At 45.6% G+C, this 72,089-nt stretch overlaps 1 protein-coding gene across 1 annotated transcript; it reads left to right on the top strand.

Annotated features, from left to right (window-relative positions):
* Positions 1–537: 537 nt before the first annotated feature.
* On the top strand, positions 538–37,600 carry LOC140738417 (uncharacterized). The gene is made up of 6 exons (XM_073065687.1): positions 538–658; positions 26,932–27,312; positions 30,516–30,644; positions 33,366–33,412; positions 36,699–36,824; positions 37,437–37,600. Exons 1-5 carry the CDS (start codon positions 538–540, stop codon positions 36,729–36,731), a joined length of 711 nt encoding a protein of 236 aa, XP_072921788.1. The 3' UTR covers positions 36,732–36,824; positions 37,437–37,600.
* Positions 37,601–72,089: the final 34,489 nt, after the last annotated feature.

Here is a 72,089-nt window from a genome sequence, read left to right on the forward strand (position 1 = left end):
ATTTCAGATCAAAGCTGCAAGACCAGCATTTCAGTCTGGATCATATTGACTGTATCAGGGATCACATTTGTGATAGCATTGTCCAGATTCTTTCCAGTTTGCAGTAAGTATCAAAATCAAAGCTTTTTCTAAAGAACTGAATCACTGTGAAAACTTTCCTCTGGTCTCACCGTCACTTTAGCTTCTAAAGGGAGCAGTTGAGGGGAATTCTCCAGCACATTATCAAATCTGTCCTAGCTGGCTGCTGTCAGTCGGGAACAGTTCTGTCTTAGATTTTGCTGGATTCTGTCGGAGGTTCTGCACAGAGGTGCTGGGATCTCTGAGTAGGTGAGCTGATGGGGTTTGGGACTCCTGCTGGATTGTGCAAGTCCAGAACTTTTAATTTGAGTTGGAGTGATTTCCATCTGTGCCTGCACGGAAATTATTGCAGAAAATTCAAATCATGGGAGTTATGTGTAATTGGAGAGATCAGGATCTGATTAGGGATTGTCACTAAGGCCCAGAGTCAGGTAAACCGTATCTCTCCAATCTGAGGAGATGATGAAGAAGATTGCTGGAGGCAATGTGAAAGATGTTCTCCATGTGGACTTCAGTAAGTCATTTGACATGGTCACACATGAGAGGCTGATCCAGAAGCCTAACACACCCAGGATCCAAGGTGATGCAGCTAAAGGGATCCAAAATCAGCTTGGTGACAGAAGGCAGAGGTCGTGTTGGAAGAATGTTTCTTTCTGATTTAAAGTCTGCACCTAATTGTGTACAGTAGTGAATGGTTGTAGGGCTTCTGCACTTTGTGATATATATTAATGACTTAGTCATTAGTGTAGGAGGTATGATTACTAAGTTTACAAATGAATGAGAATTGGTGGTGAGGGAAATTGTCCAAGTCTGCAGTAGGATATGGGTCAGATGGAAAGTTGAGTAGAACATTAGCAAATGGAAGTTATTTCTGACAAGTACAAGGTCATCTATTTTGCAGTTGAAATAGGACTTGGACATCTGCAGTTTGGGGTAGAAATGTTGAACAGAGAGACTGAGGATTCCAAGTTCATAGCAAGACACACAAAATGCTGGAGGAACTCAGCAGTTCAGGCAGCAACTATGGAAATTAATAAACAGTCGATGTCTCGGGCTGAGACCTTTAATCAGAACTGGAAAGAAGGGGGAAGAAGCCAGGAAAGGGAAGAGGGGAAGGGGAAGGAGAACAAGCTTGAAGGTGACATGTGAAGCCAGGTGAGTGCAGGAGGGGGATGAAGGAAGATGCTGGGAGCTGCTAGGTAGAAAAGGCAAAGGGCTGGAGAAGGAATATGATAGGAGAAGAGAATGGAATATGGAAGAAAGGGAAAGAAGTGGGGTAATAGGCAGGTGAGGAGAGGGGAGCACAGTGGCAAATAGAAAAAGAAGAAAGGGGAGGGAGAAAAATTACTGGAAGTTGGAGAAATCAGTATTCATGTCATCAAGTTGGAGGCTATCCGGATGGAATATGAGGTGTTGCTCCTCCAACCTGGGAGTTGCCTCATCATGGCAGCAGAGGAGACCATGGACTGACAAGTCAGAAGGGAGACTGGAATTGAAATGGTTGGTCACTGGGATGGTGGATGGTGCAGAGAATGATGAGCTGGATGCAGAGTCCCGTGGGTGGCAGGTGAAGACAAGAGGAGCTTGGTCAGTGTTAAGGATGCAGAGTCCCGTGGGTGGGAGGTGAAGACAAGAGGAGCTTGGTCAGTGTTAAGGATACAGAGTCCCGTGGGTGGTAGGTGAAGACAAGAGGAACTCGGTCAGTGTTAAGGATACAGAGTCCCGTGGGTGGGAGGTGAAGACAAGAGGAACTCGGTCAGTGTTAAGGATACAGAGTCCCGTGGGTGGGATGTGAAGACAAGAAGAACTCGGTCAGTGTTAAGGATACAGAGTCCCGTGGGTGGGAGGTGAAGACAAGAGGAACTCGGTCAGTGTTAAGGATACAGAGTCCCGTGGGTGGGGGGTGAAGACAAGAGGAACTCGGTCAGTGTTAAGGATACAGAGTCCCGTGGGTGGGAGTTGAAGACAAGAGGAAGTCGGTCAGTGTTAAGGATACAGAGTCCCGTGGGTGGGAGGTGAAGACAAGAGGAAGTCGGTCAGTGTTAAGGATACAGAGTCCCGTGAGTGGGAGGTGAAGACAAGAGGAACTCGGTCAGTGTTAAGGATACAGAGTCCCGTGGGTGAGAGGTGAAGACAAGAGGAACTCGGTCAGTGTTAAGGATACAGTGTCCCGTGGGTGGGAGGTGAAGACAAGAGGAACTCGGTCAGTGTTAAGGATACAGTGTCCCGTGGGTGGTAGGTGAAGACAAGAGGAACTCGGTCAGTGTTAAGGATACAGAGTCCCGTGGGTGGGAGGTGAAGACAAGAGGAAGTCGGTCAGTGTTAAGGATGCAGTGTCCCGCGGGTGGGAGTTGAAGACAAGAGGAACTCGGTCAGTGTTAAGGATGCAGAGTCCCGCGGGTGGGAGTTGAAGACAAGAGGAACTCGGTCAGTGTTAAGGATGCAGAGTCCCGCGGGTGGGAGGTGAAGACAAGAGGAACTCGGTCAGTGTTAAGGATACAGAGTCCCGCGGGTGGGAGGTGAAGACAAGAGGAACTCAGTCAGTGTTAAGGATACAGAGTCCCGCGGGTGGGAGGTGAAGACAAGAGGAACTCGGTCAGTGTTAAGGATACAGAGTCCCGCGGGTGGGAGGTGAAGACAAGAGGAACTCGGTCAGTGTTAAGGATACAGAGTCCCGCGGGTGGGAGGTGAAGACAAGAGGAACTCGGTCAGTGTTAAGGATACAGAGTCCCGCGGGTGGGAGGTGAAGACAAGAGGAACTCGGTCAGTGTTAAGGATACAGTGTCCCGCGGGTGGTAGGTGAAGACAAGAGGAACTCGGTCAGTGTTAAGGATACAGAGTCCCGTGGGTGGGAGGTGAAGACAAGAGGAAGTCGGTCAGTGTTAAGGATGCAGTGTCCCGCGGGTGGGAGTTGAAGACAAGAGGAACTCGGTCAGTGTTAAGGATGCAGAGTCCCGCGGGTGGGAGTTGAAGACAAGAGGAACTCGGTCAGTGTTAAGGATGCAGAGTCCCGCGGGTGGGAGGTGAAGACAAGAGGAACTCGGTCAGTGTTAAGGATACAGAGTCCCGCGGGTGGGAGGTGAAGACAAGAGGAACTCAGTCAGTGTTAAGGATACAGAGTCCCGCGGGTGGGAGGTGAAGACAAGAGGAACTCGGTCAGTGTTAAGGATACAGAGTCCCGCGGGTGGGAGGTGAAGACAAGAGGAACTCGGTCAGTGTTAAGGATACAGAGTCCCGCGGGTGGGAGGTGAAGACAAGAGGAACTCGGTCAGTGTTAAGGATACAGAGTCCCGCGGGTGTTAGGTGAAGACAAGAGGAAGTCGGTCAGTGTTAAGGATACAGAGTCCCGCGGGTGGGGGGTGAAGACAAGAGGAAGTCGGTCAGTGTTAAGGATACAGAGTCCCGTGGGTGGGAGGTGAAGACAAGAGGAACTCGGTCAGTGTTAAGGATACAGAGTCCCGTGGGTGGGGGGTGAAGGCAAGAGGAAGTCGGTCAGTGTTAAGGATACAGAGTCCCATGGGTGGAAGGTGAAGACAAGAGGAACACGGTCAGTGTTAAGGATACAGAGTCCCGTGGGTGGGAGGTGAAGACAAGAAAAACTCGGTTGGTGTTAAGGCATCAGGATGATGTGTGGAGGGCAGATGCCTGTGAAATAGAGGAGATGCAAGTGAGGGAAGCGTCAATTGTGGCTGAAGGGAAACCCTATTCCTTGAAGAACTAGGAAATATCTGATTTCCCAGAAAATAAAGCCTCACCATGGAAATAGATGTGACGGACACAAAGGAACTGATAGAAGAGAATGGCATTTTTACATGAGACAGGTTGGGAGAAGGTACACTCAAGATAGCAGTGGGATTTGGTAGGTTTATGAAAGATATCAATAGACAGCTTATTTCCAGATCTGGAGACAAAGAGATCAAGAAAGGAGAGAGAAAGATGTGTCAGAAATGGACCAAGTGAATTTAAGGACAGGGTGGAAGTTGGACCAGAGTTCCAAGTTCACAGATCTCTAAGAAGGAACATTGGTTGCTAGTATGGAGAAGAATATACATGGCATGCTGATCTTTATAATTTGGGACACCAAGCAAGGTCGGAAATAGAAAGATAGGCCGGATGAATTCATGGCTGAGGTGCTGGGGCAGGAGGAGAGGTTCAGGTTCTTGGGATTTTTCTAGGGATGGAAGCAACCTGTACAAGAGGGACAGGTTACACTCGAACCAGAGAGGGGCCAATATCCTCGCAGGAACGTTTGGGGGTGGGATGGAACTCTGAGCAGGAGCAACACATGGGATAAAGCAGTAATTTGCAAGAGCAAATTTTGTATTCAGGATAGGCAGGATATCAGGATAAAGGGAAGGAAAAGAATACTCATTTAATGAACAGCATGAGGATGAAGAAGTAATGTGAGTGAACTCAAAATGTGTATTGGCTCTGTGGATGGGGATGTTACAGCCATAACAGAAATTTGGCTGAGAGAAGGGCAGGATTGGCAGCTCACTGCTCCAGAATACAGATGCTACAGCCATGACAGTAGATAGAGGATTAGGAAGCTTTTAAAAAGAGCAACTAAGATAATTAATTAGGAAAAAAAAATATGAAAGCAAGCTAGCAAATAATATCAAAGTGGATAGTAAAAGTTTTTTCAAGTATGTTAAAAATAAAAAAGATAAGATTGGATATAGGGCTGCTAGAAAATGAGGCAGGAGAAATAATAACAGGGGAACAAGGAGATGGCTGATGAACTAAATGAGTATTTTGCATCAGTCTTCACTGTGGAAGACACTAGCAGTGTTCCTGATGTTGTAGTGTGTGAAGGAAGAGAAGTGGGTGCAGTTACTATTACAAGAGAGAAGCTGCTCAAAAAGCTGAGAGACCTAAAGGTACATAAGTCACCCAGACCAGATGAACTGCATCCTAGGGTTCTGAAAGATATGGTGTTAGAGATTGTAGTGGCATTAGAAATGATCTTTCAAAATTCTTTGGACTCTGGCATGGTGCCAGAGGACTGGAGAATTGCAAATGTCACTCCACTCTTTAAGAAAGGAGGAAGGCAGAAGAAGGAATTTATAGACCAGTTAGCCAGACCTCAGTGGTTGGGAAGATGTTAGAGTCAATTGTTAAGGAGGAGGTGATGGAATACTTGGTGACACAGGACAAGATAGGACAAAGTCAGTATGGTTTACTTCAGGGAAAATCCTGCCTGATGAGCCTGTTGGAATTCTTTGAGGAGCTTACAAGTAGGATTGATAAAGTGAATGCTGTGGAAGTTGTATCTTTGGACTTTCAGAAGGCCTTTGACAAGGTGCCACACATGAGGCTGCTCACCAAGTTAAGAGCCCATGATATTACAGGGAAGATATTAACATGGTTAGAGCATTGGCTGCTTGGTAGGAGGCAGTGACTGAGAATAAAAAATCCTTTTCTGGTTGGCTGCCAGTGACTAGTGGTGTTCCGCAGGTGTTGGTGTTCTTCTTTTTATGCTGTATATAAGTTATTTAGATGATGGAATAGGTGGCTTTGTTGCCAAGTTTTCAGATGATATGAAGATTGGTGGAGAGGCAAGTAGTTTTGAGGAAACACGTAGAATACAGAAGGACTTAAACGAATTAGGAGAATGGGAAAGAAAGTGGCAAAAGAAATACAATGTTGGAAAATGCATGGTAATGCACTTTGGTAGTAGAAATAAATGTGCAGACTATGCTCTAAATGGAAAGAAATCCCAAAATCTGAGATGCAAAGGGACTTGGGAGTTCTTGTGCAGAACACCCGAAAGGTTAACTTGCAGTTCAAGTCAATGGTGAGGAAGGTAAATGCCAAGTTAGCATTCATTTCAAGAGGTCTAGAACACAAGAGGAAGGATGTGGTGCTGAGGCTTTATAAGGCACTGGTGAGGCCTCACCTTGAGTATTGTGAACAGTTTTGGGGCCCTCATCTTAGAAAAGATGTGCTGACATTGGAGAGGGTCCAAAGCGGTTTACAAGGATGATTCCAGGAATGAAAGGGTTATCACACAGGAATGTTTGATGGCTCCAGGTCTGTAGTCACTGGAATTCAGAAGGATGAAGTGGATCTCATTGAAACCTTTCGAATGTTGGAAGGCCTAGACAGAGTATTTGTGGAAAGGATGTTTCCCAAGGTGGGAGAGTCTAGGATGAGGACACAGCCTCAGGATAGAGGGACGCCCTTTCAAAACAGAGTTGCGGAGAAATTTCTTTAGCCAAAGCGTGGTGAATTAGTTGAATTTGTTGCCACATGCAGTGGTGGGGCCAGGTCATTGGGTGTATTTAAGGCAGAGATTCATAAGTTCTTGATTGGACGTGGCATCAAAGGTTACGAGGAGAAGGCCAAGAACTGGGGTTGAGGAGGAGAAAAATAAGATCAGCCATGATTGAATGGCGGAGTAGACTCGATGGGCCAAATGGCCTAATTCTCCTCTGATGTTTTATGGTCTTATGGACAGAGGTACAGATAAATGAGGAGGGGATGATGCCTTTTGATCAGGGAGGACATAGCATCAGTGATTAGAGATGACATCCTTGGAGGTTCATTCAGTGAAGCCGTATGGGTCGATCATCATTTCAAACTCCTAGGAGTGCACATCACACACACCCAGAACACATCCTACACGGGCAGGAAAGCTCACCACTGCCTCATTTTTCTGAGGAGTCTGAGAGAGCTGGACTTTGCACATCCATACTCACGTCATTCCACAGATGCACAGTAGAGGGCAGCCTAACAAGCTGCATCACTGCTTGGTACGGAAACTGCACTGCGGCGAACAGGAAGCTCCACAATGGAGAGTTAAAACTGACCAACCCATCACTGGCACCAGCCTACCTGCCATCAGTGACATATCGTCTGTAGAGTACGGTGTGGGAGGAGGATCAGTAACATCATGAAGGATCACACACACACTGCTCATGGACTGTTTGTCCAACTCCCATCAGAGAGGGGGCTGCTTAACATTCACAGCAAAACACACAAAATGCTGGAGGAACTCAGCAGGTCAGGCAGCAACTATGGAAATGAATAAACAGTCGACGTTTCGGGCTGAGAGCCTTCTTCTGAGTTGAGACGAAAGGGGGAAGATGCCAGAATAACAAAGTGGGAAGCTGGGTCAGTGGGAACGATAAAGGATAAAAGAGGAATCTTATAGTAAAGGAAAAAAGACCAGAGGAGAAAGGGGAGGAAACCCAGGGAGAGATGATAGACAGGTGATAGACACGTCTTCTCACCTGCCTATCACTTCCACCCAGGTTCCCTCCTCCTTCCCTTTCTTCTGTGGTCCATTCTCCTCTCCTATCAGAATACTTCTTCTCCAGCCCTTTACCTTTCCTACCCACCTGGCTTCACCTGTCAACTTCCAGCTTGCCTCCTTCCCCTCCCCCCACCTTTATATCCTGACATCTTCCCCGTTCTTTCTCAGTCCTGAAGGAGACTGTAAGCCTGAAACATCACCCGTTTATTCATTTCCAAAGATGCTGCCTGACCGACTGAGTTCCTCCAGCATTGTGTGTGTGTGTTGTTTTGGACTTTCAGCATCTGCAGACTTTCTCATGTTTACGTAGCATCCACGCCAGGACCACCAGACTCAAAAACAGTTACTTTCCCCAAGCTGACCAACACCTCCACCCGCTAACTCCACCACTACTTTATTATTTCCCATCACTGGCATTATGTACAACCCAGTGTCACTTTATGGATATACCATCAATCTATACATATAAGCCGTCTGTGTATTTATATTTATTTTGTGATTTTTATTATTAATAATGTGTTCTTCATCTTCTGTATTTCTTGATGCTGCATTGGATCCAGAGTAGCAATCATTTTGTTCTCCTTCCACTTGTGAATACGAAATGACATTGAGCAATCTCTCATCTTTGAAAAGTTTCCTGAGCAGAGAGACCTAGACAGAGGGTGCAATACTCAACCTCCTCTTGGAGAATGAGGCAGGGCAAGTAACTGAGGGGGCAGTCAGGGGGCACTTTGGCTCTGGTGACCACAGTTCTTTTCGTTTTAAGATAGTGATGTTAAAGCAAGCATAGGTCCCCAAGTTAGGATCCAAAGCTCAGCTGTGTTAAATTTGTGGGAATTAGGCAGGATGAAACAGGGGATTACATTGGATTATCTGCATTTTTATGTGGATAAATTCTCAGGGCTTGACTGAGTATATCATCAGACTGTATGGGAGCTAGAGAAGAAATTGTGGAGGACGTTGAAGAGAAATTTGGTCAGCAAATATGCAGATAACTCCAAACGAGGGGATGTTGATGATGGTGAAGAAGGTTTCCGTAGATTGCACAGTGATTCTGATCACTGATCAGTGATATTGGTATTGGTATTGGTACTCTGAATGGTCAGGCACCAGGGAGTGTAATGGAACAGAGAGACCTCGGAGTACAAGTAAATTGTTCATTGAAGGTGGTGTCACAGGTAGACAGGGTGGTGAAAAGGGCATTTAGCATGCTGACCATCTTCAGTCAGGACATTGAGTAGAGGGGTTGGGACATTATGCTGCAGTTGTATAAGTCATTGGTAAGGCCACACTTGGAGTACTGTGTACAGTTTTGTTCAGCCTGTTATAGGAAAGATGTAATTAAACTAAAACCAGTGCAGAAAATATTTACGAGGATATTGCCAAGACTAGAGTTATAGGGAGAGGTTGGCCAGGCCAATCTTTATGGATTGGAAGATGGGAGAATGAGGCCTTGTAGAAATGTTTAAAGTAATGAGAAACATAGATAAGGTGGATGGAATCAGCCTTCCCCAGGGAGGGGAGCCCAAAACTAGGAGCAGAGATTTTGGGTGAGAGGGGAAAGATTTAACAGGGATCTGAGGAGCAACTTTTTCACACAGAGGTTGGTGAGTAGATGGAATGAACTGCCAGAGGAAGTGGTTGTGGGAAGTACAATCTTTTCATGTGGTAAATACTTGGATCGGTACATTCGGGGACAGTGCTTGGAGGGATATGGGACAAATACAGTAAATTGTTCTGAGCTGGGAGAACAATGTGGTCAGCATGGACTGGTTGGGCTGAAGGGCCTGTACCCATGCTGTATTTTCTATGATTCTACATTGCAACTTTACAAAACACTGGATAGGCCACACTGGGAGTACTGTGTGTAGTTCTGGTCACAACACTACAGGAAGGATGTGGTTGCACTGGAGAGAGTGCAGAGGAGATTCGCCCGGATGTTGCTGGATTGGAGGAGTTTGGTTCTGGGGAGAGATTGCATCGGCTGGGCTTGGTTTCCCTGGAGTGAAGGCAGCTGAGGAGTGACCTTTATAAGTATACAAGGTTGTGAAAGGCATAGATGGGGTAGAGAGTGAAAATCATTTCCCATGGTATGGTAGGGGTATCAAAAACAACTTTAAGCTGAGAGGAATAAGATTTGAAGGAGATGTGTGGGATTAGTTTTTAAAATAGAGAGTGATAGACATCTTGAACACACTGACAGAGGAGGGCATGTTATGTTTAATGTTACAAGAAGGATTTAGAAAGGCATTTAAATAGACATGGTTTCAAAGGGTTTAGACCTCCTAGTGACAAATGGGATTGGTGTCGATGGTCAAAAACACAGTGTGATGAGATGGGCCAAAGGGCCTGTTTCTGTGCTGGACAAATCTGTGACTCAGCTGTGAATAAATGGTCAGTTAAAATAGCAACAAATAATCTTCAACAATGTATATCATTCATCTAGAATTTATAAAGGATTATTTCATTCATTACAGGCAGAAACAAAGGAACTAATGAGAACAGCCGTGCTGAAATAGAACAGGTATTTTGTTCATATAAATTCCTGCAGTTTTCTTGTGTTTAAATAGTTTGTAAATTCACTGTTATTTCTCCCTCTCTCAATTCACACATGTATAAACTCATTGGAATCTTCCTGTTGTATTTATAACACCACTCTCTCTCATTTATTGACACATGGGTCAGTGGGAATCATGACCTCTGTTACTGTCGATAATATCTGGTTAAATTTAATTTAATAGACATTATCCGTCCTGACGAAGGGTCTCGGCCCGAAACGTCGACAGTTCTTCTCCTATAGATGCTGCCTGACCTGCTGCGTTCCACCAGCATTTTGTGTGTGTTGTTGATTATCCCTTAGTGTTTCATTACATTCTTGTTTGGACACGATTATGGATATTTACCATTTCTCCCAGTCTGTCTGGTTCTGCAGAAAGTGGTTGTCTCTGTCTGACCCCTTTGTAACGTCAGTTATGTCCAATTAGTCACCTCTGCCTCTCCCTCGTCCCACTCCCCTCCACTGCCCTGTCCCTCACCCCTCCCCCCACTCTGCCCGTCACTCTGTCCCATCTTTATCTCAGTGAACAAAGTGAAGATTTGTCATCATGTATAACAAACACATTCTGTCCATTTTAGGATCGTGGAGAAATGCAGGAATTACAAACTCTCAGCCCAGTTCAAGAAGATGAAGCTGAACCTGAAAATCATCCGGTCAGTTCCAGCCTTCAGTTCCAGAGGTGACTGTGAGGGCAGGTTCTGTGTCCCTGCTGTAGACTGGAGCCTGGAAAATCCTTCCCTCCAACAGTGGGGACATGGTGCTCTGCAGCTGTAACTTGTCTCACCCTGAGTGAGAACAACACTGCACTCATTTCAGCTCTCATCTTCTGGTGAGAAATTCAATCCTTGATCATCTGGCAAAATTCTCACTGGCACTGGAATCGTTTTAGGGAACAGGAAAGAGGAGTCCAGAGGTACTCGGTCCACAAGAGCTGATGGGTATGATCACAAACAAGAGAGAAGCTGGAAATGCAAGCAAACACACAAAATACTGGAGGAACTCAGCAGGCCAAGCAGCAACTGTGGAAAATAGTTGAATCAATATTTGGGGCTGAGACCTTTCAACGAGTCTGGAAAGAAGATGAGGAGTCAGAATAAGAAAGTGCAGGGAGGGGAGGAAGAACCACAAGGTGATAGGTGAAACTGGCAAGGGGGAGGGGTGAAGTAAAGTACTGGGAAATTGATTGGTTAAAGAGATTCGGGGCTGGGGAAGGGGGAATGTGATAGGAGAGGACAGAAGGTCATGAAATAAAGAAAAGAGGGAGGAGCACAAGAGCGAGGTGATAGGCAGGTAAGGAGATAAGCTAAGAGGGAAAAATGGGAATGAGAAATGGTGAAAGAGAGCGGGCGTGGGGGGCATTACCGGAACTTCAAGAAATCGATATTCATGCTATCAGGTTAGAGACTATCAAGACAGAATATAAGGTGTTGCTCCTCCAACCTGAGTGTGGTGTCATTGCGACAGGAGAGGAGGCCATGGTCTGACATGTTGGAATGGGAAGCGGAGTTAAAATGATTGATGTGAAATCAGGGATGAAGTCAGCAGTGAGGTGGGGGGAAACAGACTCCTAGAGGCCGTGAACTAACTGGGGAGCCTGGCTGGGATTGTTGGTGCAGAGAAGTGGAAAACTGCTCGTGTTGGATGGAAGAATGAGAATCAATCTAAACTCAATATGTAAATGAAATGGCTGTGATATCAGGACAACTCAATGCATCGGAGTTGTGGGAACAGGGATAGAGGTGGGAGTGTTTGTATGGAAATCCCTGAAGGTTGACAGACTAGCTGAAGTGGTTAAAAATTCAGGGGCAGCAGGCTGAGGGTAGCAGACACCAACAGAATCAACAAACTCATTCGTAAGGCCAGTGATGTTGTGGGGGTGGAACTGGACTCTCTGACGGTGGTGTCTGAAAAGAGGATGCTGTCCAAGTTGCATGCCATCTTGGACAATGACTCCCATCCACTCCATAATGTACTGGTTAGGCACAGGAGTACATTCAGCCAGAGACTCATTCCACCTAGATGCAACACTGAGCGTCATAGGAAGTCATTCCTACCTGTGGCCATCAAACTTTACAACTCCTCCCTCGGAGTGTCAGACACCCTGAGCCAATAGGCTGATCCTGGACTTATTTACTGGATTAACTTATTACTATTTAATTATTTATGGCTTTATATTGCAATATTTCTTCACTATTCTTGGTGGTACGGCTGTAACGAAACCCAATTTCCCTCGGGATCTTGATCTCACAATCTACTTCACCTTGGTCTTACAGTTATTGTCTGCCTGCAAAGCAATTCTCTGTAATTCTGCATTCTGTTATTGTTGTACCTTGCACTACCTCATTACACTGGTTAATAAAATGATCCATTTAGGTAACACCATACCAACTTTCTGATCCTTTGATTTATTCAGTGACAGAGAATGGAACAATAAGGATATTGAGGGATACTGACACATCTTATAGTACAGATTCAGCCTCAGCTGGAATATTGTGCTCAGTTACATGTAGCTCACTGTATGAGGACATGAGAGATGATGAGAAGAGAATTACTTGAATAGTCACAGGGTTGGAAGACTTCAATCCCATGGGGATAATGGGAATTTGGGAACTGCTCCCATGGCGAGAGAGGATTAAGAGAGGATTTGATGGAGATGTTCAACTCTCAAAACGATTTCATGTGAAGAAACAGTAATCTGTAGGAAAAATGAATCTTCAGGACAAGACGTAAGAGTGGGTGAAAAGGGCAAATTGGAAAATGTTACCAAGCACAAATGAGAAGTTTCACAATTGTGGCTCTTTCCCAACTTCCCAAAGCACCTCCCATCCTGTGAAGAATCTTTGTGTCCGTGGGAACTGATGTAAGGAAGGGCATGAAGAGTTACAGGGAGAAGGCAGGAGATTGAGGCTCAGAGAGAAATGGATCAGCCATGATGAAATAGCAGAGCAGACTCAATGGGCCAAATGGCCTAATTCCACTCCTTTACTGTATGGATCTTATGGTAATGTAGAGAGTGCTGTAACCAATGTCCAGCTAACAAGCTCCCACACATGGCAACGTGACCACATCATCTGCTTTAGTGAAGTTGATCCAGGGATAGTTTGATTGTGCTCTTTTCCCCGAGGTGGCACCATTGGTTTTTTTAACGGTAACTGGGAATGCTGCAGAACATCGAGTTACATCAGATCATGTCCACACGACACACCCTCCCTGCTCCAGTGGAACCACTCGGCCTGGTGTGAGACTTCAACCCACAGCAATCTGACCCAAACGTGTAACAAAAACATGTCAAAATTCACTGCTTGATCTTCACTGATTCAGCAGCAAGAGATCCGCAAACAATGGAAGCCCTGTACATCCCCAAAGGCTGCCAGACAATTTACAAGGTTACATAAATAGACTTTCAAAAAGAATTGACACAATAGTGGTATCACGGAAGCAATGTAAAATAAAATGAGTAAAGGAATCCGGTTAGGCATCACACCCACTCATGAGGCTAGACAGGTCAAGATCACTATCTCAAGAGTTATAGAAAAATATAATACAGAAATAAAGAACATAAAGTAGTAAAAGAGACAAAATAATACTTAGCAACCAATCACTAAGTCATTTCACACAATAGACTGCCAGAGGGAACAACAAATGTCTGACAGCTTTTCCAGTCTCTGTTTGAATGCTCTTTCTTAAAGGTTTGCATAGGTTCGGCATGTCGTCTAATTGACAAACTTCTATAGATGCACGGTGGAGAGTATCTTCACTGGCTGCACCGTGACCTGGTGTGGAAACACCAACGTCCAGGAATGGAAAGTTTACAGAAAGTAGAGAAAACAGCCCAGTCCATCACAGGCAAATCCCTCCCCACCACTGAGCACATTTACAAGGAGCGCTATCACAAGAAAGCAGCATCCATCATCTAGAACCTCCCACCACCCAGGCCATGCTCTCCTCTCACTACCACCATCAGGCAAGAGGTACAGGAGCCTTTGGTCCCACGTCACCAGGTTCAGGAACAGTTATTACCCTGCAAATGGCAGACCCCTGAATCAGTTAGTATACAGTGACATATATTTACTTTGATGAAAACCTCCTGACTTTTGAACTCAAGTGTCTCAACTAATAGAAGCAAGCATTCCAAAAACCTTCTAATCCACCTTATTGGCCTGTGTAGCCACTTCCATAGAGCTATGAAATTGGATCCCAAGGTCTCTCTGCTCAGCAACACTGTTAATAATCTTGCCCTTAACAGTGTACTCTGTATTTGCATTTGCCCTACCACAGTGCAACAGCTCTCATTTATCTGGGTTAATCTCCATCTGCCAATTCTCTGCCCATATCTGCAACTGATCTATATTGTCCTGCATTCTTTGCCAGTTTTCTACACTATCCACAACTCCACCAACCTTGGTATCATCTGCAAACTTATTAACCCACCCATCTACATTTTCATCCAGGTCGTTTACATACATTACAAACAGCAGAGTTCCCAGCACAGATCCCTGTGGAGCTGCACTAATTACAAACCTCCAGCGCAAACAAGCCCCTTCAACCACTAACCTCTTTCTTCTCAGTGCAAGCCAGTCCTGAATCCCAACAGCCAATTTGCTGTGCACCCCATGCAATTTAATCTTCTGGATTAGTGTCCCATGAGGGAATTCATCAAAAGCCTTACAAAAATCAACATAGGCAACATCCACTGCCCTACCTTCATCAATCTCTTTTGTCATCTTGTCAAAAACTCAGTCAAGTTAGTAAGACACGATCTACCCCTCACACACCCTTCCTAATTTGGCCTTTGGATTCCAAATGCTCATAAATCCTATCCCTCTGAATTTACACCAGCAATTTCCCTACAACTGACATGAGACTCTCCGGTCTATAGTTCCCAAGATCTTCCCTTTTTCCCTTCTTAAACAGAGGTTCAACATCAGCCACGTGCCAGTCCTCCAGGACCTCACCTGTGACTCGAGTGGACATGAAGATACTGGACAAGGCCCCAGCAATTTCATCTCCTGCCTCCTTCAATAACCTGTGGTACACACCATCAGGGACTGGGGACTTATCCACCTTAATACTCATTAGGAGACCCAACACCTCCACAACCGTGACCTCTAAATGCCATATCATATTTATACACTCAGCACTGATCTGCTGGTCATCCGAGTTCTTTTCTCAGGAGTCATTGTTTCAGTTCATCCTGAGCCTAGAACAGTAATCAGAGAACTATTTTTGAGTTTTTTTTTTGTAACACCAACTAGTAAATAATTAATATAAACATAAGCACTATAAATAACATGACATGATGTGACATGAAAATACCAACGGTAAGATATAAAATATTACAAATTGTTGCACTTAATGATTTCTATACTCTACCACACAGAGCTTTTAAATTTTCATTATGAGTCCTGGCATATCTGGTTCTACACAAGTGGTTAATCTCGTTTGCAAGCTGTCCTTAAACTCGAAATATTACTTATCCTGTATGAGACTGAGAAGTGATCTTTCAGATGTGTATAAAATTGAGGGCATTGATAGGATGGATGTACACAGTCTTTTTCCAAGTGTTGGGGAATCAAGAATTAGAGGGTAGAGGTTTATGGGGAGAGGGAGGAGATTTATTAGCAACTTGAGAGGCAACCTTTTCACACAAAGGGTGGGTGGGATCTCTGTGGAATGAGATTGCAGAGGAAGTCGTTGAAGTGGGTACAATAAGAAATTTTAAAAGCCAGTTGAACAGCTGCATGGATAGGAAGGGGTTAGAAGGTTATAGATAGGATCAGAAGGGCTTTTTGATCAATATGGATCAGTTGGGCTGAAGGGCTATTTCTGTGCTGCCCCAATTAACATTGTCAATCCCCTTCCTTGACTCCACCTATGTAAAGTGTTCAGCCAGTTAACTCTGGTCAGATTCCGTATCCACATATTCCTTTCAAGATTGAGTCAAGATCTGATTTAATCTGTCCAAAAGGGGAAAGGGATTCATTTTTGACTTTGAGCTAAAAACTGTAACCCAGACTGAGGGAGGCTAAGATCTAAAGATGAGATGACTGGTGACAATTGGAGAGGGTGGTTTAACACGACAGTCACACTTTATTGTTCTCATTCTGCCGTTGAGCACATTTGGTCACATTAGTGGTTTCCTGTTTTCCTTTCTGCTCATTCTCTGCTTTGAGTTGTTGCTGTTCTACTGCACATCATCACAAGGCCTTGGGAAACATAAATGGAAATGAAAGATACAGTCTGTAGCACATCAACCCAGTGCTTTCTGAAGCATATGTGTTTACTGAAAACCTACATGGAAAGAGGTTAGAAATTCATTGTCCCCAATAATCACCAATTTATTAAAGTGAAATCTAATATTGACCTGAGGTTGGGAGGGGGTGGGGGAGAATCTTCCTGCAAGTTGAGGTCGGAGGGGAACCAGACCTTTGGGACAACGTCAGCACCAGCATGAGATCAGACCAGCTTTCCAGCAAGGTGTGATTGACAAGAGAGTGGCTGAGTCTACAGAGTGAAACATTGCCTCACCTGCACCATGACAGTTACCGATGCCTGTTGCACTGATCATCACCCAATCTGCTCAGTTATCGAGCCACAGAGTCGGAGACTGAAACAGATCCTGAGCCTTCCAGGTGATGCAGTGATTAACATGAACTCCTGCAGTTCAGTGCACTGCATTCTGTGATCACTGTGCTCTCTGCCTCACTGGGAAATGGGTGAGGCTCTGAGGAAATTGTCGTAGGGTTTCTGGAGCCGTGTACACTCTACTGACCTTAAAAACAAACCCAAGCTCAAACCCTGTGATAATTGCACCATGGGAATGTAGGGGGACTGTTTGAATTGTCAGGGCAAAGTCCTACAAGATGACCCAGTCTTACACATTGTAGACTGAGCCTGGTCACAAAATGGGGAGAATCCCAGACATTGCTGAGCCAAACCTGCCCAATGGGTTGCACAAGATTGATTTGGAGTTTTGTGTTCTATTTTGGCTGCTGTACTAAAGGAAAATTGTGATTAAACTGGATGGATCACCGAAAATATCTATAAGGATATTGCCAGGACTTGTGGGACTGAGTTACAGGATGGGACTTTATTCCTTGAGACTGAGAGGTGAAGATATAGATGCATAGAAAACCATGAGGGGCAGAGATCGGGTGAATGTCCTTAGTACTTCTCCCAGGGGTGGGTTATCATGAACTAGAGTACAGAGGTTTAAAGTGAGAGGATAAAGATTTAATAGGAACTTGAGGGACAACGTTTCACATAATGGGTGATCCGTCAGTGGAATGAGCTGCTAGAGGAAGTGGTTGAGGCAGGTACAATAACAGCTTTTAAAAGACAATTGGACCATTACATGGATTGAAGATGTGAAAGGTTATGGGACAGAAGCTGGCAAAGGGGATGAACTTGCAGGGGGCACCATAGTCAGCATGGACCATATGGGGGGACCAGGGAGGGGGTGAGGTGAACAGAAAACACACACTGTCAATAATGCTGACGGTCACAATCCTTGTTCACACATACAATCAGCCAGCCTCAACTAGTTACTCCTCACCTTCAGTTACCACATTGCCTTGTGGTCAATGTTCCCTCCGACTTGTAATGACCCGTGCACAAAGATCCTGAGCTGTGTGATTTTTTGCCCAGTGACAACGTGTACGCACTGAAATTTTAAGTGGAAGTAAACCGGAAGCCATTCTAAGGATAATAAACAATCAAGTCCAGTTTGTTGTTCAATTTTAAAAGAAATAAAATAAAATAACTGTCAACACACACAGGGACTCAGCAGGCCAGGCAGCTTCTATGGAAAAGAGGAGAGTCGACGTTTCGGGCTGAAACCCTTCGGAGAGTCCTGTTGGATTTCAAAGATGCATTTAATGTCAAAGAAATGTATATGATATACATCCTGAAATTCTTTTTCTTTGCAACCATCCATGGAAACAGATGAATGCCCCAAAGAATGAATGAGCACCCCCACCGAGGACTCAAGCGTGCAGCAAAGCATCATTAAAATACAGACTTGCAGAATGCCAAAGACTACTCTTTCACCGGGTAATTCAACATACCACAGGCTCTCTCCTTCCCCAATAAGGGGAAAAGGGGTGTCTCCGTTTCTCAGCGAGAGGGGAGACATAACAAACAACTCGCTGATTTACGATGTTAGAAGTCCGTTGCGTCACTTTTTCTGAGCTCTGTGCCCAAAGAACTCGGGTCTCCCATCTCCCACGACACATCGACTTCCTGCAGAGGCACCAATCTCAAGTTCACCCGCATCCAGGATCACGATATCCTGAAACTCCAAGGGAGAGCTAATCTTCTAGGCCATGTCCTTCGTATATCGAATAACGGCAGGTTGTGGGACCCCGAGGGTGGTTCCCATTCCCGCAAAGAACCGAAGTCAACGTGTAAATCCAGGTCAGGGTCTTCAAAAGAATGCAGAAAGGGAAAAATAGAGATATTAAAGATAGAAATAGAGTTGATTCCGAAAGGAGCTGCCGTTAGACGCATTGACTCCTAAGCTCCTCCTTCTGTATTTCCAGCATCTGCAGATTTTCTCCTGCTTGTGGTTTAAATAACAGTCAAGAACTTTGATCTCCTCTGGGTTGGATCGTTTTCGCTCTCATCCATTTTAACTCTCAGAAAACATACAGTATCTATCAAGCCTATAGCGGGTTCTGAAGGATTTTCTCGCCAGAGTTTTTGCAAATCCTCCTATGTGATTTGCTTGCTAAATTGCGCTTTAAAAAGTCAAGTTTACAAATATCTCTCCACTTTCCCCCACTTGGAAATTCTCCAGCAACTTTTTCATCGTGACAATGCACGCAGGTAACACCATTTTCTGTATTGTACATAAATATTTCTCGTAGCTGCATGTTCCTGACCTCATGAGCTTTCAGAGTAGCAGTTTCTACTGTTTCATTAAGCCATTCCGCTTTAAATGAACTAGTAGTTCTTTTGCGCTTTGCTCCTTTTGTTTCTTTGGAATTCGACAGAGTGAATTAATAAATTCTTCAATAAAAACCGTATAAAAAACAGCTCCAAAATCTGCAGACAAGTCCACGTTGTCAACAACGTCCACATCAGAAACCGGAGAAGGAAATGTGATCGTGAAATATGCTTAACATGCCAATGAGATGCAGAGTGACAACCTCCCGTGCGCAGTTTAAATTCCTTTGTGCGCGGGTAGTAGAAGATGTGAGTGCACACACACATCAGTGCGAACAGTGTGCAGTGTTTCAAACTGTTTTCTTTTGTTTTGTGCACCCTCCAGCTTGTTATTTTGCAGTTTTTAAATAAAATATCGGTTATTTTCCACTGCTCTGCATCTCCTGACAAAGGTGATTAGGAACACCAATACCCGCAGGGTCCTTCCATGTCGCTCCCGCCCTTCGTTCTGCAGCTCCCTCATAATCACTGGGTCTGAACCCTGGAATTACCGCCCCAAACGCACCGTGAGGTCCCCTTCACCAGAAGAACTGCCACCGTTCAAGCAGGCGGTTCACTCCCGCCTTCTCAAAGGCATGAACTGCTGGCCTTGATGGTGACTCCCGATCCTGTAGGCCACGTCACCGAATCTTCTGAACTCAGTGAGTTCAAAGTGTTACGAAACACACACAACATGTGAGATGAGCTCAGCAGGTCAGGCAGTCTCAACTGAGAGAAGTAAAACGACAAGTTGCAGACCGAGGTCCTGATGAAAGATCTCGGCCAGAAACGTCGAGAATTTAGCTCTTAGTGTGATCACCCATAGCGGTGATGTCAAGGAGAAGGTTCTAGACAAAGAACAATCCAAGCAAGACCGCAAAGGTGGAGCTGGTGGAAGATGATGACACAACGACAGTGAAAGCGGTGGAAGGCCCCAGCGGTGAAAGATCCCAGTCACTGGACCCTGACTCTGATCTGTGAAGGATCGTGTGGTAGCTGCCCGTGGATCGGCCTCCCCACTTTAAACAGAGTCACAGACAGGCATTCTCCATGATGGGAATTGACCCTAATTTCTTGGAGACAACCCCTCAGGAGAACATCGTGTTCAAAGTTCAAAGTAAATGAGTTATCGAAGTACATATATGTCACCACAAACAATCCTGAGATGCATTTCATTGCAAACACTGACAGTGAATAGAACAAAACACAACAGAATCAATGAAAAATCACGCACAGCAAAGACGGACAAACAACCAGTGTGCAAAAGACAACTAATTGTGCAAATACAAAAAATAGCAAAAGCTAAAGAATAATAATAAATCAATAAACAATAAGTATCTGGAACATTAGTTTAAAAGTCCTTGGAAGTGAGTCTGTAGGTTGTGGGAATAGTGTTGGGCGAGTGGGGTGAGTGAAATTATCCCCATTGCTTCAGGAGTTTGATGGATAAGTGGTAATAACTGTTCCTCATCCTGTTAATATGGGACCTGAGGCTGCTTTACCTCCCTCCTGATGGCCACAGCGAGAAGTGCACGTGGCCTTTCTCTCCAACCTGATGGCATGATTTCTTCTTCCGGTAAACTAATCCCCCCCCCCCCATTCCTACATTCCCCTATCTGACCTTTAACCTCATCACCCTCCTCCTTCCCTTTCGCCTTTGGCCCACTCTCCTCTGCTATCAGATTCCTTCTTATCCGACCTTTCCTACCCACCTGGCTTCACCTATCACCTTCCAGCCAGACTCCTTCCCCTCCTCCCACCTTTTACTTCCCTTCCGTCTCAGTCCTGAAGAACAATCTTGGCCCGAAACGTGGACAGTTTAATCATCTCTATGGATGCTGCCTGGCCTGTTGAGTTCCTGCAGCATCTTGTGTGCGTTGCTGGTTAATGGAAGCTGCTTTCCTGCGACAGGCGGAGCTGCGAAGCCCCGTCCATTTTACTCTTGGGGAAAGCTATTGCCTGAGTTGTAACAAATGGTTTTAGTTTCAACAAACCTGAGCACGTCTGTCCCACACTGACCCCGTCAGCTGTTCTCTCGGCACCTATTCAGTGAATGACGGGAACAAGGGACACTGCAGAGTCTCAGCCTTTTCCAACGATGCCGGATCATAGTAGACGGGGCCAAGGGTAAACACAAGAGATTGTGCAGATGCTGGAAATCCAGAGTAACGCAGACAAAATGCTGGAGGAACTCGGCAGGCCAGGCAGCATTTATGGAGAGGAATAAGGAGCTGACGTTCCGGGCAGACGTTTTATTTTGATGGCTCTGGGCCTGTCCTCACTGGAGTTTGGAAGAACGAGGACAGATTAAATTGCGTAATGTTGAAAGGCGTAGATAGTGTGGGATGTGGAGAGAATGTTTCCTGTAGTGGGGGAATTTACACAGCCTCAGAATACAAGGACCTCCTTTGAGAACAGATGGGGCGGAATTTCTTTAGTCGTGGGTCTGTGAAGTCGACCCACCGCCGGTCTTCAATCGGGAACCATTGTGTCGGCCGTCCTAAGGAAGTTAGTGTTGACGGATCCCCGTTGACAATGTCCGCTCCGAGGTGTGGGAGCTCACAGGCGCGGGGAATTTCCACTATTCCACCGAGACTGCGGTGCGGGTCTGCTGATTGCGGAAAGTGGAAATCGCCCTGCTGCGGGTTTGGTCCCGATACTCCCCACTGGTTAAAACAGTAACCATCAAAGGGTTAATGTTGGGTCGTTGAGGCCGGAACCCCACCCGCTCCCGGGACCCGAGACTGGATGAGTATCACTGCGGAGTTGTGAAACTCACTGACAGTGGCCGAACATTCGCCCAGTGAACTCAACGTCCCTCAACAGTTTAACACAGCCCGCAGCACCATGCGGTTTACAGAGGCTCCTGGAGTGTGCGGTCTCGCTATTTTCGCTTACCTCTCTGCTGTTACCGGTGAGAATCCCCACGGTTAACCATCGCGATTCTACTTTGCAGAGTTTATTTGGGATGTAGGCGTGTCTGAGGATTTATCTGGGATCATCCGACCGTTCAATGAACCAAATCTATAACTCCCGCGTGTTCAGCACTTGGGTTCTGTTTAGAGATTGGGTTTGTGTCAATAACAAAACGACAGGAAAGTTTTCCAAATAGGCTCCATGAGCCGATCGGCCTCCTGCGCTGTCTGATTCCAATCGGAATCGCTGTTGGCTGACTCAGAACTGTCCGGGTAATCCCGGGGCAGAAATGCAGCCGGTTCTCCCCGGGATGGACCCGCACCTGTTCCACAACCTCCCGACCCCGGCGCTGACCACCAGTCAGTGTTTAACGGTGACGGGAAGGTACAGTATCGATAGCTACGGGATTCACGTGTGTAATCATCGCGTTTGCCGTGACCGGCACAACGGAGGGGGGTAATGTGTTTTTTTTCATTCACATTAGCGGGGTGTTTTTTTTTCCTTTATAATCTATTTTTCTTTTATCTTTCTTTCTTTGCCTGGATGATGGGGGGGGGGGTGGGGGGGGGAGACACATAGCAACATGGAGAATTTTAAAATAATTCCCCAGGGTACTATGAGAGTTGAAATATTATGTATTATTATAGACTGAAATAACCCCGTTAAAAATAATGACTGATTTACTGAATTTTTAAAGTTTTAATGTTAATTGGCTTAATGGACCAGTGAAAAGAAAAATAATTTTAACATACATTAAGAAATTGAAAATAGATACAGCTTTTATACAAGAAACACATTTAACAGAGATGGAACATCAGAAATTAAAGAGAGATTGGGTCGGAAATGTTATAGCAGCTTCATTTAATTCAAAAGCAAGGAGAGTTGCAATTTTGGTCAACAAAACTTTACCAATTAAAATACAAAATGTATTAATTGATTCTGCGGAAGATATGTAATTATACATTGTCAAATCTTTTCAGAACTATGGACTCTTATGAATATTTATGCACCAAATGAAAGCGATGTAAAATTTATACAGGAGGATATTTTGAATTTGGCTGACGCACATGATAAAATATTAATAGGTGGAGACTTTAACTTTTGTCTAGACCCAGTTTTAGATAGGTCAACAAAGGTTGTTACAAAACCAAAAGCAGCAAAATTAACTTTATCATTGATGAAAGATTTAAATTTGATTGATATATGGAAAAGAATTAACCCAAGAGAAAGAGATTATTCATTTTATTTAAATAGACATAAAACTTATTCAAGGATAGATTTTTTCTTACTATCAGCGAATATTCAAGACAGAGTGAAAAATATGGAATATAAAGCAAGAATATTGTCAGACCATTCCCCCTTGACAATGACAATGACAATGATGGATAAGGAGGAATCGATTTACAGATGGAGATTTAATTCAATATTATTAATACATCAAGATTTTTGTGATTTTATGAAATAACAAATTCAGGTTTTTTTGGATACAAACTCACATTCAGTTGATGATAAATTTATATTATGGAAAGCAATGAAGGCATATTTGAGAGGCCAGATAATAAGTTATACTTCTAAAATTAAGAAGGAATATATGGTAGAAATAGATCAATTGGAAAAAGAGATTACTAAATTAGAAAAAAATCTCAAAGCTATATGACAGAAGAATAACAAAGACAACTTGTTAATAAGAAACTACAATATAATACACTTCAGACATACCGAACAGAAAAAGTAATTATGAGAACTAAACAGAGATATTATGAACTAGGTGAAAGATCACACAAGATTCTTGTTTGGCAGTTAAAAACAGACCAGGCTTCCAAAATGATAAATGCAATTAGAACAAGTGTAAATAAAATTACTTACCAACTATTAGAAATCAATGAAACATTAAAAATGTTTTATTCTGAATTGTATCAATCAGAATCTCAAAATGATATTGTTGAGATAGAAAGGTTTTTATCACAAATAACTCTCCCAAAATTGAATTCAGAAGAACAGAAGGGATTAGATGTGCCTTTTACATTAAAAGAGGTCGAAGAAGCTCTAGGATCACTTCAGAGTAATAAATCTCCAGGAGAAGATGGTTTTCTGCCTAAATTTTACAAAAAGTTTAAAGATTTATTAATTCCTCCTTTTATGGAGCTAATACACAAAGCAGAAAGAACACATAACCTTCCAGAATCTTTTTCGACAGCTATTTTAATAGTATTGCCAAAAAAAAGACAGAGGTCTTTTAAAACTAATATAATATAGACCTATTTCTTTGTTGAACATGGATTATAAAATAATAGCAATGATTTTATCTATTAGGATTATCTAAATACTTACCAAAATTAATACAAATGGACCAAACAGGATTTATTAAAAATAGACAATCGGCAGATAATGTAACCCGGTTACTTAGCATAATTCATTTGGCACAAAAGAGGGAAGAAATGAATGTAGCAGTTGCTTTGGATGCAGAAAAAGCATTTGATAGATTGGAATGGGATTTTTTATTTAAGGTATTGGAAAAATATTAGGAGTATCTTTTATAAAATGGATTAACACCTTGAATACTAACCCCAAAGCTAAAGTGGTGACAAATGGCCAAATTTCAACATCATTTCAATTAACAAGGTCAACTAGACAAGGTTGTCCATTATCACCTGCTTTCTTTGTGTTGGCGATAGCACCATTAGCTGAATTAATTAGAACTGACTCGGATATTATGGGTTTCAGAGTTAATCAGGAGGAATATAAGATTAACTTACTTGCTGATGATGTTCTGATTTATCAAACTAACCCATTACATTTGTTGTGTAAATTATCTTCTAGATTGGAAGAATATGGGAAAATATCAGGGTACAAAATAAATTGGGATAAAAGTGAAATTCTACCCCTTATTAAAGGAGATTATAGTCAATGTCAATTAATAACTCAATTTAGATGGCCGATAAATGGTATAAGGTATTTAGGTATAAGAGTTGATAATGATATAAAGAATTTATATAAATTCAATTATTTGCCATTATTGAAAAAAATTCAAGAGGATCTTGATAAATGGATGATGTTACCAGTAACATTAATAGGTAGAGTCAATGCTGTAAAAATGAATATATTCCCTAGATTACAATATTTATTCCAAACATTACCAATACAATTACCGCAGAAGTTTTTTCAAGAGTTAAATAAATGTGTGAGGAAATTCCTTTGGAAAGGTAAGATGTCAAGAATATCGTTGGAAAAATTGACATGGAAATTTGACCTAGGAGAGTTACAATTACCAAATTTTAAGAATTATTGCAAAGCAAATCAACTTAGATTTATTGCATCTTTTTTTGATGAAGATAAACCAGCATGGATTAGAATAGTATTAGATAAAATAGGAGAAAATATACCAGAAGATTTTATATATAAATGGGAATCTAAATGGATACGGGAAAAGAAAGAATCTCCTATACTAAAACATTTGATTGATTTATGGAATAAGATAAATGTTGATGATGAGATAAAGAAATCTTTATTAGCAAAGAGACCTTTAATTCAAAATAAACTTATCCCTTTTACAAAGGATAATCAACTTTTATATAACTGGTTTCACAAAGGGATTAGATATATAGGAGACTGTTTTGAAGGAGGTATATTAATGTCATTTGACCAATTAAAGAATAAATATAAAATATCAAAGAACACTCTTTTCTGTTATTTCCAATTAAGGGCTTATTTAAGAGATAAACTGGGTCAAACAATGTTATTGCCGAAACCTAATGAAATAGAAACTTTAATTCATAAAGGAAAAATAAAAAAAAAAAATTCTGGTATGTATAATTTGATTCAAAAACAGGTAATTAAACAAGGAATTTATAAGTCAAGACAAAAATGGGAAACTGATTTGAATATTAAAATTGATAAAACAAGTTGGTCAAGATTGTCTTGACAGTATGACAAATACAATAAATGTTCGACTAAGATTAGTACAATATAACTTTTTACATCAAATATATATTACACCACAAAAATAAATAGATTAAACTCAAATTTATCTGATCAATGTTTTCGATGTAATCAAGAAATTGGTACTTTTTTACACTCTACTTGGTCTTGTTCTAAAATTCAACCTTTTTGGACAAATTTAAGAGTTTTACTGGAACAAATTATTGGAATACAACTTCCACACAATCCAATATTATTTTTACTAGGCGATATTGAAGGGATAAAATCGAAATCCAAACTGAATAAATAACAGAAAGAATTCATAAAAATTGCATTGGCAGTAGCCAAAAAGGCTATTGCAGTTACTTGGAAATCGGATTCATACTTAAGTATAGATCGTTGGAAGAATGAAATTTTTAGCTGCATTCCACTTGAAAAAATTACTTATAATTTAAGAGATAAATATGAAATATTTCTGAAAATTTGGCGCCCTTATTTACAAAAAGTAGGATTAAATATATAGGTGCTCCGAAGATAAAATTATTGGTTATCTGGGGAAAGAAATATAAATATTAAAGCTATTAAGAACTCCATGGAGCATGTGGGGATCTTCCGATATCCAGGCATTCTTTCTTTCTTTTTTTTCTTCTTTTTTTCTATAGGGATATGTTAGGGGGGAGGGATTAAGCGGGGGGAGGGGGAAGAGTTGATAATTTTTTTTTCTTTCTGTAACGTATTTGAAAATTCAATAAAAAAAAAATTTTAAATAACATCACAGGAAAGTTTTCCAAATAGGCTCCATGGGACAATCGGCCTTCTGTTCTGTCAGATTCGAATTGGAATCGCTGTTGGCTGATTCAGAATTGTCCGCGTAATCCTGGGACAGGAATGGAGCCGGTTCTCCCCGGGATGGACCAGTACCTGTCCCACAACCTCCCAGTCCCGGCGTTGTCCATCAGTCAGTGTATAACGGTGACGGGAAGGTACAGAATTATCGCGCCGCTGGTCCTTCCCCGGGGACGGGTGGATCGTAACGCTGGATGTCCCGGACTGGGACTGTTGTTGGGGAATGGCTCAGACTCAATGAGCCGGAGAACAGAAAGATCCCACATTAAGCACAGCGGGTCCAAGATCATTACAGGGCGGTGGTGAGATGTGTGAAAAATGGACAGAATTAGTTACACTCAAGTTAGTTACACTCTGCAGCCCAAACAATGATTGCGTTTATTGTTTAAATGTCGCCACTTTATATTATAACAATTCCCATCTCCACCTTCAGCCGCTCTAACAGTGAGGGTGCATCAGGACAGAGTGAATGGAACCGCCGGCCAGTCCGTGCTCCTGCCCGTCTCTTACACAGTCCCGGACCCACACGGGTATCTGCGGATCACATGGACCAGAGGCGGGAACGCTAGTGTATGTGTGGAATATACCTGCTTCTCGGGGCAAGAATGTCACCTCAATGACGGTAGATCGCTCATCACTGTCTCCGAACCGTATAAACACCGGGCGCTGCTTTTCCCGGAGAACGCTTCACTGTTACTGAGAGACCTGCAGATCAACGACAGTGGGATTTATGAATTATCCATCAGCGACTCTACGGGGACGGAGAAGGGAAGCTTGGTGTTAACAGTTCGATCGGATGGAACAACTTCCCAGGGTAAGATCGTTCGTTCGTTATGTGCCGTGCTCTCTCGCGGCCTTGACCATGTTTGTTCATGGCAATATTTTCAACAGAAGTGGTTTGCCATTGCCATCTTCTGGGCAGTGTCTTTACAAGAGGGTGACCCCAGCCATTATCAGTACTCTTCAGAGATTGTCTGCCTGGCGTCAGTGGTCGCGTAACCAGGGCTTGTGATATGCACCGTCTGCTCGTACGACCACCCACCACCTGCTCCTGTGGCTCCACATGTCCCTGATCCGGGGTGAAGCAGGTGCTACACTTTGCCCAAGGGTGACCTGCAGGCCAGCGGGGGTAAGGAGCGCCTTACACCCCCTCTGGTAGAGACGTATCTCCACCCCGCCACCCTCAGGTTTTTAAAACTCCGGGTAAGATTGAGTTTTAAAAACAAAATGTTGGAAACGCTTGGCAGGTTAGGCAGCATCAGTGGAAAGAGAAACAGACGACGTTTCTGGTCAAAGACCCTTCGCCAGAAGTCAATATTAAGCCCAGAGGAGGCGAGGGTGGGTTGGATGGGACAAAGGCCGTTCTAGAGTTCCAACAGTCTGCTCTCTGAGAAAGAAATGGACACGGAGGCACTGGCTGCAGACGAGGAGTTCAGCGGCTTATTGGGCTGGAATTATTAAATTAAAATGATGGAAAAAGATGTGGGTGAGGTCAGAAGCTGAGGATCGATCGCTCGGGAAAGGAGAGGGGACGATCAGTCTCAAATCCAGACTATAGATGGTGAGAATGCAGTGGAGGGAGGGGGTTTGGGGGGAGTTGGGACTTGTCAGTGTGGAAAGTGAAGAGGCAAAGGAAACCCAGGAGCGGCTTTGTTGAGGTTTACAGTCGTTCGCTTTAGAAAGGAGGGGACATGTTGTCTGTGTCAGCACTGAATATTACAGAGGATAAAGTGGAATTGTGGATCACGACAGCGCTGAGACAGGTTGTTGTAGAGAGAGTTGAGGGTTATTCATGCCTGAGCGGAGTTAGCATGGATCTCAGCGAGGAATACTGCGAGGAGAAAGTTCAAAGTAAATTTATTATCAAAGGACGTGTAGGTTACCAGATATTACCCGGAGATTCACTTCCATACACGTATCAGAACAAAGAAATACAATAGAATGAATGATAAACTGCACACAAACACTGACAACCGACCAATTGTAAAAGACAGAAAACTGTGCAAATAACAAAAATATATAAATATATAAATAAATAGATAAATATAGAAACAAACAAATGGAGACAATGAGTTGTAGAGTCCTTGAAAGTGAGTCCATAGGTCGCCCGGTGATCCAGGGTGGTTCTGAAAAGAAAAGGGTGGATATTCAGTTGGAATTCATGTGGGATCAGTTGAAGCTCAATGCATTTGAAAAGGAAAGACATGTTACTGGGTGAAGACACATGGTTTTGGTCAAAGACAAGAAAGGAAAGACGAATCACTGAGGGTGGACACAGTAAAGCCCATCGGAAAGTGAAGGGGAATGTCTTCAATTCCACATTGCTGGAAGAGAAGAGACAGTGAACTCAACAGTTAATTTAAAATAAATATTTTATGAGATACATTGCTCCCTATAAGAATTGAACAAGGTGGTAAACGTTCAGGGTGAACCTTGGACTCAACAATAACTCTTCTCAGAACAATGACTGCCCGGACCATTCCACCTGGTCAATATCCCAGTTCTAGTGCTTTAGAATCACAGCTCGATTATGTACAAGAGGCCATTGGGCCATCATAGTGGTGCAGGTGGAAACGACTATGGGTAACCCTAGGTGATTTCTAAGGTAAGGACCTGTTCAGCATAGCTTTGTGGGCCAAAGGGCCTGTATTGTGCCGTAGGTTTTCTATGTTTCTATGTTTCACTACAGTAAGGGCTGCTTATTATTGATATTAAATTAGTCTCACAGCCTTGTTATTACTTCAGAGTTCTGTAAATGCTGAGTGTATATTAAACCACATTGGAAGTGATTCCTGAAACTGTTTTCCACCGGATTTTCATCCAGTGAATCCCAGAATATGAGAATGGGCTGTGAGTTTTACTTCCCAACTGTTCTATTGACTTACACCCCACATTGTCCCCGAGGATTAGGAGCAATCTCTCCACCTGAGACAATATGAACACACTTCACTCTCCCAGCTTCCTGCTCTGCCGAGGATACAAACATATTCCACATTTCTGCTGTCTTCAATTCCTGGCACCATTCCAGTAAATCCCTCACCATCCTGTCCAAAGCCAGGAGATCTATCCTAGAGTGAGGAGTCCAGAACCAGATACAAAAATCCAGTTGGACCCAGCAAGCGTGGATGTGGATAAAGTTTCAACAACAATTTCCTTATTATTGTGCTGTAGATTTCATTTGTAAACCTCAGCTTTGTGTCTGTCATTTTAAGATAATTTTAATGAATTTCTGAGCATTGTCAATATATTGCTAGTGAACAGCAAAAGGTAAATGGAGACCGTATATTCATATTGCATTTTCTTTCTAAGCGTTCTTCCCTGTCCAAAGCTCCGTCCATTGCTGTGTTCTCGTTGTGTTGTGTAGAAAACCACCCGATCTCCATTACTGTACAAGGAATGCATGAGTTCCAAGGTGATTTCACACTTCACAAAATCAGTGGCAGTGTAATGATTAAATGACAGGGCGAACAAAGTTTTGGGCCAGCACGTTACATATCAGCCTGGATTCCATATGAAAGCTGGAAATTAAAAATCAAACATCTGCAATTAATTCTAGTAATGGTGATTGTGAAATGAGTGGATTGTCAGAAGGAAAATCTGATGCTTTTCAGGGAACTATCCCACCTTTCTCACTCAGTGGGACCTCAGTGTAACTCTGCTTCACTAACTGGTTTATTCTCAGTTGTCGCCTTGGTTCAGGGTGGAATAGACAATAAATGGCCGTGTTTCCCATGACAGTCACTTACTCTGAATAAATAAATGTGATTTTCCTTGAGCTCCACTGGCTGATAGCAAAGCTAAAATGACTAGAGCACTTTAGAGTCTGCAGATTAGAGCACTCTGCCTTAAACTAGTGTGGGCAGAAAACACTTGTGCATAAAAGAGTGACCTTGCTGTCTGTTGTTTTGAAGCTGTGACCAACTTCTGTGTGGTAATTGTTTTCCCTTGCAGCAAGTAAAATAAGCGTGCTTATGCTTGATCCACTCTGTGTTATTTGTTGTTTGTTGTACGATGTAGTGAACAGGTGCTCAACAAAAACACCAGCTACAGACAGGACTCCAGTGATAAAGGAAGAAGTTATTATTCGAATTGTTGTGTTCACTGCTACTGTCATCATCTTGTGCCTCATTGTGAAAATGCGAAGAGGTAAGCAGGATGTAGTCTCAGGTAACCCAAAACATGATGTGTCTGTCTTTGGATTGATTTTCATGAGTATAATTAGACCTGGGTGTTCATCTTAATATTTTTTGCATCACAAATGTTACTACTTCTTTGAAAATAATATTTAAACTTTCTTGATCACTGTACATTTTTATAATAATGGCCATGTTTAATCAACAGTCTCCATTATTCATCACCCAATGTCATTCACCCTGAAGCTGGGCATCACTGTATAAGTACAGAGTGAGAACATTGTGTGGGTCTGGGCTCCAGCAAAGGGATTGGGGAGGTGGGAGTTCCACTATCCCCTTCCAATTAAATTATGACTAATCTATATTTGAACTTCATCTAAATGCCTTTGTGTTGGTGACTTTTCAATTGTAGCATGTGGGGAGAGTTCAGTATTTCCCTCTCTAACATGTGAGGGTGTGTTTTCTGGCTTCATATTAAAATACTCAAGTTTGAATTTTAAAGATATTTCCCCTGGCATTGGGCAACATTCTCATCTCACTCACCCCACACCTGCCACTTACGCACAATACAATGCTTAAAAGAAATAGAAGCAGCCATTTCTGTTAACTGCCACAGTATTTAACCACGTGTGAAGTGATACACTTTGGAAAGTCAAGTCTGAAGTCAAAATTCTCAGCAATGTGGAGTGATAGAAGGATCTTGAGGTCCACGTCCATTGATACTTGAAAGTTGCTGAGCACATTGATAAGGTTGTTAAGAAGGTGTTTGGTGTGTGGACCTTCATTAGCTGGGGATTGAGTTCAAGAGTATGAAATAATTTTGCAGCTCTACAAAATTCTGGTTAGACCACACTTGAGTTATTGTGTTCAGTTCTGGTCACCTTATTATAGGAAGGATGTGGAAGCTTTAAGTAGAACGCAGAGGAGATTTACCAGACTGCCGTCTGGATTTGAATGCATGTCTTATGAGGATAGATTGAACAAGCTCAAGTTTTCTCTCTGGAGAGGAGGATAAGTGGTGACTTGATGGAGATGTATAAGATGGTAAGAGGCATAGATCAAGTGGATAGTCAGAGACATTTGTCTATGGCAGAAATGGTTAATAAGCAGGAGTATAACTTTAAAGTGATTGGAATAAATTATAGGGGAAATGCCAGAGGTGAGTTTTTTACACAGAGAGTGGTGAGTGTGTGGAACACTCTGGTAGGGGTGGTGATAGAGGCAGGTACATTAGGGGTGTTTAAAAAAAACTGTTAGACAAGCACATGGATGATAGAACAATGTAGGACTATGCAGGAGGGAAGAGTTAGATTAGTCTTGGAGTAGGTTAAAAGGTCAGCACAACATTCTGGGTCAAAGGGTGTGTACTGTGTTATACTGTTCTGTGCTCATCACATTTGCCCAACCTTTGTTAATTCCTTTCATTTTTTTTTCATTTTCCTTCAGTGTTGGTTTCTACATCTCTGAACTTCTGCTTTTATGTCTCACAGGAGCCAATCTTTAACAGGTCACATTATTCCAAGTACTTTATCTAAATTAGGGCTCTGACCCATAATCTGGACTGTCTATTTCCTGCTGCAGATGTTCCCTGGCCTGCTAAGTTCCTCTAGTATCTTCACATTGTATCATCTGCAGTCTCACTTCATCTCTCTCTCTCTTAACCTGAATATTATGATGAGAATACAATTGTGTCTGTTTTATTTTCCATTCATAACTATGCAGAATTCATATATTCAGTACCAATTCAGGGAGAAGTTGGTACACTTCTGGTTAAATCTATGTTTCTAGTTGTTTCAGTAAATAGGATGTTTATTGAAGAATAAATATTTGTTGTTTGCTTGTGATGGAACAAAGGAAACAACCTCTCCTCACAAGGCTGTAATTCTGTCATCACGTGGAGAAAGGCTCGAAGCAATTGACCGGTAATATTCAGATTCAGATGTGTTTATTTCTCACATGTACACCAATACACACAGTGAAATGTGTTGGCTGCGTTCACAACCAACACAACCTCAGGATGCGCTGGGACAGCCCCAAGCATCGCCACACATTCCAGAGCCAACACAGCAGGTCCATGATGTCCAGCAGAACAGCACAAGCAACAACAACAACATCAAAACAAAACTACAACAACAAAACAAGCCCATTTCCCCTTTCCCACCCACTCACACACACCAGACAGGCTGCGTCTGGGTTTCCCACCCCCTGACCTGGTCTGCTGTCGCAGACACACAGACTATAAGATATCGGGCCTTTGACTTATGGACGCATTGGCGCAGGAGCTTCAACCATCAGGTCTTGACCTCCAGCCTTGCTGATTTTGGTTTCAACACCAGGACTGGCTGAGCATGGGACCTTGAACTCCAGGCCTCAAATTGTGGACTTGCATGGATCTCGGACTGTTGGACTCACTCACCATGGAGGGATTACTGGCCATTGTCCCTCCTGCTTGCACATATATTCCTCCCAGGACTTGCCAACCAGGGGATGACTCACTGAACGGGAGGATAACCAGCTCTCATCCATGGGGCCCACTGAACCCAGCCCTTATTAACCAACACAGTCAAAGTCAGCTCACAGGACACTGAAGTGTAGTAGCAGTAAATCTTCACTGTTCCAGATTTCTTTTTATGTAGCATCATTCAGAAATGTGTGTATGTCATGACAGATTTGTTTATTATTGCAGGAAGATTAACAATGTTTTCTTTGTTCCCCCCCACCCCCCCACCCCCAGTTTGTAAAGGATCTCAGGAGCAAAGCAAAGAGGGACGTAACTGTCAGGTAAGTGCAATTTATCCTTAGCTTTACTTTCCTAGATCATATTAACTTGATGTGGTTTCTACCCAAGCTTTACCCCATGGTATTAGAATCCCACTTAGTGCAGCAGTTAACTTCTCTGTTAGGATGTCAATCCTGCTCCTGGTATTAGTTCACTTTTCACAAGTAGTACAACACCTTCTTGACCTGGCACAAGCATCAATATTTGCCAAGGCTGAACTTTTCCTTCTGGAATCATTCATTCAATTATGTGTTTACTTTCTCAATCAGTTTCTCTGAATTTGCACATGGCTTGTTGCGGGTCCCCTTGATGTAACACTTACTAAGTTAGCTGAAACCTCTTGAGACTCCTGCTGCAAAATGTAGAAACATAGCAACATAGAAAGCCTACAGCACAATACAGGCCCTTCAGCCCACAAAGTTGTGCCAAACATGTACTTACTTTAGAAATTTCCACCACTGTTACCGGTAGCCCATTCCAAGCACTCACCACTCTCTGTGTAAAAGACTTACCCCTGACATCTCCTCTGTACCTACTTCCAAGCAACTTAAAACTGTGCCCTCTCGTATTAGCCATTTCAGCCCTGGGGAAAAGACTCTGACTATCCACATGGTCAATGCCTCTCATCATCTTATACACCTCTATCAGGTCACCTCTCATCCTCCATCACTCTAAGGAGAAAAGGCCAAGTTCACTTAATCTATTCTCATAAGGCATGCTCACCAATCTAGGCAATATCCTTGTAGATCTCAACACAAAATACACTGCAGATTCTGGGATCAAAGCAACACATACAACATGCTGGAGGAACTCAGCAGGTCAGAGAGCATCTGTAGAAATGAGCAGTACACGTTTCAGGCCGAGACCCTTCATCAGGACTAAAGAGGGAGGGGCCAGAGGCTCTATACAGAAGCTGGGAGGAAGGTGGGAAGGAGAAGGCTGGTAGGTGCCAGGTGAAAAACCAATCAGAGGAAAGATCAAGGGGTGGGGGAGGGGAAGCAGGAAATGGATAGGCAGGAAAAGGTGAAGAAGGAATGTAAGGGAAAAGCACTGTGTAGTAGAAGAAGGAAGAATCATGAGAGAGGTGATAGGCAGCTGGAGGAGGAGGCAGAGTGAAACTGGGATGGGGGAAGGGAGGCGGAGGGAATTACCAGAAATTGTAAATCTCCTCTGCAGCCTTTCTATAGTTTCCACATCCTTCCTGTACTGAGGTGACCAGAACTGAGCACAGTACTCCAAGTGGGGTCTGACCAGGGTCCTATATAGCTGTAACATTACCTCTCAGCTCTCAAATTCAGTCCCACAGTTGATGAAGGCCAATGCACTACATGCCTTCTTAACCACAGAGTCAAGCTGTGCAGCTGCTTTGAGAATCCTGTGGACTCTGACCCCAAGATCCCTCTGATCCTCCACACTGCCAAGAGTCTTACCATTAATACTATATTCTGCCATCATATTTGACCTATCAAAATGAACCACTTCACACTTATCTGCATTGAACTCCATCTGCCACTTCTCTGCCCAATTTTACATCCTATCAATGTCCTGCTGTAACCTCTTGACAGCCCTCGACCGTATCCACAACACCTCCAACCTTTGTGTCATCAGAAAATTTACCAACCCATCCCTCCACTTCTTCATCCAGGTCACTTATAAAAATCATGAAGAGAATGAGTTCCAGCCTATGACCTGAGGCACACCACTGGTCATCGACCTCCATGCAGAATATAAAATGTCTACAATCACTCTTTGCCTTCTGTGGGAAGCCAGTTCTAGATCCACAAAGCAATGTCCCCCTGGATCCCATTCCTCCTTACTTTCTCAATAAGTCTTGCATGGGGTACCTTGTCAAGTGCCTTGCTGAAATCCATATACACTACACCTCCTGCTCCACATTCATCAATATGCTTAATCACATCCTCAAAAATTCAATCTGGCTCGTAATGTATGACTTGCTTTTGACAAAGCCATTCTTACTGTTCCTAATCATATTATGACTCTCCAAGTTCATTAATTAAGTACCTCTACTATCTCCTCTGGTTCCATACACTCTTCTCCACAGTCACATTTGATTGGACCTGTTCTCTCACGTCTTATCTTCTTGCTCTTCACATACTTGTAGAAGTATGTCATACATGTACATGTCTCACATACATGTCTTCCCTGATTGCTGATATCATGTTAGTTTTCTCACAACACAACATTTTTCCCCGGCCATTTTCAACCTGGGCTAGTGACTGGTGATGAAGGAGGTGAATGTTTCACCAGGCATGTAGATGGTCCTCAAACTGACTGGAAAGAATTGTTCTGTGGGACTGAAAGGAAAAAGTTCAATATGATTCCTCCTTGTCTCATGCTTAAATAAAACGGAAGCCTATAAGACAGAATGGTGTTCACTTGGAGTGGGTTTGTTTTGAGAAAGTAGAACAGAACCAGCCCACAGCAATGCTTTGGGAAAGTTAAGGGAGTGCAAGTCTACAGTCACAACAGAGAACAGTGGTAATAACATGTTTGTCTGGGATCAAGGCTGTAAGGGATAAGGGGGTGGGTACTGTTACCACCAGGGGATGGAAAACCAATGTAAGGGGTTTGAAGGACATGAAAAGGGACACTTTCATAAGACTACAAGGATACAGGTGGGGTGGGGGGTGGTCTTGGGGGCAGCGCATAACACATCCAACTGTCATGTTGTGACCCTTATCTAACCAGGAAGAAAGCAACACTTTGAGTGGGGTCCAGAGCAACAGTCGATCGAGGCTGCTAGGGAAACTGTGTTTCAGGCCCTGCCTCTGTCTCTCGTTTACCCGGATCGCCCTGGAGTTACAGGTGTCCCTACATCAGAATTTATGGAGTAAATGACGAGGACAGAATGGGGTGAACATTCCCCTAGGGTTCTGGCCCCGCACCCTACCTGGTGCAGCTAGCCGATACAGACCCTTTGAAAAACAACCACTGGCCAGGGCGTTGGTGGAGACGGAGGCCTCCCGAGGGAAGTGAAGTCATTCTGACACCCGACCTCCCGATTTTGACGTGGGTGCTCTCGGAGACCTTCACTACCCAGGGTGGGCGGGGGGGCAGCCTCTATTGTGAAATGAAGTGGTACATTGCAGAACGGGCAAACAAGGGCTCGGGGCGGTGGGGGGAGGGGGGTCATCGACTCTGAATTCGGCGTTGTGGCTGGTCATTTGGGAGTACATGCCACGAGTGAATGTGCTCAACAACGAGGTATAAGACTACCTGTAGACATAACGAGAAGAAGGTAATAGTGTGTGTGATATTTGTCAGCAGGTTAAAAGGAGAGAAGTGGACTGCTCACATTAACGGGGATGGTCTAGCGCAGGTATAACAGATTGATTACATCGGACTCCTGTCACAGCAGCAACGATTTGCTTACCATGGTTGTAACCTATTCAGGTCTGTTCGTGGAGATTCCTTGCACAAATGCTGACTAAAATCACACACTGAATGGATTGCAGACATTAATTGGTTGTTACGGGACCCCCATGTCAGTTAATGGGTCTCACTTCTCAGGGCAAGCCGTGAAAGACTGGGCTGCCAGTAGAGGGAATTCATCACGTATACCACAGATCCAATTAATCCCAAACATCAAGGCTGATTGAGAGAAAGAATGGACCTTTGAAAGAACTGATTCATTTAGTGACCCCCAACTCACACCGTACAGGGGCGGCTGACTGTACTATGTATCCCAAGCCTTGTACAATCTAAACAACGGACCTTTACTCAAAGGATTATCGTTAACCAGGGTGATCAAGTGTACCCCAGAATCAAGGGATGAAGCAGGCACTGAAGAAAGGGCTCCCACAGCGGGAGGGAAAGTATGGGTGCACCTTCAAATTCTCTGGTTTGTGAGGGGGAGATTGCAGCAAACGGAGACGGGTAACACATACTGGGCATCAGTACAAGGGGAAGATCATCTGTTGTGTTTGAACAGGGAGAAATTGGCCAAATAATAATGATTTTAATATCTGTAAGACTGATAATAATAGATACTTTGTTTTCTCCCAGGAGAAATTACAGCCCTGGAATTAAGCTGATGGAGGCAAGGACTTTCCCCTGAGCAGAGGCCACCAATTCAACTGCAAAAATAACACACAAAAACCAGCTATCTGAAAAGAAGACATCCTTCAGTGCAACCACACCTCCGACACCAGAGAGAGAGAGTGAGAGAGAGAGAGAGAGAGAGAGAGAGAGAGAGGAGAGAGAGAGGAGAGAGAGAGAGAGAGAGAGAGAGAGAGAGAGAGAGAGAGAGCGTGAGAGAGAGAGAGCGAGAGACGGACAGAGAGAGACAGACAGAGGGAGAGAGAGGGAGTGAGAGCGAGAGAGAGAGAGAGTGAGCGAGAGAGAGAGAGACAGAAAGAGAGAGGGAGTGAGAGCGAGAGAGAGAGCGAGAGAGAGAGTGAGAGAGAGAGAGCGAGAGAGAGCGAGAGAGAGAGAGAGAGAGAGAGAGAGAGAGAGAGAGAGAGAGAGAGAGAGAGAGAGAGAGAGAGGGAGGGAGGGGGGGAGAGAGAGGGAGTGAGAGAGAGAGAGAGAGCGAGAGAGAGAGAGAGAGGGAGTGAGAGCGAGAGAGAGAGTGAGCGAGAGAGAGAGAGAGTCTGTGTGAAAGTCTGTTGGCATTCCACAGATCAGCTCATTTACACGATGATAAGTATTATTTTGATTTCTGTACAGCTACTGCTGTAGAGATTTGTTTTTCCTTTTGTATTGCATTTCCGCTAGTTCTAATAAAGTGTTTTCTTGTGCATGTGTGTCGTCCCTTTGATTGTGAATACACTATCAAATAACTTGTGCTGAACCAGGAAAGAACACGCAACACGTTTTAAAATAATTCCCTTTACAGATGCCGTGTGTGAAAAGAGGATGCATTGTTGCTGGTGATTCATTGTGTGACTACGTTATAGTGGATACATTATTCTGCATTTATTCTGCATTTCTGTTGCTGTTTTACCTTGTACCACTTCGATTCACTGTGTGTTGAATTGATCTGTATGAACAGTATGCAAGAGGAGTTGCTCACTGCAGCTCAGTACATATGACAATAGTAAACCAATTCCTATCCAATTTCTTACACAAAAGCAGACAGGACTGGTAGTTCCTTTACCATCACCATGATAGGTTTTATTCCAAAGGGACATTGGCAATGAGAGATCCGTGTTGTCAGGGCTGAGATGACAGACGAGACTGGGTAGTGGCTGTTACCTGTGTAATTCCCCTGACGTGAGGGTGCGGTAAGCTATGGTGCTCTGTGTGATCACAGATGTTACAGGTGAAAGTTTGCCTGCCCAGTTACTGCAGAAGGTACAACCAGGTCAGAAGCAAATCCGGCTTCACAGGAAACTCAAACGTTACAAAGTGTGCATAGTTTAAATGAAAATAAGGTTGTCTTTCAAGGTGTAAATTTAAAATGAGGATTCTTACATATAGAACAAATATATTTAGCATTTACTGTGAATGTTTTGACCAACTATCTCAGAATTACTCTTTGAAGAATGGAAAATGTACATGATGTTGTAGTAAACTGTGGGCTTGTTAATGGAAAATAGTTAATGGAAAATTAGGTGTGATCTCATGAATTATTTGTAGTTGTTACACATGATGGTATTGAGTTCATGGTCCACAAACCCTTAACCTCAAAAGGAAATGTTAATACAGGTACAGGTATTTATGTGGACCTCACCACTGGGAGGTTTATAATATATCAACCCACTCTTCAAAGTCCTGCCTACTTTCCTGTCGAGTTTCTGTGGCGAGGTCTAACTGCCAACACCTACTGTTTGAATAGTGGGTTCCTACCCCCCTCCCCCCACTGATGAAATACTTTCAGCTAATGAAGTAGTTTAAGCAGTTTATTTCATTTTAATGAAATACCTTAGAAAAATAGTTAACACACATTTAAAACTGCCCTTTTAACTTCAGACTGAAATTTGCGTGAAATTTACATTAAGAACTGAAGATTGTTTCTTGTTTACAATGAGATGCTGAGCAAACAATACTGGTTAGAAGTTTAACTTTGTCACACACAACTCTGACTTTTGGAAAGGTCATGCTGCTGTACCAGAAAGCTGAGGTTCGGGATAAGCCTCTCAGCAACTGGAACTGGAACTGATTTCACTCAGGCAGAATATCCATCACACGGAGAGAGTGAAAATATCCTGTTGACACTCTTTATCAAAAAATTAAGAAATTCTGCCTGAGTGAAATCCCTTACCCACGTTGTGCCTGTGAATACAATGTACTGCCTGACCTCTGATTTCTTTTACTGGGCATGTTGAAACTGTCAGGACTTAGTTTCAACAGTTTCAGGTAATACATTCCCTCTGTTTAGAGTCACAGAGTCAACACAGAAACAGGTTCTTCGGCCCATCTAGTCCATGTTGAAACAATTTAAACTGCATACTCCCATTGACCTGCACCAGGACCATAACCAACGATATCACTACTATCAATGTACCTATTCAAACTTCTCTTAAACGTTTCTTAAATTGGTCAGTTCTGTTATAAAGTTAAAGTTCAAAGTAAATGTATTATTAAACTACACATGTGTCACCATGTACAACCCTGGGGTTCATTTTCTTGTGGGCATACCCAATAAATCTGGAGAATAATAACCACAACAGAATCAATGAAAGATTCGCACTCTTCCCGTCTCCCACCCCTTTTTTTTCTGCCTTCCTCTTTCTCATTTCTTTCTCCCCCCATAATTTTCCTGTGCTGTTCCCTCCAAACCCTTTTCTCTGTTCTGCTGTTCCTCTCTGTGCATTTCTCTCTCTCTGTTTCTTTCTACTTCTCTCAATCTATCTGCTTCTGCTCATCTGTGTTGATTCCCCAGGTCTCAGTTCCCTGATCTTACAAACTACGTGAGTGGAAACATTTCTGCATCTCCGTCACACCCTCTCAGGATCTTATACAATTTCACAAGTTCACCACTCATTCTTCTAAAGGCCAGACAATGTACATCTACAGCCACTTATAAAAGGACAACCTCATCATCCCAGGAGTTATCCAAGTGTAGGCAGAGGGATCAGTTTAGTTGGGAGTTTAATTACTTCAGCACAACATCATGAGATGAAGGGCCTGTTCCTGTGCTACACTGTTCTGTGCTCTATGGAGCCCTTTGGACTGTCTACAATGGCAGCTTATCCTTGCTTAAATAAAGGAACCAAGACCTCTTGGAGTGACCTCACCAGTATCCTGTACCATTGTAGTAAGTCTTCCCAATTTCTGAACTTCCATCCTCTTGCAATAAATTTCATCTGCCTTTTGCTTAACTTCAGGCTAACTTCTTGTGATCTAAACACATCACCTGGATCCCGCTGTACCTCACTCAACTGCAACCTTTCTCCATTTAGATGAGAGTCTTGCCTTTAGATTCCTCATATCACAGTGCAGGACTTCATATCTGCCAAGTCCTCACCAAAGGCAGACTGTGGATTGCACATTTCTGGTGGTGGTTACCCCACAGAGGAGACACCCAGAGACCAGGTCTCTGTCAGACAGACAGAACCACAGGCTGTTAGTTCAGCAGGTGCCTGGGGCTGTTTTGAGAATCTGTATCCATGATCGTTTGAGATGACCAACTGTTTTATTTCCACTTTTACTGATGCCAAATTAGGTATGATCACAAATCAAGATGAGGATGTAAAGAAGATTCAAATGGATGTAGACAAGCTGAGTGAGTGAGTGAGTGAGTGATGGATAGAATGTAATGAAGAAAAATGTTGTCAGCCATTTTAGTGCACAATATAGAAATGCAAAGGTTTTTAGTGGTAAGACAGCAATGATGTTCAAAAGGAATTAAGTCTTCTTGTACACAAGTTGGTCAGATTCAACAGACTGGTGCTGTATAATACTAGGGAGGCAAATGGTATGTAGTCTTATTAAGAGCAAATTTAATTACTGAATTATGGAAATCCTACTGCAATAAGAGCCTTTTTAAGGGGACAGATGGACTATTGTGTACAGTTCTGGTCAATTTATCTAAGAATAGATTTACTTGTCATAGTGGGAGATCAATGAAGATTCACCAGGATGGTCCAGAATTGTCAGTTTGCTCTAACAACAGGTTAGACTGGACTTGTGCTGTCCAGGGTTTAGGGAAGGTCTCGGAGAAACTCAAAAAATTCTTTCATCACTTAACATCATAAAAATATTGCCCTCTGCCTGAAGAGAACAGCATTCAGGTTCCTGGGCATCATTACTTTGCAGGACCTCATGGGAGAACGATATCTCCTTCATTCACAAAAAGGCTCAGCAGAGGATGTACTTCATGTGGCAATTGCTAAAATTGCATCATTAGTTAGAGACATGCAAAAACAAATTGGACTATGCAAATTTCACCCAATCATTGATCAGTAATCTAATGTTATTGTTTTGCAATTATTAGAACAAAGATGATGTCATTTCAGATTGGAGTAACCTACTGCAAGTTGGATTTTGTTATTGTGAGATTTGAAAATAGCTTTTCAGGAGAGTGTATGATTCTAAAAATAAGCAGAACCTGATTTTTCCTTGTAGAACAGAGGGTTTATTGAATGAAACTTCACCCCTTCATAAATATGTTTCCCTTTGATAACAGGAACCACAGGTTGGAGATGGTGTGCTCGACACTGAAGTCAGTTGGACACAACAGACCAATGCACAAATGGAAATGCACACATCCAAAGATACAGTTGTGTATGCTTCAGTGCAAAAAGTAAGTGTTGAGTTTTCACCTTAAACCCACCCTAAATAACAGTGGAAAAGAGTTACTGCAAAATGTCCAGGTGGCATATTGATAGTTGTTTGTCTGTGTAGCCATCCTGGTACTCTGGGACCCAGGAGACAGCCCACAGCTCATTTATTTGTTCTCTAAGGAAATATTTCTTATCCACAACAGACTTGTTGGTAAATTAGTATAGGTGGCAGCACAATAAGGTCATGTGGTCCTTTGCTGACATATTGAATCAGGGCAGGTGCAAAAAGAGACTAGCTGGCGGAGAAGCAAACAGGGCAGTCATTTTCATCAAGGAGAGGGCTACATCCAATCTGTTGCAAACTGCCAAAGCATGGGAGATGAGGGTCAATGTGGGGAGGAAGCTGTATTTCACAGAGCTGGTGCAAACCACACTTTGACCAGACATCATACTGTGGTCTATTGACGACAAGTTATCCTGGTGGAGCTCACAGTACCATGGGAGGAAGGATGCAAGGAAGCTCATGGGAGGAAGGCCCTGAAATACCAGTCCTTAGATCAGATGCACAGGGACGGAGTATGGCAAATTCCCTGTGGAGTTTGTCTGTAGAGGTGTCAGGAGCGGGGACAGGAATGGACCCAAGTGCAGGACGCAGGCACTGAAGTACTAGGGGTAGGACAGGAGGGAGATGCCATGGCATGCAAGGGGTAATGCTGGGGTTCAGGCAGACAGAGAGTCTTAGTTGGGCAGGCAGAGCAGGATCCCAAAGTTCAGTCAGGCAGAGCAGGATCCCAGAGTTCAGTCAGGCATAGCAGGATCCCAGAGTTCAGGCAGGCAGAGCAGGATCCCAGAGGTCTGGCAGAAGGCGGGGTCTTAAGGTACATGGCTTGGCTGGAGGAGAGCCACCCCCCCCCACCCCCGGGCCGTATATATCCCGGGTAAGGCCACCTCCAAGGCGGAAACACAGAGGCCTGGGCAAGACGCGGACTCCTAGGCGGGTGCGGGGCACAGCCCATTGGAAGCGGGGGGGGGGGGGGGACGGAGGAGCAGAACACCCCGCCGGGCAGCAGCAGGCCAGCTGGGCGTGCCCGATGGGGATAACGGATAGGAAAGGGCAGAATGCCCCACCGGGCAGCGGCAGTCCGGCCAGACCTGCCCAATGGAGGCAAAGGGGTAGAACGGGGACTAGGGCCAGGATGACCAGCACGACAACCATGATCCCAGGTAACTCGGGAGAGGCAGACAGACAGCGCGACAGTGCGAGCAAGGCAAAACGGGCGGAGCAGCGGGACCAGCGCATGCGAGAAAAAGCAGGGGAACAGGACCAACCTGGACAGAACAAATACAGAGCAGGTCAGAACCTGGGCAGGACAGGGTAAACAGGGTGCGGAGCAGGTCAGAACCCGGGTAGGGTAAACAGGGTGTGGAGCAGATCAGAACCCGGGCAGGGTAAACAGGGTGCGGAGCAGATCAGAACCCAGTCAGGGTAAACAGGATGTGGAGCAGGTCAGAACCCGGACAGGGTAAACAGGATGTGGAGCAGGTCAGAACCCGGACAGGGTAAACAGGATGCAGAGCAGGACAGAACCGGGGCAGGGTAAATAGGATACGGACCCAACAGAGAGCAGGAGACAGAGCAGGATATGGAACAAAATGCCCACATGCCTGACCTCAGTCCCAAGGCCCCTTATAAACACCTTGTGGTGAACTACATATACCAGAGTGGTTTGCTCCCAACAGACCTCTGCTGACTGCTCCTGTGGCTCCTCCCACAAACCCCTGTATAAAGGCGAATGAGGCCTGAGGCCGGCCCTCATTCTCCAGGATGTTGTGTTGTTCATTCTTCCAGTCAATAAAAGCCGATATCTCACTTCTTACCTCTCAGAGTGAGTTATTGATGGTGCATCAATTTTATTGACTGGAAGTTTTTAAGCATGGAAACCGTTTTACGTCCGGAAAGATTGGATCTGGACCCCCAGGACCCTGAAGCGGCTCTTGCCTTTGAACACTGGCTTGCATGCTTCCAATCATACTTGGAGGAGGTTAGTGCAACTGACCCTGCTGTTAGGCATAGGATTCTCCTCTCGCGAGACACCCCAAAAGTTTATTCCTTCATCAGGGACCTCTCGACCTACGACGGGGCTCTGGCCGCCCTCAAACGACAGTACCTGCGGCCGGTGAACACCGTCTACGCAAGACATCGTTTGGCTACCAGACGGCAGCGGCCTGCGGAATCGTGCGCCGAATTTCTCCGAGCCCTACAGACACTCGTGCGGACTTGTGAATGCCAAACGCTCATGGCGGAACAGCATGTGGAACTCTTGGTATGAGACGCCTTTGTGACGGGACTGAGGTCAGTGTATGTGCGGCAGCGTTCGCTGGAAAATCCCGACCTCACCTTACGCTCGGCGATCGAGACGGCCGAAACACTTGAGGCTGCTCTGCACAACGCTGACGCCGTCCAGCCACGCGATTCCCCGTCGGATTCGTGGACGCCTCAGACCCTGCCGCTGCCGGTTCCCGCAAGCGAATTCGCCAACGCCGCTGCCAGTCACGATTCCACGAACTCCCCGACTCCGTCCGCGTCCGCGGCGGCGTCCAAGCAAACGCCGGGGCTCTGTTATTTTTGTGGACTAGAGAAACATCCTCGAAAACGTTGCACATCCCGCGAAGCGACCTGCTCCAGCTGTGGAAAACGGGGTCATTTCGCCTGAGTCTGTAAGTCTAAATCGAAAGCGGAGTCGAGCTGCGCTGCGTTTGAGCCGTGGGGGCCGCCATCTTGCATGCCCGGATGTGGGCGGCCATCTTTGCCGGCGTCACCGAGCCCCGCCCCCGACTCACCGGTGTTTACCGGGCACCAAGACGGCAGTTCAACTCTGGCCACCGTAACCCTCGACCAAAGCACCCCACACCAGCTTGCCAGGTCAATGATGGACATCCTGGTGGAGGGCCACAGAACTAGCTGCCTGTTTGACATGGGCAGCACTGAGAGTTTTATTCACCCGGACACGGTGCAACGCTGTGGACTCGTGACACGGCCGGCACGTCAGAAGATCAACTTGGCTTCTAGGTTGCATTCCGCAGACATCCGGGTGGGTTGTGTAGCGACATTGGTGGTGCAGGGCACAGAATATCGGAACTTTGCGCTACTGGTCATGCCTCAACTGTGCGCACCTGTGCTATTGGGGCTGGACTTCCACAGCCACCTCGAAAGTGTGACTATGGCATATGACGGGCCCCACCCACCACTCACTGTCAGGAATCCTCAGTTTGGTGGGACTTCGCCATATACCCCATTACTGCACATACATACACACCGAACCACACATCCCGCCCAACACCATGCCGATAACTGTGCTACTGACACTACTTGCAGTCTCTCAACCCTCAAGATCCCTCCCCCACCGCTGTTCGCCAACCTGACCCCCGACTGTAAACTTGTGGCAACTAAAAGCAGGAGGTACAGCGCAGGGGACAGGGCCTTCATTCAGTCAGAGGTGCAGCGGCTGCTCGGGGAGGGGATCATTGAGCCAAGCACAAGCCCATGGCGGTCCCAGGTGGTTGTTGTTCGGACTGGGCAGAAAAATAGGATGGTTGTGGACTATAGCCAGACCATCAATAGGTTCACGCAGCTTGATGCGTACCCGCTACCCCGCATCGCGGATATGGTCAACCAGATCGCTCAGTACAAGGTGTACTCGACAATAGATCTGAAATCCGCTTATCACCAGCTCCCCATCCGCCCAGAGGACCACCCCTACACGCCCTTCGAGGCGGGCGGCAGGCTCTATCACTTCCTGCGCGTCCCATTTGGTGTCACCAATGGTGTCGCGGTCTTCCAGAGGGAAATGGACCGGATGGTGGACCAGTACAAACTGAAGGCCACATTTCCCTATCTGGATAACATCACCATCTGTGGTCGTGACTGGTCGGATCACGACGCCAACCTCCAGCGATTTTTCCAGGTGGCCGTGGCTTTGAACCTTACTTATAACAGGGACAAGTGTGTGTTCAGAACCACCCGACTCGCTATCCTTGGGTATCTCGTGGAGAACGGAGTCATTGGCCCTGATCCCGACCGTATGCGCCCCCTGTTAGAACTCCCTCTTCCCACCACTCTCAAAGCTCTCAGACGGTGCCTGGGTTTTTTTTCCTATTACGCCCAATGGGTCCCCCATTACGCCGACAAGGCCCACCCCCGGTCAAGTCTACCACTTTTCCCCTCTCTGCTGAGGCCTGCGCGGCTTTCAGCTGCATTAAAGGGGACATTATCAAAACAACGATGCATGCGGTGGACGAGACCATTCCCTTCCAAGTAGAGAGTGACGCCTCCGATTTCGCGCTGGCTGCTACCCTCAATCAGGAAGGCAGGCCAGTAGCATTCTTTTCTCGTACCCTTCAAGGCTCTGAACTTCGGCACTCCGCGGTGGAGAAAGAAGCCCAGGCCATAGTGGAAGCTGTTTGGCACTGGAGGCACTATCTCGCCGGCAACAGGGTCACCTTGCTGACTGACCAGCGCTCGGTTGCGTTCCTGTTCAGCAACCAACAGCAGGGCAAAATCAAAAATGATAAACTTTTGCGGTGGAGAATGGAACTCTCCACCTACAACTATGATATCCTGTACTGGCCTGGCAGGCTCAATGAGCCCCCTGATGCCCTATCCCGGGGAACGTGTGCTAGCGCACAGCTCGACCAGCTGTATGCCCTTCATGCACATCTTTGCCATCCGGGGGTTACCCGATTTTACCATTTCGTTAAAGCCCGGAACCTGCCATACTCCCTGGAGGACATCAGGACGATGACCAGGGACTGCCAAATCTGCGCTGAGTGCAAACCGCACTTCTACCGTCCTGACACGGCGCAACTTGTCAAGGCCACCCATCCTTTTGAGCGACTGAGTGTTGACTTTAAGGGCCCCCTTCCCTCCACCGACCGCAATGTCTATTTTCTCAGTATTATTGATGAGTACTGGCGGTTCCCTTTTGCCATTCGCTGCCCCGACACCACTACCACATCCGTCATAAAAGCCCTGCGCCAGCTCTTCACTCTGTTCGGATATCCCTGCTATATCCACAGTGATAAAGGGTCCTCCTTTATGAGTGACGAGCTGTGCCGGGTACCTGCTAGCTAGGGGCATTGCTACTAGTCGGACCACGAGTTACAATCCCCGGGGGAATGGACAGGTGGAGAGGGAGAATGCCATGGTGTGGAAGGCCACACTTTTAGCCCTTCAGTCAAAAGGGTTGCCGGTCTCTCGATGGCAGGAGGTCCTCCCTGAGGCTCTGCACTCTATCCGCTCCCTGTTATGTACGTCCACCAATGCCACCCCTCACGAACGCCTATTCTCTTTTCCCAGGAAGTCTGTCACTGGGACCACCCTACCAGTTTGGCTGACGTCCCCGGGGCCAGTGCTGCTCCGAAAACATGTGAAGAGTAATAAATACTCCCCGCTGGTCGAGAGGGTTCACCTTCTGCATGCTAACCCCCAGTATGCCTACGTGGTCTTGCCTGATGGGCGGGAGGACACGGTCTCTGTCTGCGACCTGGCGCCCGCAGGAGCAGCAGACCACTACCCCGAACACTCCACGGTAACTATGAACCCTGTACCCGAGGTGATACCGCGCACACCGTGCCCAGCACAGACTCCTCACGATGCTCATGTACCAGACACCTCGTACGCGTATAGTCCGGACGCCTCGCACACACGTGAGGGATCACTGCCACCTCCAGTTAGGCCAGAACCAGCACAACCTCTGTCCCCTGAGCTATCACCACCTCCGGCACCTGTGCAATCACAACCTCCGGCACCTGTGCAATCACCACCACCGGCACCTGTGCAATCGCCACCTCCGGCACCTGTGCAATCGCCACCTCCGGCACCTGTGCAATCGCCACCTCCGGCACCTGTGCAATCACCACCTCCGGCACCTGTGCAATCATCTCCTCCGGCACCTGTGCAATCACCATCTCCGGCACCTGTGCAATCACCACCTCCGGCACCTGTGCAATCATCTCCTCCGGCACCTGTGCAATCACCACCTCCGGCACCTGTGCAATCACCACCTCCGGCACCTGTGCAATCACCACCTCCGGCACCTGTGCAATCGCCACCACCGGCACCTGTGCAATCGCCACCTCCGGCACCTGTGCAATCACCACCACCGGCACCTGTGCAATCATCTCCTCCGGCACCTGTGCAATCACCACCACCGGCACCTGTGCAATCGCCACCACCGGCACCTGTGCAATCGCCACCTCCGGCACCTGTGCAATCGCCACCTCCGGCACCTGTGCAATCATCTCCTCCGGCACCTGTGCAATCACCACCTCCGGCACCTGTGCAATCACCACCTCCGGCACCTGTGCAATCACCACCTCCGGCACCTGTGCAATCATCTCCTCCGGCACCTGTGCAATCACCACCTCCGGCACCTGTGCAATCGCCACCACCGGCACCTGTGCAATCGCCACCACCGGCACCTGTGCAATCACCACCTCCGGCACCTGTGCAATCACCACCTCCGGCACCTGTGCAATCGCCACCTCCGGCACCTGTGCAATCATCTCCTCCGGCACCTGTGCAATCACCACCACCGGCACCTGTGCAATCGCCACCTCCGGCACCTGTGCAATCGCCACCTCCGGCACCTGTGCAATCATCTCCTCCGGCACCTGTGCAATCACCACCTCCGGCACCTGTGCAATCATCTCCTCCGGCACCTGTGCAATCACCACCTCCGGCACCTGTGCAATCACCACCTCCGGCACCTGTGCAATCATCTCCTCCGGCACCTGTGCAATCACCACCTCCGGCACCTGTGCAATCACCACCTCCGGCACCTGTGCAATCACCACCACCGGCACCTGTGCAATCAATTCCTCCGGCACCTGTGCAATCGCCACCACCGGCACCTGTGCAATCGCCACCTCCGGCACCTGTGCAATCGCCACCTCCGGCACCTGTGCAATCACCACCTCCGGCACCTGTGCAATCGCCACCACCGGCACCTGTGCAATCACCACCACCGGCACCTGTGCAATCATCTCCTCCGGCACCTGTGCAATCACCACCTCCGGCACCTGTGCAATCACAGCCGGAGCTACGTAGATCGCAGCGAAAGATTCGACCACCTGATAGACTTAACCTGTAAATATACTTGTAAGAAACTTCACCACCTGGGGACTCTTTTCCAACAAAGGGGGGGGGTGTGAATGTGGTGAAATACATATACCAGAGTGGTTTGCTCCCAACAGACCCCTGCTGACTGCTCCTGTGGCTCCTCCCACAAACCCCTGTATAAAGGCGAATGAGGCCTGAGGCCTGAGGCCGGCCCTCATTCTCCAGGATGTTGTGTTGTTCATTCTTCCAGTCAATAAAAGCCAATATCTCACTTCTTACGTCTCAGAGTGAGTTATTGATGGTGCATCACACCTGCAGCTGAATTGGCCACAGGTGTGCCTCCTTAAGCCAGGAGGATCTAACTGGCTCAAGGGTGACAGGAGGGACAGCTGCAAGACCCAGAGTCCAGAGTCCGCAGACCGGATCAAGACCCAGAATGCGGGCTCCGGACCGGACCGGACCCCGACAAGAGGTTCCTGCCAAAGTCAACATGAAGGCTGCTGTCTGCACGGGGCCTTGATGAAAAGGGCAAGGACCAAGCAGTTCACAGCCTGGGGGAGGAAGCAGAAAGAACCTCTTGTTGGATTAGTATGGGTGTCAAAGGTTACAGGGAGAAGGCAGGAGAGTGGGGTTGAGAGGGATAATCAATCAGATGGGATAGAATGGCAGAGCAGACTCAATGGATTGAATGGCTCAATTCTGCTTCTATGTCTTATGGTCATATGATCTTTGCATCATCAATGCGGATGGGAGAGGTTCTGGAGGATTGGAGAGTTGCGGATGTTGTTCCCTTATTCAAGAAAGGGAGTAGAGATAGCCCAGAAATTATAGACCTGTGAATCATACCGCAGTGGTTGGTGAGTTGATGGAGAAGATCCTGAGAGGCAGGATTTATGAACATTTGGAGGGGAATAATATGATTAGGAATAGTCGGCATGGCTTTGTCAAAGGTAGACAGTATCATAAGAGACTGATTGAATTGAGGATGTAACTAAACACATTGCTTAAGTTAGAGCCATAGATATAGTGTATATGGATTTCAGCAAGGCATTTGATAAGTTACCCCATGCAAGGCTTATTGAGAAAGTAAGGAGGCATGGGATCCAAGGGGATATTGCTTTCTGGATCCAGAACTGGCTTGCCCACAGAAGGCAAAGAGTGGTTGTAGATGGGTCATGTCTGCATGTTGGTGTACCTCAGGGATCTGTTCTGGGACCCCTACTCTTTGTGATTTTTATAAATGACCTGGATGAGGAAGTGGAGGAATAGGTTAGTAAATTTGCTGATGACGCAAAGGTTGGGGCTGTTGTGGATAGTGTGGAGAGCTGTCCGAGATTACAGCGGGATATTGATGGGATGCAAAACTGGGCTGAGAAGTGAGAGATGGAGTTCAACCCAGATAAGTGTGAGGTAGTTCATTTTAGTAGGATGAGAGGTGACCTGATAGAGGTGTATAAGCTGATGAGAGGCATTGATTGTGTGGATAATCAGGCTTTTTCCCAGGGCTGAAATGGCTAGCATGAGAGTGCAAAGTTTTAAGGTGCTTGGAAGTAGGTAGAGAGGAGATGTCAGGCGTAAGCATTTTTATGCAGAGAGTGGTGAGTGCATGGAATGGGCTACCAGCAGCGGTGGTGGAGGTGGATATAATAGGGTCTTTTAAGAGACTCCTGGATAGGTACATGGAGCTTAGAAAAAGAAGAGTGCTATGGGTAACCCTAGGTAATTTCTAAGGTAAGGACATGTTTGGCACAATACAGCCAAAGGGACTGTATTGCCTGTAGGTTTTCTATGTTTTATGGTATAGGTCCTCTGTGGAAAATTGCAAAACTTCCCAAAAAAAAAAAAAATTCAAAAATTCAGTAGGGTGCCCTACATCCAAAATCATATGTTAAAACATGAAGTATGTTGTTACATAGGGAACCTCAGTCATTTAGTAGATGTGCAGACATTTTCCTCTGCACTGATCCCAGATTGACATTAGCTTTTAACGGCATACTCCTTATCTGTGCCCTGTTGTAGGAACACACATTACAGCTGAGAGGGAGGAGAGAGCTCCCAGATTTACACAGGTGATGGCTGTTAAATTTTCTTTGCCCCAGAGCAAGTAGGAAATAGCTGGTGGGAGGGGTAGGGGTTTAGAACACCAGGCAGGCATTGGAGGTGGCTGATATGAATCTTCAAATCATGGATAATTCACCTGCAGTTCTGATGAAGAGTCTTGATCAGAAACTTCAACTGTTTATTCCCTTCCTTGGAGGCTGCCTAAAGTGCAGAGTTCCTCCAGCATTTTGTGTGTTGCTCAAGATTTCCAGTATTTGTGCAATCTCTTGTTATTATGGATAACTCACCCAACTGTTGACTTTCTAAACTTTTAGCACACACTTCTCAATTCTAAAGTAATAAAAATTGAATATTTACGTGCCTTCCTTTATCTGTTTCTCTTTGGGTAACAGACAGGAGGAAAAGTGGAAAAGCTACTAGTTCAGGAGAGGGTTCTCATGAGACTGAGGGGCTAGGGGCCACCAGCTTCAAAGCAATGTTCAACCATAAACAGTTCCCGATGAGATGTTGTGTTGTGCATTATTAAGCATTTGGCAACGGTCAATAAGAAGAAGTTAGGTTTAAGGAGATCGGTCATTCTGTGAGTGGACTAATGTTAGAGTGGGGAGTTTTGGCTTTGGTTCATAGATGCTTCAGTAAGGAGAGGCAAAGACTGTATGAATTTTTTTCCACTTAATTTCTCTTTCTTCCTTATTGCAGTTACAGCAGTGGGGATGCTAGGCAGGAAATTGGAAATCTCCTCGTGCAGGATGTGGGAAGGCATCCATTGTCCCTGATGACTACACTGGTAAGAAGTGCATCCAGTTGCATCTTCTGTCTGACCATGTTAAGGAATTGCAGCTGGAGCTGGATGAACTCCGGATCATTCAAGAGGTTCAGGCCAATATAACCATGGATTGGTTGGTCCCCAAGAGTGGGGATTCACGTGTGTATTTCTCAAACCCTGTCAGCATTCTGCTCTGCCAACTGCTGGTGTGGAGCTGTCTGGTGTTCCAGCTCAATATGCTGACCTCCTTGAAGTCTTCAGTAAGAAGAAGGCTATCTCCCCGCCTCCCCCCTAGCCATACAACTAATATTGACTTATTACCCAGTACTAGTCTTCCCCAGGGCCAGCTCTTTTCCCTCATTCATCCTGAAATGATGGTCATGGCGGAAAGCATCAAGGGGGCAACGGCCTTAGGATTTATACATCTGTCAACCTCACCAGCAGAGGCACATTTCTTTCTTGTGAAGAAGGCTGGCAAGCTTCATCCTTGCATTGACTATTGGTCCCTCAACATCATCATGGTGAAGAACTGCTACCCTCTTCCGACGCTTGTCTCTGCACTTGAACATTTCTAGGGAGCAACCATATTCTCCAAGACAGATCTGTGCAGTGTTTACAAACTGGTTCACATCTGAGATGGGGATGAGTGGAAGAAAGCATTCAGCACTTCCACTGGCCACTGTGAGTACCTTGTGATGACATTTGGTCAAGCCAATGCTCCTGCTGTTTTACGGACCCTGGTCCGGGACATGTTGAATCAGTTTCTTTTTGTATATTTGGACAACAGTCTTATCTATTGACATCCAGCACGTCCAGAGTGTCTAAGACAGCTCCTTGAGAACAACCTTTATGCCAAACACGAGAAGTTGTAGAAAGTTGTAAACTCAGTCATCTCCATCATGGGCACTAGAGCTCTCCAGCATTAAGGAGACTTTCAAAATGCAATGCCTCAAAAAGGCATCGTTCAGGACCACCACAACCCAGGATATGCCATCTTCTCATTGCTACATCAGGAGGAGGTACAAGAGACTGAAGACACACACTCAGTGTTTCAGAAACAGTTTCTTCCTTTACTTCATCAGATTTCTGAATGGACAATGAACCCATGTATACTACCTCACTAATTTTGGCTCTCTTTTTCCACTGCTTATTTAATTTAGAAACATAGAAAACCTACAGCACAATACAGGCCCTTTGGCCCACATGCTGAACATGTCCTTACCTTAGAAATTACCCAGGGAGCAACCATATTCTCCAAGACAGATCTGCGCAGTTTTTACAAACAGGTTCACATCTGAGATGGGGATGAGTGTGATTCAGCACTTGCACTGGCCACTGTTGAGTACCTTGTGATGCCATTTGGTCAAGCCAATGCCCCTGCTGTTTTTCAGACCCTGGTCAACAATGTCTCAGAGACATGTTGAATCGGTTTCTTTTTATGCATTTGGACAACAGTCTTATCTATTCCTGTCCAGCATGTCCAGAGACTCCCAGACGGTTCCTTGAGAACAACCTTTATGCCAAACACGAGAAGTTGTAGAAAGTTGTAAACTCAGCCGCCTCTATCATGGGCACTAGAGCTCTCCAGCATTAAGGACTCCTTCCAAATGTGATGCCTCAGAAAGGCATCATTCAGGACTCCCAACACCCAAGACATGCCCTCTTCATATTTCTGCATCAAGAGGAGGTTTTGTAGACTGAAGACACACACTCAACGTTTCAAATACCTTCTTCTCTTCCACTATCAGATTTCGGAATTGGCAATGAATCCACATACATGACCTCAATATTTTTGGCTCCCTCTTTGTACTACCTATATAATTGCAATTTATAGTTTATTTATTATTATGTATTGCAATGTACTGTTGCAACAAAACAATCAATTTCATGACACAGTATGCCAGTGGTATTAAACCTGTCTGTCTCTGTCTCTTCTTAGTGAGAGAGAGAGAGCCTGTGTCATCTCACACTATTGGATTAAGAATAGTTTTTGTTGACTGCAGATCGTGGTCTCTCTTTGGGTGCTTTGCTGCTGTTCGGTGGGCGGTGGGCACTGACGCATTTTGCTGAGACGGGTGGGGGAGGGGAGGTTGGTGCTTTGCTGCTGTTCGGTGGGGGGTGGGCACTAACGCATTTTGCTGAGACGGGTGGGGGAGGGGAGGTTGGTGCTTTGCTGTTGTTCGGTGGGCGGTGGGCACTGACGCATTTTGCTGAGATGGGTGGGGGAGGGGAGGTTGGTGCTTTGCTGTTGTTCGGTGGGGGGTGGGCACTGACGCATTTTGCTGAGACGGGTGGGGGAGGGGAGGTTGATGCTTTGCTGCTGTTGGGTGGGCGTTGGGCACTGACGCATTTTGCTGAGACGGGTGGGGGAGGGGAGGTTGGTGCTTTGCTGATGTTCGGTGGGCAGTGGGCACTGACGCATTTTGCTGAGACGGGCGGGGGAGGGGAGGTTGGTGCTTTGCTGATGTTCGGTGGGCGGTGGGCACTGACGCATTTTGCTGAGACGGGTGGGGGAGGGGAGGTCGCTGCTTTGCTGCTGTTCGGTGGGCGGTGGGCACTGACGCATTTTGCTGAGACGGGTGGGGGAGGGGAGGTTGGTGCTTTGCTGATGTTCGGTGGGCAGTGGGCACTGACGCATTTTGCTGAGACGGGTGGGGGAGGGGAGGTTGGTGCTTTGCTGTTGTTCGGTGGGCGGTGGGCACTGACGCATTTTGCTGAGACGGGTGGGGGAGGGGAGGTTGGTGCTTTGCTGCTGTTCGGTGGGCGGTGGGCACTGACGCATTTTGCTGAGACGGGTGGGGGAGGGGAGGTCGCTGCTTTGCTGCTGTTCGGTGGGCGGTGGGCACTGACGCATTTTGCTGAGACGGGTGGGGGAGGGGAGGTTGGTGCTTTGCTGCTGTTCGGTGGGCACTGACGCATTTTGCTGAGATGGGTGGGGGAGGGGAGGTTGGTGCTTTGCTGTTGTTCGGTGGGCACTGACGCATTTTGCTGAGACGGGTGGGGGAGGGGAGGTTGGTGCTTTGCTGCTGTTCGGTGGGCGGTGGGCACTGACGCATTTTGCTGAGACGGGTGGGGGAGGGGAGGTTGGTGCTTTGCTGTTGTTCGGTGGGGGGTGGGCACTGACGCATTTTGCTGAGACGGGTGGGGGAGGGGAGGTTGGTGCTTTGCTGCTGTTCGGTGGGCACTGACGCATTTTGCTGAGATGGGTGGGGGAGGGGAGGTTGGTGCTTTGCTGTTGTTCGGTGGGCACTGACGCATTTTGCTGAGACGGGTGGGGGAGGGGAGGTTGGTGCTTTGCTGCTGTTCGGTGGGCGGTGGGCACTGACTCATTTTGCTGAGACGGGTGGGGGAGGGGAGGTTGGTGCTTTGCTGCTGTTAGGTGGGTGGTGGGCACTGACTCATTTTGCTGAGACGGGGGGGGAGGGGAGGTTGGTGCTTTGCTGATGTTCGGTGGGCGGTGGGCACTGACGCATTTTGCTGAGACGGGTGGGGGAGGGGAGGTTGGTGCTTTGCTGTTGTTCGGTGGGCACTGACGCATTTTGCTGAGACGGGTGGGGGAGGGGAGGTTGGTGCTTTGCTGATGTTCGGTGGGCGGTGGGCACTGACGCATTTTGCTGAGACGGGTGGGGGAGGGGAGGTTGGTGCTTTGCTGTTGTTCGGTGGGCACTGACGCATTTTGCTGAGACGGGTGGGGGAGGGGAGGTTGGTGCTTTGCTGTTGTTCGGTGGGCGGTGGGCACTGACGCATTTTGCTGAGACGGGTGGGGGAGGGGAGGTTGGTGCTTTGCTGTTGTTCGGTGGGCGGTGGGCACTGACGCATTTTGCTGAGACGGGTGGGGGAGGGGAGGTTGGTGCTTTGCTGCTGTTCGGTGGGCACTGACGCATTTTGCTGAGACGGGTGGGGGAGGGGAGGTTGGTGCTTTGCTGCTGTTCGGTGGGCGGTGGGCACTGACGCATTTTGCTGAGACGGGTGGGGGAGGGGAGGTTGGTGCTTTGCTGTTGTTCGGTGGGTGGTGGGCACTGACGCATTTTGCTGAGACGGGTGGGGGAGGGGAGGTTGGTGCTTTGCTGCTGTTCGTTGGGCGGTGGGCACTGACGCATTTTGCTGAGACGGGTGGGGGAGGGGAGGTTGGTGCTTTGCTGCTGTTCGGTGGGCGGTGGGCACTGACGCATTTTGCTGAGACGGGTGGGGGAGGGGAGGTTGGTGCTTTGCTGATGTTCGGTGGGCGGTGGGCACTGACGCATTTTGCTGAGACGGGTGGGGGAGGGGAGGTTGGTGCTTTGCTGCTGTTCGGTGGGTGGTGGGCACTGAGGCATTTTGCTGAGACGGGTGGGGGAGGGGAGGTTGGTGCTTTGCTGTTGTTCGGTGGGCACTGACGCATTTTGCTGAGACGGGAGGGGAGGGGAGGTTGGTGCTTTGCTGCTGTTCGGTGGGCACTGACGCATTTTGCTGAGACGGGTGGGGGAGGGGTGGTTGGTGCTTTGCTGTTGTTCGGTGGGTGGTGGGCACTGACTCATTTTGCTGAGACGGGTGGGGGAGGGGAGGTTGGTGCTTTGCTGCTGTTCGTTGGGCGGTGGGCACTGACGCATTTTGCTGAGACGGGTGGGGGAGGGGAGGTTGGTGCTTTGCTGCTGTTCGGTGGGCGGTGGGCACTGACGCATTTTGCTGAGACGGGTGGGGGAGGGGAGGTTGGTGCTTTGCTGATGTTCGGTGGGCGGTGGGCACTGACGCATTTTGCTGAGACGGGTGGGGGAGGGGAGGTTGGTGCTTTGCTGATGTTCGGTGGGCGGTGGGCACTGACGCATTTTGCTGAGACGGGTGGGGGAGGGGAGGTTGGTGCTTTGCTGTTGTTCGGTGGGCGGTGGGCACTGACGCATTTTGCTGAGACGGGTGGGGGAGGGGAGGTTGGTGCTTTGCTGTTGTTCGGTGGGCACTGACGCATTTTGCTGAGATGGGTGGGGGAGGGGAGGTTGGTGCTTTGTTGCTGTTTGTTTGGGGGAGGGAGGAGAGTGGGGCTTGGGGTTCCAATGATTTTCTGTCGTTCATTCTTTTAGGGTTCTTCTGTTTCTCATGGATGTCTGTGAAGACAAGTATTTCCGCTTGTATACCGTATATATTCTCTGATAATAAACGGAACCATTTGATATTAAACCTGATACTGATTCTAATTAGTTAAAGATCTAATCTATGAAGTGAAAGTGGTAATATACAAATATGGGTTTGATTGGAATGTGAAGCCTGATGATTTTCCCTCAGGGTAACTTCTTAGTTTTGAGTCATTTCATACAGAAATGGACACCCCACAATGCTGTGCAAGATTGGGTTTCATCGTCTGCACCTTTGTGGTTGTCTCCATCTTCTTCAACCTCCTCCTACTTCCTTTGGAGCTATGTTTTCAGGTTAGGGCTTTGCTCTTATAATGGTTCAACATATTCATGGAGCTGCTGGAGTCACAAACCACAATGTCAACAGTCTTGAAGAAAATACACGTCAAAGTCAAGAGGTGAGAATGGGCTACCGCCACATTTGGTGGGTGAGATCTTCCATCTTGAGCCCTTCATTGCCTTTACTTGCATGTCTGTGAGCCATTTACAAGTCTTCCAGCAAAAGAATGCTAGCACCGGTTGAAAGACTCGATAATAGTAACAAATGCATATTTGACCAACTTAACGCTTCAGTCCCACAGTACTGAAAACAATGCCAGTATATGACTGAATGTTTGTATATCAGTTCTAAATATGCATCTTTTAAATATCATTTTTGGGTCTGGTCATTGATAGCAAGGCTAGCATTTCCTGCTCATCCCTAATTTCCCATGTGAAGGTGGGGTGAGCTGCCTTCTTGAACCACTATGGTCCTTCTGGCGAAGGAGATGCCACAGTGCTGCTGGGGAGGGAGTTCCTAGATTTAGTCCCACCGATATTGAGTATGGGGATGGGGAAGAGTCTCTTCTTCTCAAAATCAGTTTAATTTTCACCACTGTCCATTACTAGATCTGGAAGGACAGAAAAACATTGAGCAGATTGATTATGGGAATTATTAACTGACCATTGAATATTGTTTCAGCCCAGCAGGCCCATTGCTCTCTATTGCAGCTTCATTCAGCTGTTGTTTCTCCATCTCTGGGTGTGACAAATGTTACTCTTGACAGACCCTCTGAACTCCTTATTGAACCAGCATTGATCCCTGGATTGACAGCAATGGTAAGGGTATACCAGGTCATTAGGTTATACATTGTGGTGTGTACAGCGGCTGCTGAGGGTCAAGGCCCCTCATGTATGGTGACACTCATCGTGTCTGTAGGGAAGCTGGGATATTCCCCCCATAGGATCGGAGTCACGGTCACTTGTATCAATGAGGTAGAGGACAGATGCATCTGCTGCAGGTAATTTGGAGAGGACAAGGTCAAGGAGATTTACCCCTTGGATTGGTTTGGATGCTGTGCCTCCCACAGACCCAGTCTGCCAGCTCTGTTCTTCAGGACTCAAACAGCCTGGTCAGTGCTGGGCTATTAATCTGGTCAGTGATGGACATTGAAATCCCCTAATAAGAGTAAGGCCTGTGTCCTTGCTTTATTGAGTGCTTTTTCTGGTGTTTTTCACTGAAATGTCAGCTGAGGAAGGACGGTGGGTGTTAATCAGGAGGTGGTATCCTGCTGCCTGACCTGCTGAGTCCCTCTGAAGGTTTAAGTTTTGCAGGAGTTTTCTTTCTCCACTCTTCACCCTGGAGCATTGAAAACACCAGGGTCTACATTTGAATTTTAGGACTCCAAATGCTACTCTATTGCCTGTACTGCCATCGTCTGGTGGGTTACCATGTATGGACCTAGGCTGTGAGACATGATTCAGTCAGGCTGCTCCTTGACCAGTCAGTGGGACAGCTCTTCCAATTCAAATACCAATCCCCAGGTGTTAGTGAGGAGGACCTTAAGGTTGATTAGACGGAGAGCTACTTTACTACATCTGAAATAATTACCTCTGCCAATATAGAGTTTGCAGATCCATCAAAGCCCAGCTCTGTAACCTTCTTCAGGCATGGACTTTCCACTTCTGCTCTCCTACAGAAACCACTTTCAATTCATCCAGCATCTGTAGCCATGACTTGTTCTGGCTAAGGCCAAAATTTTGAAGTTCCTTCAAAATTTGTCAATTTCTTCCACAAGAAATTTTCTGAAGCCCATTTTAAGTAACTTTTCAGTGATCAGTCCTAATATCTCATTGTTACAAAGAGCTAAATTTTGTTTAATTACCTTCCTGTGAAATGCTTTGTGACATTCCACTATCTTAGAGGTTCTATATAAATAGAAAACCTTGTAAGGAGTTCAATATTTCACCAGAGTTTTGCTCCAATGGATCTCAGAATTCATCAACGGACTGCCCTGCTGTGTTGTATACGGAGGTAAAGTCATCATGTATCACAAGAAATTTGAGAAGATGCACATTCCTCAAGGGAGTTCAGAATATGCTGAGATCAAGAAAAAATTAGAAATGATCATTAAGTATTGATTACCAGATATTATGATTAGAGCTTAAATATGCAAGTCATTAGATTCAGAAATGCACAAGGTTGCATCAACATCTCTATCAAAATCGATAATTTTGTGCTGAAACTTCAGAAGAGTTTAATGACCCTGACTGAGCTCTTCTCCTTGTGCACAAATGAATAAAGTGTGATTGACAAACGAGTGCAAGTTGTAAAATAACTGTCCAATAGCCCATGAGTGGATATCTGAATGAATCTGACATGGGATGTGTAATAATACAATCATTCATTATTGTCTACTACTCACTGTGAATATTGCATGCTATTTATAAATCAATGAGATATTTTGTCATTGTGTTTATTTCCTGTTTCACTGTTTATCTTTTTGCTAAAATAAATGCAATGTGTCACACCGATTCAAACAAAGCACATTTGTAGCAAGATCACCCTAATTTTGTATTCCATCCTTCTTTCTTATGAAAAAGGTAGCAATAGTTTTGCTTTTCTATTTTTTATACTTGAAAATACACCTTGTGTTTTGTTTGAGTGTGCCTGGTCTCCCCGATTCTGAATATTCATTAGCCTCACTCCATTTTTAATTCCACTCTGACTATTCAATGGTTGAAAGGTTCCATTTAAGACCAGAAACTGTAATATATGTACAACCTGAAATTCTCACTCTCCACAGACATCCTTGAAACAAAATAAAAATCCCAAAGAATGAATGACAGAATAAACCCAAAGCCCCCACCCCTCCCCTGTACAAGCAGCAGCTTCAACCCTCCCCCTCCCCTCACTTATTCTAGAAAAGCATCAGCATTCCCACCACCCAGCATGCAAGCAACAGGAAAGCCCCAGAGAGACCACGGTCTACAGTCCATCAGAAATTACTATTCATCCCAAAAGTTCCACATCCCTCAGGCTACCTCTCTTTCACTAACAAGTAGAGAGAGATATCATTCTGCCACAGTGACATGGGAGACAAACAATCACTATCTCGATGTTACACTGTCTGCAGCGCTGGTCTTATTTTGATGAGAATTGGCACCAAATTCTCACACACCATCAAGAGAGCATGATCACCCGAGTAAGGTGATCTCCGACAGCTATACTTGCTGTCTTGATGTTCTGGCTCCCTGCAACATTTCAGTTTGCAACACCAGTGAGAAAAAGTATCCACAGGGCCACGCTAGGCTGCACGCTGAACACGCACATCTCCAAGCACATGGCAGGAACAAAGACGTTTGATCTGTCTGCTGCATCTGTCCTTGACACTTTCGAGTTTGACGCTTTCTTCCATATTTCAAATCCACCATGACCAACATCTCCCTTTTGTTTCACAGAAAACTCTGGGGATCACACTAATGTTTATATGTCTGAGTGAATATAGGACAAAAGGAACACCAGCATTCATGACATCAAATAATACAGATAAAGATTTGAAAACTTGAAGTTTAAAAAATGTTTAAAGACATGACGTTAGTTCTGTTTCTGACAAGTGTAAAGTGGCGAGGCTTCTCTTATCCATATGTTCTGGGCCTGTCCTAGTCCAGAGAAATTTGGCAGAGAAGTTTTTTTAAAAAACTTTATCCCATATTCTTAATTGCCATTTAGAACCTAATCCTCTGATTGCTCTTTTTGATACCTTAGGTGAGGCAGATATACATTTGAGTCTGACTAAACATCGAACATTATCTTTTGCTTCCCTTTTGGCTAGACATTTAATTCTTCTTAGGTGGAGGGATGTTGCCCCACCCACACATGCTCAATGGCTTAATGATATTATATCCTGTTTAGATCTTAAAAAAATTCACTACTCACTTCTCAACTCGGTCATAAAGTTTCAAAAGGTGTGTGGACCTTCTCTTGAATACTTTCACAACTCCTTTAGATTAAAAATTTTTTTAATCCCTTACTTTCAGCTTTTTTTTCTTTCTGTAAGTTCTATGGTTTTCTTTTTGTTTGAAATTTCATTTTAGTTTTGGTACTAGGCATTATAAATAAAAACTAAGTATCATATTTACAGTTTTGGGAGTTTGAATGCTCCAATTAATTTTGTTTCTACATCTTGTAATGGTTGGCCTGGAGTTTTGTTTTCCCGTGGGAGGGATGGGAGGATACTAACTTTATGATTTTATTCTGGGTGCTATTTCCTTACTGTTTTGAACTATATAATTGATACATTTATTTTGCACTGCATTAATCTTCATTTTGCTGTTGGGATTTTTGCTGATAGTGGTTTGTAGAAATACATTAAAAAATCAATAAAAAACATGAGGAAACAATAAAAAGTTACCCACTTTTATACCATATATAAAGGTATTTAACAGCAATTGATGATACTTAAACACAATATCATGGGATGAAGACAAACAATCACCAAAAAGAGATTAGAATGGCATGTGGCATGCAAACACTTGGGTTATTAAATTTGTCATTAAATAAACTATGGGGAAAAATAAATTGGATAACCATTAGAACCCAAGCACAGCAATAACAACTTGTGAAGAAATACGCATCCAAGTGTGTACATTAATGTTTAAACTCCAGTTCCAAACTTCACTCACAAAATGAATAGATTTTGCTGAATGTCATTAGCTAAACCTACATGATCTTCAATAGTCTTGGATAACTCATTGCATTGATTAATAATAGCCTCATTATGCAAAATGACTCAATCCCACTCTGCCGTATAATGAAATATTTGGTTATTGACAGGTTAAATAAATCATAAGAAACTAACCCACAATCTGTTAACACATTCTTGATGAAATCCTCCAGATAAACCCAATATTCTCCTTTTTGATGACAAGCACCAAATTTACTCCCTTTATAAGTCCTATCCTCATCACAGACAGCAACAGTTGGCATTGTGTTGTGCTATCAGTTGTTGTCATTCACAGAATGAAGTGAGGTCTGTCTAACCCACTGACTCCCATAACTACCTTGATTATACCTCTTCCCACCCTGCCAAATGGAAAAATTCTATTCCTAGTTCCTCTGTCTCGGCCACATCTGCTCCAAGGATGAGGCTTTCTGTTCCAGGACATCCCAAATGTCCTCTTTCTTTAAGAAAAATGTTATCCCTTCTGCCGTCATCAATGATGTCCTCACCTGCATCTCCTCCATTCGCCGCACATCAGCCCTCACCCCATCCTCCCGTCACAACAGGGACCATGTTCCCCTTGTCCTCACCCATCACCCCACCAGCCTCCAGATCCAGCATATTATCCTCCACTACTTCCACCACCTTCAACAGGACTCCACCACTAAGGACATCTTTCCCTCTCTGCTTTACACAGGGATCATTCCCTCCGCAACTGCCTGGTCCACACGTCCCTCCCCACAGATCTCCAACCTGGCACTTATCCCTGCAAGCGCAAGTGCTACACCTGTCCCTACACCTCCTCTCTTACCACCATTCAGGGCCCCAAACAGTCTGTACAGGTGAGGCAACACTTCACTTGAGTCCATTGGGGTAATCTATTGCATCCGGTGCTCCCAGTTTGGCCTCCTCTACATTGGCGAGCCCCAACGCAGATTGGGGGACCGCTTCGTCAAGCACCTCTGCTCCGTCTGCCACAAGACAGGATCTCCCAGTTGCCATTCACTTCAACTCTCCTTCATATTCCTCTTTGGATATGTCCATACATGGCCTCATCTACTACCATGGTGAGGCCAAACTCCGGTTGGAGGAGCAACACCTCATATACCATCTGGGTAGTCTCAACATCAAATTCTCCAACTTCTGGTAATTCCTTCCCTCTCCCTTCCCCCATCCAACTTACACTCTGCCTCCTCTTCTAGCTGCCTATCACCTCTTATGATTCTGTCTTCTACTACCCATAATGCTTTCTCCATAGATTCCTTCTTCACCTCTTCTGCCTATAACCTCCTTGCTTCCCCTCCCCCACCCCTTGATCTTTCCTCTGATTGGTTTTTCACCTGGTACATTCCACCCTCCCCCCACCTTCTTTATAGGGCCCCTGCCCCCTCCTTTGGTCCGGACAAAGGGTCTCAGCCCGAAACATTGACTGCTCCTTTCAACTGATGCTGCCCAACCTGCTGAGTTCATCCAGCTTTTTTGTAGGTCATGAAGTGAGTTCTATATGGAAAATCTCAGAGCTCCAGATCCACTGGGATTGAGTTACCTGGGGCACATGATAATCCATAAACTTATTTCTGATTTGTGTCCACATCAGCAATGCCATTACATTCACAATAAAACATGGCATCCCACTGTTATCCTCAGTCTTGTCTTTTCCCCATATTACCATTATTCAACCACAAATATCAACAGACATTCTCATTTACTTCACATAATCTCATCCCAGTCCGTCACAAATTTGTTCCTAGTACATGCAATCTTCAATACGGCCTTTGATCATTAAGGCCACTCATTAGTAGTATTCCAACACCAGTCACTCCTCAACACTTGTAAATAAAAACATCAAGAGCAGTTTCTGTAGTTATCTAATTATCTGACATCTCCTTCAAATTCAAGGTTTTTATCCCATTGTATTTCCAGTATATCTGATGATGAACACAGTCCTCCATCTGCTTCTCTCTTCCATTGTCTTTGCCTTGGTTAAGGGGACTAAAGATTGCTTTGCCTTAACCCTCTCTTCTCGATACTGAGTATGAAGTGGACTACCTTAACCTCTGGGTACAAACTAGAAGTGGTCGCCAAACTCAGAGGCTGCAACTCCTCCATCCTTATCATCGTCTCGATTGCCTGAAAAATAAATCTACAAGTATCATCATCTCTGCCCAGAGTATCCCATTGACAATGTGCCTTATGGCCTCAGCTACCAGAGGACATTGACCATCTTCAAGCAATTTACACTGGTTAATGACACCAACCCAACTTATTTGGAGCAGTCTGGATTCAATAAACTGATGGACTGGCTCTGCCAATGACATTGTATGGTCCCATAAAACTCAGAGTTGTAAAAGGGCCTAGTTGATGCACTGAGATCATAACCTTCTGTATGATCTCCAACTCCCTCAGTTTTGTTCACACATCAAAATAAGCTTTACTGTGCTGTTTCTTCCATCCCATGTTATGGGTTGCAACATAATGGGCTTCCTTTATAGTGTCGATGAATTGCTGCATCCATTTGTCCTCTACAATACTATCACACTCGGGTTCTGATAAATCTAGCCCAACCAGGAATTCTAACCCTCTCATTTCTCTCCCAGTCTTCAACTTCAAAGGTGTAAAACCAGTAGAAGCTTTGGGAGTACAGATTACCAAGGACTTAGGGTAGACAGTGACACGTGGTCCTGTGTTGCTTTGCCATTTTAGCTAACATTATCTTTAAAGTTCTGTTCATCTGTTCAACAAAATTCAGGTCAATAAGGGATAAGAAACCTTTGCATTACCCCAGTCTCATCAGATTTTGCATCAGTTTTACAAGCAAGCGAGGCTGTTGATCTGATTCTAAACTCCTTGGCAATCCCCAATAAGTAAAGACTCTCTCGAACAAAATCCTAGCTGTAATCTCCATTGAGCAAACACAAGGAAATCTGCAAATGCTGGAAATTCAAACCACACACAAAATTCTGGTGGAACACAACAGGCCAGGCAGCATCTATAGGGAGAAGCACTGTCGACATTTCAAGCCGAGACCCTTCGTCAGGACTAACCGAAAGGAAAGGTAGTAAGAGATTTGAAAGTAGTGGGGGGAGGGGGAAATGCGAAATGATAGGAGACCGGAGGGGGTGGGATGAAGCCAAGAGCTGGAAAGGTGATTGGCGAAAGTGATACAGAGCTGGAGAAGGGAAAGGATCATGGGACAGGAGGCCTAGGGAGAAAGGGGGGGGAAGCACCAGAGGGAGATGGAGAACAGGCAAACAACTAAATATGTCAGGGATGGGGTAAGAAGGGGAGGAGGGGTATTAACAGAAGTTAGAGAAGTCAATGTTCATGCCATCAGGTTGGTGGCTACCCAGCCGGTATACAAGGTGATGTTCCTCCAACCTGAGTTTGGATTCATTTTGACAATAGAGGTGGCCATGGATAGACATATCAGAATGGGAATGGGAGGTGGAATTAAAATGTGTGGCCACTGGGAGATTCTGCTTTTTCTGGTGGACTGAGCGTAAGTGTTCAGCGAAACAGTCTCCCAGTCTGCATCAGGTCTCACCAATATATAAAAGGCCACACCAGGAGCACCGGACGCAGTATACCACGCCAGCCGACTCGCAGGTGAAGTGTTGCCTCTCCTGGAAGGCCCCGAATGGTGGTGAGGGAGGAAGTGTAAGGCAGGTGTAGCACTTGTTCCATTTACAAGGATAAGTTCCAGGAGGGAGATTGTGGGAAGGGATGGGGGGGAAACAAGTGGACAAGGGATCCCTGTGAAAAGCAGAAAGGTGGGGGGGGGGGGGGGGAGGGAAAAATGTGCTTGGTAGTGGGATCCCATTGGAGGTGGTGGAAGTTACAGAGAATTATACATTGGACCTGGAGGTTGGTGGGGTGGTAGGCAAGGACAAGGGGAACCCTATCCCGAGTGGGGTGGCAGGTGAATCCCTATAGATGCTGCCTGGCCTACTGTGTTCCACCAGCATTTTGTGGGTGCTGTAACCTTCATTGTGTTATTTCTAGTTGGAAAAGCCTCTACCCACTTGGTGAATTATCTACTATCACCCAGATATATTTAGGTCTTCCGGGGACAGAGGTAAAGGTCCCACAAAATCATTCTGCACATTAACCCATGTCCTTCTACAGGCTGTGCATCTTGAAACTGCTTTTCTAGCCAATTTATCTGGGTTATACTGGGCAAAATTCAAACAATTCTGACTATAATGTTCTCCATCTCCTCACATCTTCTGCCACCACCACAAATTCTCCAAATGTCCCACAGTTCGATCTGATCCCTGGAAATGTCATGGAACAAATAAATCATCTAGTTTCTTTCACTTTCTGGCACCACGAATCTACCAATATCAAGTGCAATCCCATTCTTTACTTGTATTCCTGGGTATTTCCCATCCTCTTCAGAATTTTCCCCTCCCTGCACCTTTGCTAACTCCTGTTGCTGTACCTTAACTAGGAATTCTGTTTGTTATTTCTGTGTCATCATTCCTTCTAGATCCAGATTCCATTTCACCCCACATCTTGTTCCTCATTTGGCTAACTCAGCCTTCCTGTACCCTTCCGGGGATGTTTTTACATGAGCCCTTACCTCCTTTACTCCGCGTTTCCTGTTTCCTTCTCAAAACTATACTTCAGCAAGGGTGCTGATGAACGTTTACCATCTGCTGAGACATAACCTCTCTTCCCATAACACAGAATATTCAGTCAAACTATTATAAATATACATACTATCTGAGTGTGAGATTGCTCCTGAAGGATATCTGTCTGGATGGCGGACAACAAAAGCTACAGCAGCCAGTCTACCTGTCACAAGGTGGGGACAAGGGTGCTGGGAGAGGACCCACACACAGGACACAAACACGTCTTTCTTAGATACAATAAAATAGCATTTATTACTCACTACACAGAAGATCAGGAAATGGGGAGCATGGACGGCCGCGGACCCTGGACCGGGGGAGCATGGACGGCCGCGGACCCTGGACCGGGGGAGCATGGACGGCCGCGGACCCTGGACTCGGACCCTAGGGACTAGGACCACCACGGCCCTTGGGGAGCAATGGGTAGAAAGGGGGTAACCCCCGCCGGGCAGCAACAGTCCAGCCGGATCTGCCCGACAGAGGCAACGGGTAGGAACATCGAGTCAGGACTCCTTCCACTCACCCCTGGTAGATTGACCTTGCCCGGACCCACTCTGGCGACGGAAGGCAAATTGCTGGTACTCCGATGCAGGCTGGATTACTCTCGGCTTGCCGTCGTAGTAGCAGAAACTTCTTTAACACTCTCACACTGAACGGCTAAAGCCAGGGTTTATAAACTGCCGGTTCGGGTCGAGGGTAGATTACCTTGATTGCCAAGCTCAAGAGACGCGTGAAACGAAATTAAAAGGGAACAAGGAGTCAATGGTCCGGATCGCAACCTAACTAAATTTAAAGGGGAACCGATCCGGACCATGACACTGCCGCTTGTGCACACATTGTTGTGGGCAACTTGATTGTAACCCTTTCGATTTCTACTCCTTCCTCGTCTTCTACGTATTTCCTACATCCTGAAAGTCTCTCTCCATCCTGAACTGTTGATGATCTATCAACAATGACCCTTAAAGAGGGACTTTCTGGACAGATTGTTTTAATTTCCTCTCCTGATTTTAAGATGGGGAATGATGGTCCATTCTGTCCTTGTACTATGGTCAAGAGGCACTCTTGAGGTTCACCCTGATAAGTTAGATTATCAGCAAGCATGGTCGTACTGTTAACTCTTTTAACTACGGCATTACGGCCTCGTAATAACCATGTCACTTGGACTAGCCCACTTTGACTGCTCCATCAAGTAAAAACTGAATTGCAGTGTGTTCTGTTAAAATGGTTATCGGATAAGCTCCACAATATAAGCAAAATGTTGAACTGGCCAAAACACTGCCAATAGATGAAGCTCACTGAAGTTAAACAGGGTTAACTTCCGTTCCTCTGCTTCATCTAAACCACGAGTTATCCTGTGCTGCTGAAGGTCTCCCAGCCCACACTTCGGCATATTCACCGCTATAACACTCAATTGGGTCAGATCAAGAAGGGTAGACTGCCGTGTCACAACCGGTCCCCCGGCTGTGTTTTTCCTGCACTCTCCATTACCACAGGTGCCACTGGGGTAGTGAGTGTTGTAGTTTCCATGCTCTCCTAGAAAAATCCACAGGGATGCGGGCCACTTCCCCAGTCATCCTCTCTATTGTAGAGTGCCGCCTCGGATGCCAAATTACCCCAATCGACATCACCGTCAGCCCTCGCTCCAAATGCACATATCACTCGTCTGAGCTGAGAGTTGATTTTGCAGCTTTTCGAACTGTTTTAAACACTTGATGAGGTCGGCGCTGCCTTTGTTCTCAGCTGCCGATTTCTGCATGACATTCATAGCCATCCGTAAATCCTGACACCGACTTGTCCATTTCTCTAATTCTGTACTAGCCTTTTTAAATTTCTCTTCCCGTTTCCACTCTTCCCGTTTTCCGTCGCTCTTTACGCATTCACACTGAGTCTGAAACTGAGTCGTGTCGATCAAATTCGCCTGACCTTGTTCCCCCAGAATTTAATTTTCTTTCCTTTCTCTTTCCAACTCTTCCCTACACTTACTCTGCCAGTTTACTTAATTCTTCCGCAAGTTTGTTTTTCTCTCTTTACTCCAATTAGACCTTACCATATACATCCCATTAAAACAGTTTTTTAAGCAGCTAGTAATTTCTTTGATTTCTTTTCACTAACTGCTTTCCACAATGTCGGGCCGCAATACAGTCTCTGAGATGTGGGGAGGAAACGGCAGCTGTTTTCCAGCGTCCCTGACCCTCTTCCTATCCACGTCTCACAGTCGAGCAATTATCTCGATAAACATATGAGAAAATTACCTCTCCAATCATCCGAACCCCCCTGAGTTCTTCTTGTTCTCCCCTTTTCCCGTTTTAATATCCTAACATCATGGGTGTTTCAGGTCGGAACTAGGGTGCCAGACCTCTATTATTTTCCGAGGTCATCCCGAGATGCCAAAATAGTTTACCGTTCGTCAACGGAACTAGGTGAGGAAACTCACAACACATCTCGTCAGTGATGGAAGCTCGCACTTTATTGTCTTTGTACAAACAACAACGTAATTGTGTTGACCCCAGGCCAACAGCTTAGAACACGAATTCTACTGATCCCTCTGTACCCAAGCTCACTGAGAACACTTTTCCAACTTATAGCCCCGAAAATAGGGGATCACCGTTGGCCAGATGATTGCTCCTTTCTTCTCCCTGCCATTGGTATTCGCCGGAGCTACTGCTGACAGCGCAATCGAAAGTCCACTTTTGTATTGTTTCCTTATCAATTCAAATGTCACGTTCTCTTCCGACATGCTGGCCCTCTTCTGCCACGACGAGGCCACTTCAGACCGGAGGAGCAACACCTCATATCCTGTCTGGGTAGCCTCCAACCTGATGGCATGAATATCAATTTATCCTTCCGGTAAAACAAATTCCATCACCCTCCCCTCTTCTTTTATCCCCCAAACTGGCGTTTTACCTCTTATCTCTACGCTCTTGGCCGAGTGCTGAGAGAGAACAGCTCCTACGCCAATGTCAGACGCATCCACCTCCACAATGAATTGCCGTTCGGTGTTGGGTTGCGTCAGGATGGGGGGCAGAGGTGAAACTTTCCTTGGGGGCAGAGAATGCTTTTTCAGCAGCAGGGAACCAGGAGAATCTGACAGCAGATGAGGCAAGGGCAGTGAGTGGTGCAGCCAGTGTACTGTAATTTCTGATGAAGCAGCGATAGAAGTTAACAGAGCCCAAGAAGGTTGGGGCGATTCGACCATCACCTTGACCTTCTGTTGGATGTGCCCTATGTGTTCAGCAAGGGAAAAAAAAAACAATCTGTCATCGATATAGACAAAAACAAATAGGTTCAGCATGTCCCTGAGAACATCATTTACTAGGGCTTGGAAGACGGTAGGGGCATTGGTGAACCGAATGGCATGACCAGATACTCGCAATGGCCTGAGGTGGTGTTGAAGCCCGTCTTCTACTCGTCCCCTTTGCGGATGCAGACAAGGTGGTAGGCGTTATGGAGATCAAGCTTGGTGAAAACTGAGGCTCCTTGTAGTAGTTCAAATGCCGAGGTCATGAGTGGAAGAGGTTAATGGTTCTTAACAGGGACTCATTCAGTCCCCGGTAATCAATGCATAGACATAAGGAACCGTGCTTTTCAACAAAGAAAAAACCAGCCCCAGCTACCTTGGCTCAATCAGATGGAAATGTTGTTGGTTGCAATTCAAAAATAGAGGTGCACTGGGAAAGAAAAATGCGGCAGTTACCTGGCTCACCTGAGTACTTTTCTGGAGGAGGCAGACGGGGCTCTTGGACAGGAGGAGCATACGAGGACGTGGATGGTGGGGTGGAAGATGCAGTCGCGGAAAGCTGATGGGCACTCTGGGACAGCTGGAGTGACCGAGTAAGGGCCCCAAGATTGGTTACATCGGCAGAAAGCGATCTGCGGACCTGAACGCAGACTCCAGCTGGTTCTGGAATCTCACCAGCATCACTCCCTGTTGTTTCAGGACAGCTCTCAGACGACCAGGGTCTGCTGGATCTATTCTGGCCAGATTGTACTGTCAGGACCCTGGAGGAGGGATCCAATCTCAGACCCAGTACTGTACACACAGTGATATTAATTGAGTAACAAATCCCAAGGTGCAAACAAAGTCGGCGTCAAAGTTCAGGTAGAGATAAAAACATCCAGAGAAATCCAAAATGCAGAATCGGGAAACAGGCAGAGTTGATATTCAGACAGACAGCCAGAGTACAGAGACAGATGCTGGAAAGGCTCAGGAAAATTCACTGGCACTATCTGGCAACAAACAGGTGAAAACACAGGACTGAAATACACTGAGCAATAAACAGGGAGGCAGATGATAGGTGGAGCACAATGAGACACAGTTGGCAGCAACACAGCCAATAATGAGAAGCAGATGAGAGACGGAGTACTCAGTGATACAGGGGCCAGATTTGAGCAGTAGCGGGGATAGGAGCACATAGCAATACAAAACCACAGACTGGCAGCTAGGGGGAAACACACAAAAAGACAAAGTTCAACTGGAGGTAATGACACATGTAAAAATTGCCATCCACTTCTCTCAATTCTTCCATCTCCACAGCATCTGCTCTCAAGATGAGGCTTTTCATTTCAGAACTAATGAGCTGTCCTTCTTCTTTAAAAAAAAAGGGGGCTTTCCTTCCTCCACCAGCAATGTTGCCCTCACCCACATCACTTTCATTTTGTGCATGTCTGCCCTCACCCCATCCTCTCACTGCAATACCAGGGATAGGGTCTGTTGTCCTCACCTACTCCCCATTAGCCTCTGCATCCAGCACATAATTGTCCATAACATCCACCATCTACAATGGGATCCCACCACCAAGCACATCTTCTTTTCCCCCCCTTCCCCACTTTCCACTTTCTGCAAGGATTGCACCCTGTGTGACTTCCTTGTCCACACATTCCTACCCACCAATCTCCCTCCTGGTGATAATCCTTGCAAGCAGAACAAGTGCTGCACCTGCCCCTACACCTCTTCCTTCCCTCTATTTCATGGTCTTCTGCCCTCTCCTACTAATTTACCCCTCTCCCAGCCCTTTATCTGGCTTTGTCAAGGGCAGGTTGTGCCTTACGAGCCCAATTGAATTTTTTGAGGATGTGACTAAACACATTGATGAAGGAAGAGAAATACATGTAGTGTATATGGATTGCAGCAAGGCATTTGATAAGGTACCTCATGCAAGGCTTATTGAGAAAGTAAGGAGGCATGTGATCCAAGGGGACATTAATTTGTGGATGTAGAACTGGCTTGCGCACAGAAAGCAAAGAGTGGTTGTAGACGGGTTATATTCTGCATGGAGGTTGATCACCAGTGGAGTGCCTCAGGAATCTGTTCTGGGACCCTTACT

This window comes from Hemitrygon akajei, chromosome 2, assembly GCF_048418815.1.
Source record: "Hemitrygon akajei chromosome 2, sHemAka1.3, whole genome shotgun sequence".
Taxonomy (NCBI): Eukaryota; Metazoa; Chordata; class Chondrichthyes; order Myliobatiformes; family Dasyatidae; genus Hemitrygon; species Hemitrygon akajei.

What these genes read in the sequence shown, in the direction of transcription:
- LOC140738417 (XM_073065687.1), top strand. Translation starts at nt 538, where the DNA reads ATGATGAAGAAGATTGCTGGAGGCAATGTGAAAGATGTTCTCCATGTG. An exon ending in TAACACACCCAGGATCCAAG is followed by an intron (nt 659 to 26,931) that starts GTGATGCAGCTA and finishes CTCCACCTTCAG; the next exon opens with CCGCTCTAACAGTGAGGGTG. An exon ending in GGATGGAACAACTTCCCAGG is followed by an intron (nt 27,313 to 30,515) that starts GTAAGATCGTTC and finishes TGTACGATGTAG; the next exon opens with TGAACAGGTGCTCAACAAAA.